Raw genomic sequence first — 63,090 nt, 5'->3', positions numbered from 1 at the left:
GCTTGCATCCATTGTTCCGGGTCCTGTTCTCTGGAGCAGCAGAAAACAAGCTTGCTCCCTCCTCAATATGACAGCCTTTCAAATACATTTAAATAGAGCTATCATATCACCTCTTAACCTTCTCTTCTCCTGGCTAAACATCCCCAGTTCCCGGAGTCTTTCCTCATCAGGCATGGTTTCCAGACCTTTCACCATTTTAGTCGCCCTCCTTTGGACACATGGCTCCAGTTTCTCAATGTCCTTTTTGAATTGTGGTGCCCAGAACTGAACACAATATTCCAGGTGGGGCCTGACCAGAGCAGAATAGAGTGGCACTATTACTTCTCTTGATCTAGACACTATACTTTTATTGATGCAGCCTAAAATTGCATTGGCCTTTTTAGCTGCTGCGTTGCACTGTTGACTCATGTTCAACTTATGGTCTACTTGGACTCCTAGATCCCTTTCACATGTAGTTTCATTCAGCCAGGTGTCCCCCATCCTATATCTGTGCATTTCATTTTTCCACCCTAAGTGCAGTACCATACATTTCTCCGTGTTGAAATTCATTTTGTTAGCTTTGGACCAGCTTTCAAGTCTATTCAGGTCATAGATTCTATTAAGAAAGTCACGGGGCTGAATTTGCAAGACCTGAGCAGAGCAATGGAGGACAGCGCTTTTTTGGAGATGCCTCATCCACAGAAGCTGAGGTCCACTCAAGGCCAGTTGACAACAACAACACAACAACAACATAGGCATAATTTCACTATAAGAAACAACAACAAGCAAATAGAAATAGAAATAATAATCCATGTGCGTGTGTGTATGTGTGTCTCTCATTCGCTGGTTGATGATGACCCCATGAATTCCATAGGGTTTTCTTAGGCAAGGAATACTCAGAGGTGGTATTTCCAGATCCTTCCTCTGCAATATAGCCTGCAGGACCATCCAAGTACTAACCAGGCCTGACCCTGCTCCCCTTCCAACATCAGACAGGGTCTGGTTCATTTATGGTACTGAATAGTAAACGCTGCCCCAGCCAAAACCCCAAACCTCCCCCTCATGGTTCCACATTATAGAACATTTAGATGAGTTCTTATTTGATGGGGGTTTTGCAGGATCCTTCAGGTGCAGCGTTAAGGGGATGTTGGCTTGGTGTTTAAAATGTTTTTTATCTTGACTTTGCAAAAAGTGCAAGGCAGATATCAAAACAAACAGGGCAGAAACAGGGCAGACAAAGAGAAATCCAGACGAACAGTAAAACGTTAAAACCTGCCACACAAAGGTCAGTAAGCCAAAAGCTTCCCCACCCCCCAGAAAGTTTCACACCACGGTGGAAGACCAGCGGGGAACTGGATGGTTTGTGTCTAGCCTTTTCTTTTTCTGATTCGGTGACATTTCCCGGCGTGCGGGTCCCAAACAGCAGGCACTGGAGAACCAAGCTGTCTAACAAAATACGGTTCTGTTGGGGGAGGGTTGGACTTGAACAAAAACATGGGATGTTCTGACTATACACAGTGAATCTGCCTTTCATGACTGTTTATGAGCATGTGCATGCAAGACAGGGAATTGCTAACATTTCTTTAGATTCCTGTGCCTTTATCATCTGATTCACAGGTGGCTATATTCCAGGTGACATTCTGCCTATCCCTCTCAAAAAAAAGTGCAGCGGTGGAGAAATCGTCTCATGTTGAATTTCCTACTGCCATGCAGCTGTCAGAGGTATGAAAGCATCATCGGTGGGAAATAATAGTTGGCTATCCCATTGAAGCATATTTCAGTACTAAGGTACATTCTACATTCTTAGGGCAAAGGTGTATTACCATATTGTTGAGCAGAGTTTTGGAGACGGGGAACAATAAAGAGAATCCTTTTCTCAGCTTACCTTATAGTATATTTTCATCTCCCTTTCTGACAAACCGCTATACATTTAACAGTCACACAAGTAGACATTTTACTAATGGTGCCTTGCTTGTCTTGGAAGGGTGTGGACAAGTTAGTTTGGCCTACTACTCCTAGCATCCTCTAAGCTGCATGGCCACCAGGATAGTTTTGGTCTAAAAAGTAACTTCTCCAAGCTGTGCTTGGAACTGCTACCACCACCAAAGCAGAGCCTGTTGAATTTCAGCTGTTTAAAAAGCACAAAAGCCTCTTTCAAGAAAGGTAACAGTTTTTGGTGTGCTACAAGTTTATTCCTTAGCCTTAAGGTAGTAATTTCTCTCAACTTTTGCTCTTCATCTGAAGAATGGGAATAAACCAAGCCAGGTTGAGATGTTTGCTGCTGGAGGCAAAGAACAAAACATGCACACCTCATTCCATATGCTAAACTTGAGCAGATCAGAGGATGTAATGTACAGTACTTAAAAACTGGCTGCCTGTACCACAACTAAAAGAAAGCAGTAAAGTAGTGTGGGAACATAGGGTTGGCAGTGTGGAGCTCTGCCCTCCAGTACTTCATCATTACTACTCCTAGGGCCCTTTCACACTGCATAATTATAGCAATGTGATTCTACTTTAAATGCCATGGCAACATCCTAGAATTCGCTGTTCAGGGAGGAGTCCTTAGAAGTCAGCCAGAGGGCTCATCAAGACAGTTAAAAGTGAGCCATCATAGTGCAGTGTATCTTCCATTTCACAGAGGAAAATCAGGACACATGTGGCCAAACAACATCAGAATGTGGTCAAGACGATAAAATTAATGAGGAAGAGCAAACAGCTAGGAGATGCTGCAGCAGTTTGATTTTGCCTGAACCTACTGGGAAGGGCAAGATCCTGCCCCCACCCCCCCTTCTGAATTAACTGTGGAAATTATTTTTGCACTTTTAACTGAGTTTGCAACAACTGAAGCAAGCTGAGGATATGGTAAGAAGAAAGATGGGAAAAGTAGCCTGTGATGGAAAAATATAACATCTCCTTCCCCACTCACAAAATTCCATGTCTGTGATAGAAGAAGTGCACCATAAAAATGAACGTTACAAGCACTTTTGCTTAGTACTTGCTGTACACTGATTACACCTTTCCCAAAGTTTCAGATGGGTGCAGGTGAGTCCTACCTGGACATGCTAAGGACTGATCCTGGCCCCAGTTGTACACAGGTGAGCTATAGCTCTTTTCCCAGTGAAGAAAGAAAGCCCACTGTCCTTTGCTTTCCATTCTAAGTATCACTCAGTGGCATACAGAAAAACCACTCTGTGACAAAAACCTAAAGCCCAAACTACAGGTCATGTGAAAGATTTGCAACAAGATCATTTCCTAATAGCACTCGCACAGAGGGATTTGGATCAGGGATGGGGGAAACGCCTCCCTCCATCCTATGTTGATGCCAGAATTCAAATTCCACACATCTCTGTTGAAAGAGAAACTGAAGTGCTCTGCAGAAAAACACAACTCATAGGCAAACCCAGAGAAAGTTACTCTTTTGGACTACAACACTCAGAATCCCTCAGCCAGTTACTATGCTTGTGGTGGGATTCTGGGATTTGCAATCCAAAATGTAATGTTTCCAAACTCTGCTCGTAAAGGAAGGATGGGGAACATGTGGCTCTCCAGACATTGTTGGAATATAACTCCTATAAAGAACCATAAAGAACCAGCATGGTGCAGTTCGAGTATTGGACTAGGATTCTGGCAATCCCCACTCAGCCATGGAAACCCATTTAGGTGACCTTGGTTGAGTCACACCCTCTCAGCCTCAGAGGAAAAGAATGCCAAGTCCCATCTGAACAAATCATGGCAAGAAAATTTCATAAGGTTTGTTTAGGTTTGGCAGACACACAACAAGAATAACTCCCATAATACTTCCACTATTAACTGTGCTGGCTCTGGCTGATGGAATTGCAGTCCAGCTACATCTGGAGGGACGGTTACTCCCCAGGGAACACCAGTTGCCAGTCTGGATCTCAAATTGGCCTCATCCTGGCTGCCAAGGTGTCCCTTATACAAAATGGCAAGATCAAGGTTTACTTTGTGGAATATATATATATATTCAAACTCTGGATGCTTGAATTCATGGATAATCCGTGGATATGGAAGGCTGACTGTATCAGGAAAAATTCTAGAGCAGATCATGAACCAGTCTAAAAGCACTTAGAAAGGCATGCCCCACGTGTATTTCTTGATATTAGGTCTACTGGACAACCAGTCTTGGTTGCTGCTCCCTTTGCCACCTATTCACTCTGAGAGTAGCAACAGAGTGGCTGGCGAAGCTTCTCAGCCATACTGGCCTTGCGGCAGAGGTGTAACTAGGGGTATGGGGGTTGATGGATGTACCAGGTGACACATAAGTGGGGTAACACTACAACTACCACCCTAATGACACTAGTGTTATTGCCTAAATGCCTGCTTTTGAGAAGAAACAAGGTATCACATTAATGTACCTTGTAACACACACAGAACTCAGCGGAAGATAAGGTTTGGACAAAAAGTGGGGCAAACGAGGCCTCTCTTTTCTCTGACTACTGAGCATCAAACACCGTCTGGGGGAAGAGGAGGAGACATGGCAGGACTTTCTGGGTTCCTCCGTCTTCCTAGTATGGCCTGGCCCCATCGGTGAGAGAGGGGAAGCAGGCAAAAGAATGAGGGAATGAGTGAGTGCAAGGAAAGCTGCTGTCTGCCATTGACACAGACTTCAGCATCAGGAGCAGAAGGCTGTTGTGTCAGTTGTGCTTCATCCTGCTTCAGGAACTGGAGGCTGCTGTCTCCCACTGACACAACAGCCTCCTGCTTTGGGAGTCAAGAGGAGGAAGAATCCCTGGATTCCTCCTGCAGCCCACTCCGAAAGCTGGAGGCTGCTATCCACCATCCTAACAACGGACATCTGGTTCAGGAGTTAAGAGGATGAAGAAGTTGTTTAGGAGTTATTTCACATCTATTGCCATTATATTCAGTGATATATGGAATTATGACGGTGTAACATTGGTACACATTTTTTTTAAACTACGGATTCTGTATGGTCTGGAAGGGGAATGCCGATGGCAGGGATGACACCATGAGTTGTCAGCTGCTCAGTTGCTGCTTCCAAGGTGCCCAGGTGCCAATGGCGGACATGCTTTTCGCTATCCCACATGGGCGTGTGCCCTAACCCAGGCATTCATAGACTCTGAATGGCACCAATGGGGGCTCAAGCCTTTGTTAAGCCAAGGCTGGAGGGTTTCGTTGTCATCATGGGTCTTCAAGTTGTTTCTGGTTTGTGGTGAACGACCTCTTCATGGGGTTTTCTTGGCAAGGTTTGTTCAGAGGTGGTTTTCCATTGCCATCCTCAAGACAGAGAATATGTAACTCACTCAATGGGTTTCATGGCCGAGCCAGGGTTTGAACCCTGGTCTTTAGAGTCCCAGTCCAACACTCAAACCACTAGGCCACACTTCAGTCCCCTCAAAACCACGTGGCAAAATCGGGACCATCAAAACACCGACGTAGTGAGTGGTTGTGGTGTAATTTCAAGTCGCTTCCAACTTACGGTGACTCTATGGGCAGGCTATCATCGGGTCTTCTTGGCCAGGTTTCTTCAGAGGAGGGGGTCACCACTGCCTTCCTCTGAGGCTGAGAGAGTGTGACTTGCCCAAGGTCACCCAATGGGTTGGACAAGAGTCTCCTGGCTGGCTGATGGAAGTACTGCGCCTTCATCCCACGCAGGGAGGCCAGGCAGCCTCCCTTTCCCTGGACAGGCCCTCTGCGCTGGTGCCAGAAGCCTGGAACCATGGCAGTTCAAGCAATGGATCATTTCTGCAGTGTGGATGCAAACGACAGCCAGGGTTTTCCATAGGCCTCATCCTCCTGCCTCCTTTCATATATTTAGAAAGAAAATGAAGGCGGGAAAAGGAGATATTGGGCCTTCCAGAAGCCTTCACGGTCCTGTTCACATTTTAAAAGGACGACACACAATGTTGCAATCCAGAACTGCAGAGTAAATAAAAGCTTTTTCTTGCTCTGCGGCTTCAAGTCGTGTCTGACTTAAAGCAACCCTAAAGCAAAGCTATCATGGGGTTTTCTTGCCACGTTTCTTCAGAGTGGTTTTGCCATTGCCATCCTCTGAGGCTGAGACAGTGTGACTTAATTAAATTTATTTATTTTATTTGTATGACACCTTTCTCTCAGAAGAGACCCAAGGAGCCACAGACCCCCCCATATTAGAAACAGTACAATAAAATTTAAAACAGTTAAAATAATTTAAAAAACACTATATACCAAAGCTAAAAGACATAAACACTCAGACCACCCTGGTATGGTTATATGTTGAATATCTGATTAAATAAGAACATCTTTGCTTGCCATCAAAAGGCAACCAAGGCTGCATCAACACTATGCAAATAATCTGGTTTGACACACCGCTTTAACTGCCATGGCTCAATGCTGTGGAATTCGGGGAACTGTAGTTTGTGGTTTCCATAGCCGAGCCAGAATTTGAACCCTGGTCTGCCAGTGTCCTAGTCCAATGCTAAAACATTAAACCTCATCTCTGTGCAATGGAAGCAAATACTGTACATATGGGAATTACCTCCAACTTTCCAAGCACATGCAAAGTACATATTCCCTTTTCAACTCACTAAGCACCACCTACTTGCCCACAGGCATTTAGGATTAAGAATTAGGATTGACTATATATCCCTGGGTCAAGGCAGCTGGGGTCTGTCTACCCTTCTTTTGTAGCCCATATTTTTGACAATATTACTAAGTGTATGAAGAAGGGTGCCTGTGCTGGCCTAAAGAGGTGCTCTGGAGAATGTGTGCTTCTATGGCATCCCAACTGGTCCTGGCACAGCTATTGCTCAGCTGCGGCTTTTATTTGGACACCAGCGTAGGGGGCAGTGGTTTAGTGACTGAACTACACTTCCCAGAATTCCATAGCCTAGAGCTATGACAGTTCAAGTGGTGCCAAATTGGATTATTTCTGCAGTGAGGATGCAGCCTAGACGTAATCTCCCTCAGTGCCTCCAGGGGTCTCTGGCGGGAAACCCACCGGGCCTTCCTTCCTTCTAATGGGACCATGACTCTGGAGACCAAGGTCCAAATCCTGGCTCAGCCATGTAAACTCACTGGGTGACCTTGGGCAAGTCATACACTCTCAGCCTCAGAGAATGGCAATGGCAACTCCCTTCTGAAGAAACGTGCCAAGAAAACTTGTGACAGGGTTGCCATATACACTCACAAATGAGAGTTCATTTTACGTCAGTTCCAAGACGCGAGACTGGCCATTGGACATGTAGGGCAATTTTTTGTTAACATGTGCCTTCAGGTCATTTTTGACTTAAGGCAAACCTATCATGGGGTTTTCTTGGGACGGTTTGTTTGGAGTGGGGTTGCCATTGCCCTCCTGAAGCTAAGAGTGGGACTTGCCCAGGGTGGGTATTAATGGCTGAGTGTGGGTTTGAACCCTGGCCTACCAGAGGCCTCATCTGGCCCTCAAACCACTAATCCACATTCCCTCTCTAGGGCAATCATAGATTCATGTCAGGCCCAGGTAACCCAGGTCCAACACACAGTGCAGAAATAATCCAGACTGCTTTAACTGCCCTGGCTCGGTGCTGGGGAATCCTGGGAATTGTAGTTGATTGTGGCACCAGAGGTCTCTGACAGAGAATGCTAGATGTCTCATAAAACCACAGTTCGCAGAATCCCCTAGCATTGACCCAGGGCAGTTAAAGCAGTCTCAAAGTGGATTATATCTGCAGTGTGTTTTGGACTTCAGTAAAGGACGGCAATGCCATAAGCATGCAAGATATTTGCAAGGATGCTGACAACAGGGTGCTTCTGGTTTTGCATCCATACGGTGACCCTAAATTGAAGCTGATGTCAATTAAGAAGAATTAACAACTGGGTTTAAGGCTGCACCATTAGGCATAAGACACATTTATGTTGGAGAAGGAACTGACAATGAGGCTACATTAAAGTGAACCTGCACACTGAGACAGTCTACATTTGGCCCTGCCCTCCACATTTGCAGCTTTGACTTTTACGCATTTGATTATTTGCAGTTTTGATTAGCAAGTTCTGTCTAGGAATCACTAGATCCTCCAGCACAACTGTGCCAGAAATTGACCATAGAGTTGTGCTGGAGGACCTGTAAGTTCCTAGAGAAAAATGTCTCTAGGCATTTGTAGATCCTCCAGCATAATTCCATGATCAACTTCTGGCAGATGTTGACCACAGAGTTACACTGGAGGACCTGGAGATTCCCAGAGAAGTGTTCTCTTAGGTAAAGAGAATAGGTTTTTTTTTTAACATTCACGGGGGTCCTTCACTCCTAATCCCAGTAAATGTGGAGGAATCAGTGTTCCTAAATTTCAGCTGCTAAGAGGTAACAGGGGAGGAAAACTCAGATTCCTCCTTATTTCTCTGTGACAGTCTTTCAGCTCCAATCCTGCAGGACTTTGCTGCCTAAATTTTATAGCCGAGTGATAAGCAAGTTATTCTGATCGACTGCTCATGCAACATTATTTCATTTCATTTACATCCCACCTTTTTGCTGGCACAGTTGGGAGTAGGTAAATGTCTTCTTGAACTCCTCCGCCTTGTATTTTACAAATGAGTGCAGTTAGAATCAAAAACCAGGCTGCACAAGGTGCAAGTCTATCAATCTCTGCTGTAAAGCTTTTACAATATTTTTGGCTGCCATTACACGGCACAGGAGAAAGGCAAAAGGAAAGTCAGTGCCCTTACAAAGAAACAGGACCATGTATGTATTCACCAATGTCTGTCACTCAGGCTAGAAAAAAAGAAGTTACAGTAAGGGAAGCAGAATTGTGTAACTGGTGTAACATGATGCAATTAAGTAAGTTTACATGCAGCTGCTCTTTCTGCAAATGTATCCTCTTCCTATTGGCCATTGAGAAGCAGAAAGTAGGGACTACAGAAGCCTTACCTGCAGACCATTGCAGACCCTATTTAGTCATACCCACCTTGCCCCAGTTTCCTGAACTGTCAGCAGTACCTACCTTCAAACCTCACCATTTTTGTCTTGAGGGCTAGGTATTTAAACAAGCCAAATAGTCACAGGACATTGAACTGTACCCTATACCCAGTTTTATACACTGTAAGGCAAATGATCTTTAATTATCACAACAATCCAAGTTTGGGAAATGAACAAATTGCTTCCTGGCACCTTGGAGCTATAAGATCATGAGCAGTAGCAAAGCCCATTCTCTGAGTGTATCCACACAGCAGAAATACAGCAGCTTGACACCACTTTAACTGTCATGTGCCTATGCTACAGAATGTTGGGATTTGTAGTTTGGTGAGCTAGCATAGTGTAGTAGTTTCAGTGTTGGACTGTGACTCTGGAGACCAGGGTTTGATTCCCCATTTGGCCATGAAACCCACTGGGTGACCTTGGGCAAGTCACATACTCTCAGCCTCAGAGTAAGGCAATGGCAAACTTTGTTTGAACAATTCTTGCCAAGAATTGACTTGAAGGCACACAACAACAAATTACAAATGCTTTCTGACAGACCTGGCTGAAAACCTCACCAAACTGATTTCTTTCTACAGTGTGGAATAGCTATAAGCCAATAGCTCTGGCTTAGAGGCAGTAGTCTCCCAAATGTCTTGAACCTCCACTCCCAGAATCCCTGACCATTGGCCAGGAAGGCTGGACTTTCTGGGAGTAGACAATCACTCTTCTAAGCTAGCCTGCCCCAGTCCTCCAGATCTACCTCCCATAATCCCTAAGTAATCATGGAGGGAATAAAGCACTCTTTTTCAATTATTATGCTGGCTATTGGTTGTAATAAATGAATTGTATTTTTAATTGCAACGGGCAACAACAAACCTCAGCAAACTGGGACAAAAATAACAAAATACCTTTCAGAAATCTGTATTTTTTAATTACTGATTTTTTTCTAATTTGTTACTGTTGTCACTTGGTGAGTGTTAACAAAAAGGCCTGGAGGAGAAAGACATCATTCTAACAAAGATTTTTCAGTATTATTAGCAGACTATAAGAACAGCACTGCACACTGGATACTATTGGATTCCCTCCTTGCTTCCAGAGGACTTGCTGCAAAGAGGCCCATGACTCCACAAGAGATGTTCTTTCCTTCTTTCCTTGTTCTTCTTCCACTGAGGACCACTGACTAAAGTGGAACTGAAGTGGAGTTGGCTGGAGGCGTCAATGAAGAGTGATCTGTTTTTCAGTTTGTTTGTTTTTTTAAAAAGCAAAACTCAAACTAAACCACCTTCAATTGGTACAGCAAGTGGAAAGCACACACTTCCTCCTTCTGAGCAGCATTCACCTTAGAGTAGAAGACTCTCAGAAAAGAAAAGAAAGATCAGAGACTCTAGAACAGCTTCTCCTCTCTGCCGTTCCTGTGAAGTGCTGGACTACTTCCTCGTATCATACCCAGGGAATTGTAAGACAACATAGCCAGCAGGAAAAGGGGAATCAGGTAGGAGGGCAGATCTGGGCAGTAGCAACAATAGCCTAGTCCAGTTGAAGCAGCTTTTCCCAAGATGGTGCTCCTCTATAAATATTTTGTGCTACAGTTCACAGCATTCCAGGCCATTAGCTAGGCTGACGGAAGTTGAAACCATCAATAACCATGAATATCTGGAAGGCTTCTCCAGCATGGAAGAAACCAGACTAAGGAATCAGGCTTGCAATAGCACAGTGAGTGCAGACAGAGGCCTCCATTCAATTGCTACTCCCAAGTAGAGTAAACCTAATGAAGCAGTGGAATTTACCTAAACATTTGTCATCAACTGATTCAAAGGGTCTACTCTAGTTCAGACCAGCAACTGAGTTTAGGCTCATGGTCTACCGTGTCTTCTTCTTCTTCTTCACAACATGGTGGGGACGGCCCTTGTGAGGAGATACGATCAGCTCTAAATCTGGCTTCTGTCTGATGCCATTTGTCTTAACCATCTGGTTAGGCAGGTTGGCATCCTCTGCACTGATGGGGCGGATGATGTGGCCAGGCTGGGTGATGATGCGGGGTGCTGTCAATCGCTGAAAGGCACGCTGGGTGTTCCAGGTAGGCCCCACTGGTGCTTGAATGCTGCGTTCAAACTGCTGTCTGTTCTCAAAGGGGAATGGCAGCTGGTTCACCTGGAGAGAAGAGAGATTCACTGTCAACCTGAACACTGAACTGACAGCACGATTCTCCAACACCTTTTGTCCCCACCACTGCTATCAGGCACTGTTTGTAAGGAAATAAATCCCTCTCCTGTGCCCTATACATTTTCAAAAGCTCAGGACAGAATAATCGTTATGAATATGTACAATATGAGAATGAATAAAGGTGCAACTTAATCAGTGAAATCAATAGTAGAGGACGAGGGAGCCTTTCATAGAATCACAGAGTTGGAAGAGACCACAAGGGCCATCCAGTTCAACCTCTTGCCATTCAGGAATACACAAATCAAAGCACCCCTGACAGATGGCCATCCAGCCTGTGTTTAAAAACATCCAAAGGAGACTCCATCATTTTCCAAGACAGAGTATTCCACTGTCGAACAGTTCTTACTGTCTGGAAAGTTCTTCTTAATGTTTCAATGTAATCTCTTTTCCTGTAGTTGGGAGCCATTGTTCTGGGTCCTATTCTCTGGAGCAGCAGAAAAGAAGCTTGCTCCATCTTTTTAATATGACACCCTTTCAAATATTTAAACAAGGCTATCATATCACCTCTTTGACTCAACTGTGACTCTTCCAATGTCTTGCTGGCTGGCTTCTTGACAATGAAGACCAAAACATCTGGAGGAATACTGAGTCTATCTATCTCAATATTATTGGCTTTGTACCTCTTTGGTCTCTCTCACTAACTGGTCTTTTTGGCTGAAGCTGCTAACATTGGAAGCAGAGAACTGGTGCACACCATGGAGCTATAGGTCCACATCATTAAATAAATCTCTCAGAGATTAACTTTAAAAGCACTTTGTTTCAAGAGAAACCTCTGAGTGAAAAAATATCCTCACCTGATGAGCTGCAGCTGAAATATTGCGCTGTTCACTCAGAATAACATGAGGCAGATGTCTGTCTCTCCTTTGGGTCTGAGATACTGGTTTGATAAGGAACCTAACAAAGAAAAGGAAAAAAAAAAAAAAAAGAAGTTTGGCAGACTGGCAACAGAATAGACAATGATAGACACTAGACTGTCCATAAACATACCGTCTCCTCTTCTTGGCGCTTGGCCGTAGCCCTGTGCCTCCCCACTCGCCCCATCCTGGGAGTACCAGATCGATTGCTTTTGGTTTGTCAGCCTCTTCTGCTCGTCGTTTCTCTTTCATGAAATCAGCCATGACGTTGTCATTGGCAAAGGCTTCCTGAATGACTTGCCGCTGGTCTGTGTCTAACTGCAGAGGAGAACCAGGTTAGCTCACTCACACTCACTCCTGTGAGTGGGTTTCCAGACAAAGAAAAGAATAAATATATGAAAGCTATATTTACAATGACTTTGATGGTTTGAAGGTGGATTTTCAAAAAGAAGCTATCAATGCAGCAGCTGTTTTATGGGAAATTGAAAAGCCACCTCACAGGCTCCGCTGGATGCAAAAGGGAAGGGAGCAAAGAGTAATCTTTTGGCTTCTCTCTTCCTTCACCATCCTTCACAAACATCACATTATGAATAACTAACATGAAACTGTGTTCCATAAAATTCATTTCAGGGTAACTAGTTAATTAATTTTCTTTACAACACTTGACTTCTTTTCAGGAACTTGACTAAAATGGATCCCCCTCTTTAGTTTGTGCCATTGTAGTATGTGCCTAAGAACCATGACTGGAGATCTCTAGTACTTTTTGCTTCACTATAATGCAAAGATTCTGTGATTGATCCATGCTGGCATGATTCAGACGTAACACCAAAGAAGGAGTTGCTGCACTGAAAACATGCCCATGGACACATGTGTGTATTCTCATCCACAACCTGGAAGTTTTTTTGGATAATGACTCCTAGAATCCTCCAAAGGCTATCAAATTGGCGGATTCTGGGAGTTTTAGAACTTATGTTTACAAGGTTTGCACCTACCAGTACTCAGACTACTCTTTGCCTACACAAAGGGAGCGCCTAGAAAGTTACTTTTAAATAGTTGCAATTTCTTTTCTTTTTTAAAAAGTAATTGCTTAATTTCTTATTATTCACAAGTCATCAGCAGTTCCTTTCAAGTTGTTCTTTTAATAACATCAGCACTTCAAATTGCTGGCCTGCGGTAAAAAACCTATTCAATTAATGATGTCACAGACCTCTGTAACTGTAATTCTGACATGACTACATGTCAAAATGTGACATTAACCTTTATTACATTACAACTGTGCTGTGACTTAGTAATACCTTAAGTTATTGCAAAAAATCACAAGTAACTTCTAAACATTAAGTCATTTCCAAGCTCTGCATTCAGGTATGTACGCATTCTACTTCCCCACAACCCCTCTGTGTGGATATGAAAGGGGTTTCTAGGACCCCAGTAAACTGCTCCATCCAGCCACTCAAAATTATCTGATAGATCTCCATGGTTAGTGATGGGCCTTTTCTAGTGCTACTTAAGGTGCCAAGGACTGCACATGTCCTTTTGTTATAAAAACACACACGATTCAAGTTCTGTACTAAGGACATGTTCCCGTTACATCCAAACACAGGGAACTGTGAATTATTCTAACCATGGCTAGTAAGAATAAACAAGTGCTTATCAAACTATGGTGTGTTTTCACAATTAAAACAACCAACAGTTCCTGGACCTTGAATGTAATGGAGTGTTGAGTATTCCTTATGTTGATAGAGATCCATTTTTGACTGAAGATCAATGAAAGAGGGACTTTTCTGTGTGGAAACATGTGGTATACCAATGCATGGCTGAACTGGGAGAAAACTCACTACAGCTGAAAAAATTCTTCTTTCAGCACTGTCTCCAGATACATTTGTGTATCTCTCTCAAACCTCTTGCCCTTGCCCACATCAAGCTGGATTTGAGAATACTCCATCCCACTGATAACTCTAAGGGTTACAGTCCAAGGAAAATCTTACAACTTCAGACCCTTCACAGCAGTCGCTGCTTCTGTTCATGGACCACTCCTGTTTTTTCCCCCAATGATGCTCACCTCATCTTGCACAACATTAGGCACAACTGGGCACAGCACAATCTGAGGTTCCTCAGCAAGAACTGCCTTAAGGTCAATCAGGGCCTTGTGTTTGGTTGGTTTCGTGGCTGCTTTGGACTTGGTCTGCAGAAGGTCTGGGGTGTCCTTGGCCTGAAGTGATGACTTGGCGTCAACGGGCTGTAAAAGCTCTGCCTTGGAAGGTGGTGCTTGGTCTTCCTGGGACACTTCCTCTAGTTCCAAGGCTGCAACATCCTCCAAGGTGCAAAGCCGATCTAATGTCTCATTCAAGAGGGGCCCCTCTGGTACAGGACTTGGGGGTGCTGCTGGAAGCACATCAGGCAGCAGTTGTATCGTTTCCTCTCCACTGGGACCTGTAGCAATAGAACCAGTCAAGATTGCAATATAAGAGCCATACTGGAGCATGTCAAAGCCCATGTAGACAGCAGCCAAGCAACGACATCTGCAAAGGTTACAAGAAAGAAACCAACATTTCTCATTGGGGGGTCCCTAAGAGCTGGTAACTTGAGGCATGCATCCTCTTCCTGCTCTTCATATACATAGGAATAGCAATAACATTTCTATACTGCTTGTCAGTGCCCTTAAGCACTGCCTAAGCAGTTTACAATATGTAAGCTAATTGCCCCCAACAAGTTGGGTACTCATTTTAGCGAGTACCTAAAATGTCACCCAGTGGGTTTCAAGGCTGACTCAGGATTCAAATGCTGGTCTTCAGAGTCACAGTACAATGCTTAAACCACTACACCATACTGGTGCTCAATAAAAAGGGAATTAGCTGTGTATGTGTGTGTACGTACACAAGCACATATGGCTAATTCCCTTTTGATTGAGAAAGCATTGTACTATGACTCTGGAGACCAGCATTTGAATCCTCAGTCAGCCATGGAAACCCATTGGGTGACCTTGGCTTGTCACACTCTCTCAGCCTCAGAGGAAAGCAAACTCCCTCAGAACAAATCTTGCCAAGAAAATTGTTAGATTTGCCCTAGGTTGGAAACAAGGCCCACAACAACAAAATTCCCTTTTTAAGTCACCAAAGCCTGCAGCCATTACAATGTCACGAAACAGCAAATTCCTTAAAATAATGGCATGCCCCACATGAAGCACTTTCTTTTGTGTGTGTTGAAACAACTGCCCTTCAATTTTATTGAGAAGCCCCAAAGCTTAATATGAAACTGACATGAGATGATTGGAGAGGTAGCCCAACACACTTCAGGAGCCTCAGGTGGAGGAAGAGTGGTATAGATAGGTGTTTGTTTTGACAGAATCTGAATGTATTTTAAAATGAAAGGAATATCAATACTGGTTTTTAAAAATTATTCTTACTTCTTTGCTACTGATTAGTTAGTAGGCTTGTAAGAGAAATGAAAACTTAAAAAAAAAATTATTTAAGAAACAGCTTTCATATTTTAGTGAAATGTTAATTGTAATATTTCTGGCCTGCTAAAATCAGTATAGGTATTACATTATTGAAATTATGAATATGGATATTAAATTGTGAAATAACTGATATTATATTATGAAATATTATGAAGTTGTTTTGTCAAAATTGTTAACTTGTTATTCCTCAGCTGCTTTAAGCAGTTTAGAAAAATGGAATATATACAACATGATAATGATGACAAATGTCAACCCTACTAAACCATATTTTATCCTAAACCGAGAAAGGTCTTATTATATTGTCTGAAGTACCATTTATGATATTTCCTTGGTCTCCTGGGGGCCAATTTAATTAAGTGACCAAAGTCCAAGTATAATGAAATAAAGAGAGAAGTCAGAGAAGTGTCTGCCAGTCTTCCCAACACTATTCCTTTCAGATGTGCTGAACAGTAATATCTATTACCTCCGTCCTAGTTGGAGATAACCATTGTAATCCCACAGATTTAGAGGGTAGGATAGAAAAGGTTGATGTACACCAAGCTGAGTTCTGAGGATGAAGTTTAGGATTCAAGTGTAAAGTAATGCTACTTTATCTTTTGGTTTTATTTAGTAACAATTGTTTTTGTTTGCTTGTTTTGTGATAGCTCTGCTTCACTGGTACATTTATAATTATTTGTATGTGATGGTTTCACATGTGATGGTTTCTGTAACTGAATGTAAATGCTCACAATTAAACCATTCATATTCAAATCGTTAGAATAAAGTTTGGAAAAGAAAATTCCAGGCCCAGTAAACCTGTGTTGCGTATTATGCTATTTTTCATTTCTTTTTGCATATCGGTAGTTCATTCTGAAATTTTCATTCTGAATTTCATTCTAAAATTCTTATTATCACTTTGTACCATTTATCCCAGTCCATATGATGGTGGGAAACATGTAAGAAACCACATACAACATGGACTTCTATGATGCAAGAAAAGGTTACTTGCTTGGACTGTAACTCCAGAATCCTCTAGCAGATATGTCTTTCTCAAGCTCTAGCATTGTGCAGTAAATTCTACCCTGTCAATACAAATCTTTTTTCAGCCATTCTGAGTTTGCTGCAGACATTGATCAAATGCAGGCGCAAGCCTGTTTCCACAAATGTAAGGGCTAGACAATTGGCTAAATAATATTTTTCAACCTAAAAGTTGGATAGGTTACTACACTGTGACACAGTGGCATGAACCAGATTAAAAGTACCGAGTAGTTATCCCTTACATTTGATTATCCCTTACATTTGTGCACATTTTCTTTTGCTAGTAGCCAGGCAGCTGTTTTTGTGAGTGAAAGCAAACCAGGCAAAGGTGATTCCAGTGTGGTTGTGGGCCATTTTGTGCCCCTCAGACCATGTCATTGTTTAGAAAACCCATCAGATTTCCAGGAAGCAAGAGCACCCTAACCCCCACCCCCAATCTACCACTCCACCGCTAAAAATTTTCAGCATGCTATAAAATTTTGGGGTTCTGGTTGCAAAAGCTGTCTTGAACCCACATGCAGCCCACAAGGGATATGCTGTCCCACCCACCAGAGAGCTAAATTATATGCCTAAAATGGTATCCTGCATTTTGAGAGAATTTCAGTATGCAAATAGATACTCAACATGCAAATAGCTATGAACAAATCCTGCTCTACCTGGTTTCCCCCCCTTGTCTGACCTAAACTAACTGTCCTTTTCATGCAAAACTTCCTAATGGGGTCAAGGCTACAGCTTGCCCAAATCTATCTAGCTCACCTTGCAGCTCAGTACTGTTTTGTAGCTCCTGCTGGGATTCAACCAAAGTTTGCAACAGTGCCTCCTGTCCTTCAGTCTCCCCACTGTCTTCGGGTTGAGCTGGTAAGTCCTCCCTGGGCTTTGTGCAAGCCTTTCCCAACATCCATGGGTTGCTTGGATCCATCCCAATATGTGCATCATTGACAACATCTGGGATGCGACTCTCTTCCATCTCAGAGCTGTTGCCCTCTTCCTCACTCTCAGATTCTGGCCGTGCTTTCTGTGTCAATTCTTTGTTCCGGGCTAGCTGCTCTTGCATGGCTTGCCTAGCCTGTGGAGAAGGGCAAGAGTTCGTGCATGCTTACTTACAACTACTTTTCTTATAATCTAAAAGAAAGTCTATTAGCAACCACAGTCACTGGCCATGTTAGCTGGAGGATTCTTGGAGTTAATTAAAAAAATTCCCCCCTAAACTTTATCCTCTCCATTAGGTCTCTTACCTCTAGGTTGTACTTTGCCATGATGACAGTTGATTTGGCCCACCGGCCTTTGTTCTGATGTTTCAGAGTCATTCTCTCCTGTTCAGAGAAAATAAGGAAAATGTCAGGGTGGTGGAATGTACATCCAAATAAGAGCCTTACCTCCATGACTCAAGAGGGGAGCTGCCTCTCACCTCAATGCGTTCTTTCTCCATCTTCTCCAGCTGCTCCAGAGCTGCCTCAGGGTTGCTTTTTTGTAGCATCTCAAACTCTTGAAGGACCTTGCGACTCTTGCCTTTCCTTAGCACTTTGTGATACCTTTGGGGAAAGAAGGACAGCAAAGACTGAGGCACACAGAGCTGTTAGAGATGAAAGAGAATGAACCACCAGTCATGGTAGCCACCAACTAATTCAAGTAGGAAAAGAAGACATGAAGACAGGAAAAGAAAATGGCAATCTGAGTGGTGGCCAACACATTCTACAAAAAGGCACATTTTCTGCCTTGTAAATCATTGCTGATTGCCCAAGAGTTAGCTAAATTGTTTGTGCAAAACGTGTACAAATTATGCAGTTTCAGAGAGGGTGGTCTCAGACAAAGGTACCCAATCTCATCACAGTATTGGAAAGCCCTTTTGAAATTAAATGGTACTGCAAAAGCGATGAGCATGGCTTCTATCCCCAAACCAATGGACAAACAGAGTGAGTTAGGGGCTCAACAGACTGCCCCAAAGGGGCAGTGAGATGCCGCCCCTTTCCTAGCCAGATCAGGGACATAGCAACCTCATGCCGTGGCACCGATCCAGCCTTTCGAGGGTACAAAAATGGCTCCTTTTTGTGCCCTTGAAAGGGCACCGTAACTTTCTGAAAATTAATAAGCAGTGCTCTTCCCAGCATGGAAATGATTGTGTCTACCTGCCTGACATTTAGGCCTAAATCAGGGGGAGCCTCTCAGAAAAAAAAGGGAAAGAGGGGATAAACATAATGCAGCATCATAAGAATGGCACATTATAAACTTCAGCATGTGACTTTTAAGAGGTCAGCACTGAAAAGCCTTGGACCTAGATGGACAAATCTATCAATTTCAGTTCTTCCCTTATTCAATCCTTTTCCATCCTAAATTCAAAAAAGTGTGGTAAATTATTGTCAGAATGAACTTAAAGCAAGCCCTCTTCAGCCCACACATGCCAAAGTAACATCATGGGCATATGACCTTCACCAATTACTTACTTTTTGCTTTTGATCTTTCGTTTGCGTCGTGCTTTTGCTTCATAATAGGATTGAAGGGCCCTAGCCCTCTGGAGCTCCATCCGGCGTAACTGAGCCTGAAACACACAGAGGAGACTCACTGTAGACACTAACAGGTCAAAGCAGAACCAGATCTACAAAGCTGGACAAAATGAGAAGAAGTAGGGCTCACCTCTTCCAGGCTCATGGCTTGCAGTGAAGCCTTCTCCTGGGGGGTAAGAAGCGGATCCTTCACTGGCTGCTGTGTTTTGTGGAGTAGACTGAAGATCTCTTGTTCCAGGGGTGTCCGTGCCTTGGAGATTGGAAGAAGGACATAGAGAACTCAGCAGGCCAGAATATGACTGAATGAATTTCAAAGGGCAGGTTAGTCTATTGCAACAAAACAAAGAATCGTACAGCAGTCACACTAAATCAAATCTTAAAAGGTATTATAAGAATCTTGTCTTTACTCAGTAAGGTAGCTGATTTCATTGGGAGGGAGACATGCAGACAATGGAATATGGCTACAATGATCTAGTTGTAGGCTGACTGAAGACCACTAATAAAATATAACTTTTCTATATATCAGTTAGTTTCCACCTCTCAGTCTCTCAGTTTACTAATCCAATCCCCATCCCCATTTTAGAGGACAGTTTACTACTTTTGGACACAAGTTGTTGTTGTTAAGTGTCTTCAAGCTGTTTCTGACTTATGGCAACTCTGTCACAGTGTTTTTGGCAAGGTTTGTTCAGAGAGAATTTGCTTTTCCCTTCCCTTTGAGGCTGACAAATGTGTGACTTGCCCAAGGTCATCCAATCAGTTTCCATGGCCAGTGGAGTTCAAACCATGGCCTGCAGAGTCATAGTCCAATGCTTAAACCACACCATGTTGGCACTCTGTGACATTAGTTGCATTTAACTTTTTCTAGAAGTAGCCATTCCACCAAGTAATCTAAATTATTACTATTCCTGCAGCTGTTCTAGGAACCATGCAATGATGGGGAATACTCCCAAATAGGTTCTGTACTATACTAGCATACAAGCTTACCATTTTATTGCTCTCCTTCTCTCTCATTGTGCACTTGACAGTATGCTTGAGGAAACAGGTTTGTTTTACATCTAAGCATTTTAAAGCTCTATTTTTTGTTAAGAAGAAAGATAATTTTTGTTATCAATACATTCTTATTATTCCTTATTTGCTGCTCTTAGGCTAAAAAATACCCACCTGCCAACTGCTCATTACTTCTTCAACTGGTGCAACAGCCACACTTTCCTGCTGCAGTGGGAAGATCAGTTGTTCAGCACGCCGGTTTTGTTGCACCACTGGATCCCATTTTGCCAGGGCTTGGGCTGTCTGTGTGAAGGCAGCTTCCCTCACCACCTACAGAAAAGGCAGCACATCACTGAGTAAAGTATCTCTGATGATGTTGTTACTCTATTAAGAAGGCACTGGAAAACTATATTTCGGACTGCAATTCCAACAAGCGGCAATGCTGACTGAAAGCTGTGGTCCACTCTTCCAAGCTCTGGGTCAAGCACGAATTGTAAGAACTTACTTTTCAAGGGACTAAGCCATTGTAATGAAACCACCAGTCAAAGTGTAAACTCTTCTTCAGACACCCATCTAAAATGCACATTTGATGGATCACCTGTTTGACAGTGGAACACACTCTCTCGAATTGTGGTAGAGTCTCCTTCTTTGGAGGTTTTTAAACAGAGGCTGGATGGCCATCTGTCAGGGGTGCTTTGATTCTGTGTTCCTGCATGGCAGAGGTTGGACTGGATGGCCCTTGAGGTCTCGTCCTACTCTGATTCTATGAGAGTGTTTGCAGCTGTAGATTCGTGAAGGACAGGGGTTGAACTAAATAGCTACTGCATTCTCTTTCAACTTCAATTCTAGGAGTCCCATCACCGTAACCTGAGACAATTAATTTCACAGTATCGGGCTATGTAATAGGTACTTTTGTTAGTGTATCCCACATGTGCCAGTATCTTGACACTAAAAATCTAAGAATCCTTTCTATTACAACCAGGACCTACACCAGCCAGAGGATTCTGGCATTTGCAGTGTAAAACAAGGAACTTTACCAAGCTCTTCCTGACTCTGATAATGCCAGCTTCCTGTCCTCTCCCATAACTGCCCAAAGTACACCTGCCCACCAACCATCCTGTAAACTCACCCGTTCATTTTCCTCCTTGCTCAGTGGGAGCTCAACAGCCTTCTTTTGCTGGGCTTTGTTCAGTTGTTTTCGAATGCGGCGTAGAGCTGGTGACGCAGAATCCGATTGCAAGAGCTCTGAGAGGAGTACTTTCTCACCAGCACCTGCAGTGAATAGCAATATTAAGTAGTTTTGGAACAGAGTAAGCTATATCACATCAGGGCAAACCTTTTGCTTAGTCTAGGATTGAAGACCTCAACCTGCTTGGGGCCCCCCAAGACCACATTATTAAGTGCTTCCCTGGCTTTTCCACAGGCCATCCTGGATTGTAAAAGGAGGAACTGCTGAAGTTACAGGCTGCAAGAACTTCCAGCTAAAATACGCTAGTATTCTGGCCCCACCCAACAATGAAATTTATCATCCAATGTTTTCTCTAAATCTGAATTTGGCTTGCCGGCTGAAAGAGACTGCTCCAGTCCAGTGGTGGAAATCATGAAACTCTCCATTTGCTATTACAACTCCCAGTAACCTTAACCATTTGCTATGCTGGCTAGTGACCTGAAGCAGCTTTATTTTGGCCTGTCTGTTTAGGTCCAATGTTTCTCTGAAGATGCCAGCCACAGATGCTGGCGAAACATCAAACCCTGGTTTTTTAAATTTTATTTTTCCCAGCCCTGGATGTACTGCATGTCAGGTAGAGCAACAGCCTTTCCTTTTAACTAAGGACCAGGATGTGATGTACAGGTCCAAGTCTCCCTCTTTGCTGCTGTGAGCAGCAAAGGCCACATCCATGCCAGGGCCTACCATAAGGCAAGAAGTGAAAAGGAAATCGCTTACCTCTGCCAACATCAAACTCCGAGATCTGTCTGCTTGCCTCGGTACGTTCAGCTGCTCGCAACCTGCAAGAGAACAACCAAGTTAGGAACAGAGAAGAAGAGTTACCTACATACAATACTCATTGTTTAAGGCCACAGTGCCATCTCCCTTCACTCTTACCGCTTCCCTCCAGACAAAGTACTGAGGGCATCCAGAAGCTGGTGGTGTCTCTTTGCTGCCTCTTCATCATCTGCCTGGGAAACAAAAAGGTTGCCAGTGAATATGGAGAAGGAGCATCTCTCATCAAGGGCTGAGCCACAGCTCATGTTGGGAAGACATTTATATCCTAACAATAAGAGGTGTTTGACAGTGGAATAAGCTGCTTCTGAGAGCGGTGGAGTCACCTTTGGAGGTTTTTAAACAGAGGCCCAGAACAGACAGGCACAAAAGAGTGGCCTGAGCCTTCTTCAGCTGGAGGTGGGTCAGAGCCCCTCTGTCCACATGCCCACTCCAAAGGCGGCAATGGACACAGGGGCCAACTGCTGATGCCAGGAGTTGGACTATTTTGGCTCCATTTTGCTCCAGTCCTAAGGACCAGAGTACAGCTTTTGGCCACTTTGGAGGCATGCATCATTTAATTGTCATAGAGTTGGAAGAGATTGCAAGGGCCATCCAGTCCAACCTCATTCTGCCATGCAGGAACTCTCAATCAAAGCACCCCCAAGGGATGGCCATCAGCCTCTGCTTAAAGGCCTCCAAAGGAGAGTCCATCACTCTCTGAGGGAATGTGTTCCTATGTCAAACAGCCCTGACTGTCAGGAAGTGCCTATCACAGGCTTTTCTTGGCAGCTCTGACTGGCGATTACTAATCCACCATGTTCTCATTAATGGTGGATTGACAACCATCAATCAGAGTGGAGACGGCAGTCAAGGAATCAGAAGACTAGGACTGGAAGTCATGCCTCCAAAGCAGCCGAAAGCCACTTCCTTTGGCCCATCTATTTCACCTCCGAGGCTGAACGGTCACCTGTCCCTCGTATTTTGACTGTGTATTCCTGCATGGCAGGGGTCCGGACTGAGTGGCCCTCGGGGTCTCCTCCAACTCCATGGTTCAGAATAGACAAAACCTATGCAAGGTGAGGAGGACCTCTAACACTCCTTGCCTGCAGTCCCTCAGTGCTGACCTGGGGAATTAAGGGGCTGCTGGGGAATCAAAAGATCCAGAGCAGGAAGCAGCTCAGCCAACTGAGGTTGATCATTCAGTGGCCCCCAAACTGTGCTCTTTAAAGGATTTAAAGGGACCCCAGCAGCTGACAGAACCCCAACTATCAGCCCACATGGCTGAGGCTTCTGGGAGCTGAAGCCCCAAACCTCTCCAAGGGCACAGTCTGGGGAGCCTTGAGAGGGGCCTGACCTCTTCCTCACAGTCCTCCATAACCGGCTCCTCCTCTTCCGCAGCCGCCATCAGCGAAGGAAGAGCCTCCGAGAGCAACACTGGAGCCCTGCTGCTTCTCTTGCCCAGAGACTCCACGGCACGTGCTGCTGACAGAAAAGCCGCAAACCGCTTGCCGTAAAGCAGGGCGGCGGCGGCGGCACTTCCGCTTCCGAAGTCAGGCTTTTTGCAACACTTCCGCCCTTCTTTCCCTCAGTCACGTGGCCCCCGGCCGGAAGAGGGCGCTGTTGAGGCGACTATTAAAACATACCACAGGTCCCTTATTTGCGTATGCTAATTACGTATTTAAAACACATGCAGGTTGCAACAAATAAATGAATAAATAAATAAACAATATATATAAATAAAATAATATATAAAATAATAAATAAATAAAATAACAAATAAATAAGGTAATAAAATAAAAAATAAATAATAAAAGGGCTACTGTTTGTCTCTCCTCAGCCGTCAATTGCTTTAAATAAGAGGGCGGGCCTGGCTGACGGACCACGCCTCCAGGGCGTGGCATTCCGGAGCCAATGACAGCCCACGTTCTTCGCGAGGTCCCTCCTCCTCGCTTTGATGCCTCGACATAAGAAATGCTGACACAGCCCACGCGGAAGCCCCGCCCCCTACGCCTTGCCTCCCGCCCTCTTTCTTGGAGCGACGTGCGACTCGGCCAATCAAAGGCTAGGCTATAGCTTTGGGGAGCGAGCGAGCGAGCCCTAGATAATAAGAAACAGAGGCGACGAGGAGCGGACTTCGCTTCCCGCATTGACCCAGGAAACGCCTATAGCTTCGGGCGCCGCCTTCTGAGAAACAAGGCTGCGTCCGCACTGCAGAAATGACCCACTTTGGTACCATGGCTGTGTGCTATGGAATTCTGGGAAGTGTAGTTTTGTGACACATTCAGTTTCTGTCAGTGAGGGCCGCATCCACACTGGAGAAATAACCCGGTTTGGCCCTCGCCTTGGGTGAAGGCTATGGAATTCTGGGAGTTGGAGCTTGTTGTGCCGCTCTGGGCCCACAACAAACTCCAACTCCCAGAATTCCATAGCCTTCACCCAAGGCGAGGGCCAACTTTCATGGTTCAGTACTATGGGATTCTGGGAAGTGTAGCTTTTGTGACACAGTTTTGACATTTCTGTCACGGCTACAGAACTACAATTCCCAGAAGCCCTTTTGTCGGCGAAAGCGGGCCAGTTCCGCAGTGAGTTCGGCGAGGCAGCCGAGCAGAGAGAGATCCTCTCAGGAGGAGGAGAAGAAGAAAGGCGCGGCGGCGGCGGCGGCGGCGGCGACTGCCACTCAAAGCTGCTTGCCCCTCCCCTTTTGCCTGGCGTGCGTCAAGGAAGGAGCGCAGCCAATGGGGTGGCTCCCTTCCGCCTCGGGGGCGGGATGAAGGCAGAGCGTGGCCAATAAGGGCTCGAGGCCTTTCATTCCCTTCACGGAGCGATGCTGGGCAGAGAGGGAGCCAAGGGGGCTGCTGCTGCTGCTGCTGCTGTTGTTGGCGGGCCCGGCCTCGGCCCCGGCGGCGCGGAGCGGCAGGTGAGCGGAGGAGGAAGGGGCCTGGGCCGCTGAGGGAAGCCGCCCCTTTCCTTCCCCGCCGCAGGCAGCCGAGTCCTAGGGATGAAGCACTGGCCTCCCGAGCTGGGCGTGTTCCCCGACTCCTCTCCTCACGTGGGAATGCGAAGAGACGCGTGTCGGGGGAAGCTGGCGCAAGGTCACGCCGCGCGGGGAAGGAAACAATGGGCCTCTGCCGCGCCCGCTTCGGGCTTGAGAGGAAGCCAGGGAGGGGTCGAGCTCTCGAGAAGCATTGCTGCTGCTGCTGGGATGGAGGCAGCCCCAGGAGGCCTCGCTGTGGCTGAGGCTGAGGCGGTGCCTGCCTGCCTTGGATTGTCATGATTATTATTACTCCCTTTGTATCATCGTCATTATTATTATTGTCATTATTACTGCAATTGATCTGACCGAGAGAGAGAGAAAGAAACCTGGAGCTCAAGCGTCAGCCAAGCAAAACAAACAAAGCGGGCGGGTGCTTTGTAATCAGAAGGAATAAAGCGTGGCAGAGGCAGAGGCTGTCAAGGGGACTTCTGCTCCTGCTCCTCCTCCTTCTTCCTTTTCTTCTCTTCTTCCTCCTCCTCCTTGTTCTTCTTCTCTTTCTTCTCCTCCTCCTTTCTCTCCTTCTTCTTTTCCTCTTCCGCCTCCTCTTCTCTTCCATCTCCTTCTCCTTCCTCTCCTCCTCCTCCCACTTCTCTTCCTTATTGTTCTCCTTATCTTCTCCTCATAGGTGCAAAACACGCAGCACAAATGATCCAGTTCGAGACCGCTTTAACTGCCGTAGGGGATTCTGGGAACTGTAGTAGTTCTGTGAACCATAGAGCCTTCTCTGTCGGAGAGAGCCAGCTCTGATGCCACAGTGAACTGCAGCTCCCAGGATTCCCTAGCACTCATCCAGGGCGATTGGAGCCTGGCCTTGTGCTGGGTTATTTCTGCACTGTGTTTTGGACCATAGATATTATTATTATTATTATTATTATTATTATTATATTTATTTGTTTCCCACTCTTTTCCCAGAGGCTTCACACTGTTAAAAACAGGAGATAGCGATGCTGGTACCTTGTCTGGTCCTCAGCTGCTCCTCCAGAGGAAGGAGACACACCTTTTTTAATGCACTTAACATAGTGACATAAGACAGGCGTACATAAAAATACATAAAACACTCATAGGGTCTGGAAACTATGCCCTATGAGGAGAGACTTAGGGAATTGCTGGGGATGTTTAGCCTGGAGAAGAGACAGTTAAGGGATGATATGATAGCCCTGTTTAAGTATTTGAAGGGGTGTTACGTTGAGGATGGAGCAAGCTTGTTTTCTGCTGCTCCAGAGACCAGGACCCGGAACAATGGATACAAGCTCCAGGAAAAGAGATACACCTCAACATTAGGAGGAACTTCCTGAGAGTAAGGGCTGTTTGACAGTGGAACAAACTCCTTCCTTGGAGTGTAGTGGAGTCTCCCTCCTTGGAGGTCTTTAAACAGAGGCTGGATGGCCATCTGTCAGTGGAGATGCTTTGATTCTGTCTTCCTGCATGGGAGAATGGGGTTGGACTGGATCAAGGCCCTTGGGTCTCTTCCAGCTCTAAGGTTCTATGAAAGAAAAAGAAAAACTTGACCTTATATAAAAGAAAAAATCTCTCAGCCTTCTTTCCCGTTACCTATATATTCTAAAAAAACATACTCACCTATCATTCAAATACCTTCCGTTACCTCCTTTCTCTCCAGGTTTGGTATACAGTGGATCCTTGTTATCTGCAGGGGTTTGGTTCAAGGATCCCTCGTGGATCACAATATCTGTGGATGCTCAAGTCCTGTTAAATATAATGGCATAGCAAAATGGTCTCCCTCACATCAAATGGAAAATCAAGCCTTGCTGTTTGGAATTCATACTTTTAAAAGAGTTATTTTCAAGCCGTGGATGCTTGAATCCGTGGATAAAAAAATCCTTGGATAAGGAGGGACAACTGTACTGTTTTCCTCTTAATTCAACATCTTTGTGTATCTTAATAAAGATCACTCATTTGCTACTCCAACAGTGATTCAGTTTTTTAAATCAATTAATTCCTTCATTTTTGTAATGAACTTTCTAAACTTTCATATGGGTGTTATGATCTTGTTATTTTATTATGTCTTTTCCCCTACTCTGCTTCCTTAGTAGTTTTGTTTTTATTTGTTGTTGTTGTTAATGGTGATAATACAAAGACAACAACAGTAGCGAATGTCACATTTTGACAGCCCAATTTTTGCTTTGGTTTAACCCATCTGGGCTAAGATTGAATGCTCCAGTCTCTCTGGAATGTCCCCTGCCTGCTTTTGAAGGATTGAGGGGAGACCAGCTTTGTTCTCTTTTGAAATTGCTGCCGGAGTGAGCACAAAGCCTGCTTAGAGAGTTTGTTTTAAGAGTTGGTTTGAGTCCAAGTCTAGAATCTCAAATCACAATTTATATAACAAGATATCACTGCAATTAATAACTGGGACTTCACAAAGTGAAGAAGAGAAGGTAGATTTGTTTCTGAAATGACTGTCTTGCTTAAACAGAGCCTGAGAAGCTATATCAACAAAGAAGATAGAGTGATGGGAAAAGTTTGACTCTAATTTTGTTGGACCAGCTTTTTTTGGAAATCAAATGTAATCTAGGACTAGGCGACTGGAGTAAAGCATCAGAGAGGTTTTTCTTTCAAACTCTTATCAAAGCCCTATTTGTGTCAAGGGCTGTTTAATTTCCATGCCCAGTGTGATTCAGGCTGTTAGCTTAATAACTGGTGTGTATTTTGGCCCAGAAATCCACATATGATTATATCATTGTTAATAGGAATGTAAACAATGTAAAACATTCTTCCCTTGGGTGAGGCTTTACTATGCTCAATCAAAACTGGGGTGACATTCGAAGCAGGGGCAAGCTTTAGATACTATACTTATTAGGCTGATCTGTCATTTATCCTAGTGGAAGAGAAGGATGGTAAGGCATGTTGTGCCCGGTCCATGTGCCTTGGAGCTTTTTTGGCCAATGTCATTTGCTAAGAACAGGCTGGCATTTTCAATGAACAGATTTCCCTCATGCTACTAGCTACAGCATAAACCATATTGTTTGCTTCCTGCTGAGCAAGATGGCACTTCTATCACTCACAATGGTGAGTGACTAAACCTGAAAATAGGATGTGGGTGTGCCAAGAAGGATATTCTCCCAGTAAACATAGAAATACAAGTTAGGTATGTTAAGGACAGTGATGCTAACTGGTTTGCTTGTCTCTTATCTCACCAGGGGCTGAGGCTGGATCTCTGAGAATGGTGTATACATCCCAGTGGTTGGAGTGGAGAAGGCCCATTGCCCAGCTGCCCTGCCTTCTGTGAAGGTGCAGCCATGTCTGTGATGATAGCAAGGAAGAAAGTGACACGGAAATGGGAGAAACTGCCCGGAAGGAACACATTTTGTTGCGATGGGCGCATTATGATGGCCCGACAGAAAGGCATTTTCTACTTGACCCTCTTCCTCATTGTGGGGACTTGTGCCCTCTTCTTTGCTTTTGAGTAAGTTCACAGAGGATTAAGCTTTTCTTGTGGGAGTTTTTCTTAGGGCTGGGGTTGGTTGGTTGAGCCATAGTTCATCTTCTGATGAGATGGAAAGGCTCTTTCCCGGAGGAGTCCTTACAGCTGTTAAGACAGTTGATGGAGATTAATGGCAGACATAAAGTGTAATGTCATCTGTAAAATGTGTCTTGTTCCATTGCTGGACTGAGTACTTCAGAAACTCTAAGCCAATGCTTGCTGTTTTGAGAGGACAGGAGAGCAGCGACTGAATTGTTGAAATCAATTTCTGAAAGTATTTATGCTGTTGTACTTCATTCTTAGAATCATATATATATATATATATATATATATATACTTGTATGTGAACTGTGATTGTAAACAATGTAGAGAGCCAATTTTTAAAATAAAGTTGAGGTATAAATATGTAAAATCTTCCTGTGAGCCCTCAAAGTGTCTTCTTGGTGAATTGTTGAGAGCTGATATTAGTATAGACTCTTAGGTGATCAGTCTATATTGTTGAAAGTTTAAAAGGATAGTCATTTAAAATCCTTGTAGGCTTATGGTAAAATACAGTCAGACCTCCATATCCATGTGGGATCTGTTCTGGACTGCCCCCGTGCGGATACCAAAACCCATGCAAGATCCCATTAAAATCAATGGTAACATGGCATGCTCCTGCCAGCATATCTGTGTGCAGGTGCTGCTATTAAGTAAAGCGGGGGGTTGCTGTCCACGGATGGCAAGTTTGCTGATAAGGAGGGCAGACTGTAATTTAAACAGTGGCTAGTGATATAAAAACTTGATTTCTTATCCTGAACAAAGTGTTTATAATGACTTCTAACACAGTGGTTCCCGAACTTTGGTCCTCCAGGTGTTTTGGACTTCAGCTCCCAGTTGCCCTGGCCAGCATGGCCAGCAGTCATGGATTCTGGGAACAGAAGTCCAAATCACCTGAGAACCAAAGTTTGCGAACCACTGTACATGTAACGGTGATATGTATTATGAACATGAGATCTGTCCATTAGATGTTCAGTAAATTATTTTAGTGCAGCATACTGTTTCAGCTGAATCTTGACATTAGCAGAGTCAGAAGGCTATTAGCAATTTTAAATTCTGACTTGTAATGTAATCTTGGTTTCTATTTTGAATGGGTTTACTAAAGCCACCATTACAACCTGATTGTCTGTGTGTTTGTTTAATAAGTTCCAGTGTTTTATGACAGCTACCTCAGTATGGAAGAACAAATTAATATGGAACTATACTTTGCGTTATGATTTACTTATTTCTTAGTCCACATGCATATCAAAAGAGCAAGAGCAAATACTTACCCTACTACTGGAAATAAATAATCGGCAGTCTGTTCTGTTACAGCTTCCATTTTGGGTTAGGGATGTTGCATTCTTTTGTTACCTCACATTTGTAATGGACCCCTTAGGGCATTCTAAGTGTGACATTCATGATGTTAAATGAGCAATTAATCTGGTTTCTACCAAGCACTTGTTGACACCTTTGGTCCTGCCAGTTCATCTTGCTAAGCATTCAAGCAGTTGTGGTGAGATGGGAGTGTTGGATTGGACTGTGTTTGTATTTTTGAGTCTCAGACGGACAGCTAACTATGAGTTTTCTGATGTGGTATAAGTAAGAAAGACTCACATACTGCCTATAAGGAAGTGTGGGAGTGTTTGCAGTGAGGTAAAATACAGTTTATTATAGCAATATAATCCATTTTTCCTACAAGAGAGTCAAGCTGTAAACACAGCTTCCCCCCTCATACTTGCAGCAACATGGCAAAGTTGTGCTAAGAGTTGTGTTACTGACACAAGTTCACCTGTTGAACTTCATGGAATCTGGGTTTCTCAAATCCTAGTCAGACAGTAACCTGGGGTGGAAACTGTGTGGCTGTGCAGAAGTTACATGGCAACTCGCAGCCATTTGCTGGCTAGGGCTAATGGGATTTATAGTTCAACAACATTTGCAGGGCTGTATCATACCCACCCTTACTCTAAGCCTTACACTACACTGATACTCTCTTTAAAAATGTGATGAAGAGCTGTATTCAAGTTTGGGTCAGGAGTGATAGCTATCAGAGCTACCATAATACTTCATAGTGAGCTGTCCCTAGATTAGGGATAATTTGTTGTAAGTCAACAGCCATATAAAGCTCCCCTGGTTATCAGGTGATTTGGCACGTTTTCATTGCAGGGCCATTGGGATCCATTAGTTGATCGGTGTTGTGAATGTTGAGTAAATTCCTGGTTGATGACATGGAACGTTTGTCAGGCCACTAAAGCATCATTAGCATGACTTGACTCTGAGTAAGAAGTTTGGATATAACCTTACAATGCTGAAGATAGTAATTCATTGTCTGTTCCACATGTTTATGCGACTGTTGAGCCTCAACTCTTGTACACTACTGTGTGATACTAAGACAAGGAGTAGGCCTTGTGTTTCATTCAGAATGTGCATCCTTTACTCAAGTAGTGCTCCCCTCCCATTTTTGTCTTAAAGGGCAAGTAGCTCTGTAAAACAAAGGAAAGAGTACAACTTGACATCTTTCAGATATTCATTTATTTAATCTTTTGCTCATCTGCTTAACTAGTAAGAAGAGACTAGCAACAGACAGGTTAATGTTTAGTAAGGTATCTTGAAATGCGGGGAAACGTTTTAAATATCGTAAACATAAAAGAGAATTGAGAAGAGTATAGACTCTTTTCTCTTGGTCTTTGAGAAAAAACACTTATTGCTCTCTTATAGCACACACTTGGTAGTCTTAGAACTGGAAACTTTGAAACCTTCACTTTTGCTTCTTTATTCATTTTTAGTTTACTCTCTGAAAAGCTGCACGTATTTTGTTGTTAGTACAATGTTTGTTCTTCCGTTGTACAGTACCTACTGACATCACTGGATTCCTTTTGCACGTCGAAAGCAGGCTGTATTGTTGTTGTGATTTGCAGTGTTGGGGAGTGTTTCAGAACGAGGAAAGAGGAGTTTGTATCTTGCTGCTGCTTCTCTTTCTGAGACTCTGCTGAATAAAATCCTGGCATGTCACTCAGATACAATGTGAGAAGGACATGGTGAAGGGGAAGATCAAAGGTTGGCATACATGCAGAGCTTAACCTTTAGCAATGTAGTGTTATTGTTAACTGTTGCCTACTCTGAGTGAAGGCTTATTATGGTTCGTTGCTGCTTGTGGCTGAGTCAAAACAAAAGGTTTTTTCAAAACCCAAATTCACAAGTTACACTCATGATTTCAGTAGAATTCAGAGGAAAAGGTCTGGAATGTTTAGTGCTTTGATGTTACTTCAAAAAAAAGGCCAAAGCTGTGGCACCAAATTTGTGGACATGTTTACTGAATTAATTTAGGCTACTGTATTAACCTTGGGTAGAGCAGTGTCTATTGCATGTTCCAACAAGACCCATCTTAATAATAATAATAATAATAATAATAATAATAAGATTTATATTCCACCTTTTCCTTATGGAATCAAGGTGGATTACAAAACAAAGGCATCAAAAATACAAAATCCCCCCCCCCCATCAATAATATCACAGCAGAGAATAAAAGTGCTTTGGAGGAATTTAGACTAGCAAGCAATTAGGACTTTAACAGCAGTAGCAACGATAGCAGACAGATAATTATATTTCTCTTTGGCATGATTTCTTATATTTGCTATCTGTAACTGTTGTCACTTGACAACTTGACTTTGCCCTGGGTGAAATGCAGTCAGTTGTACATCATTCACTTTAGGACTATCTGTACTACTTTTCTTACTCATTTAACTGGGTCCCTTGTAAAATCTGGTTCTTAAAAAGCTGATATAGGTCCTTGGTGGTGTATATTTGCAAGAGCTAATAAGAGATGTGCATTCCATTTAATCTTAGTATTTTCAAGGCAATTTTTGCTAAATTTCTCTAGTGATCTGACCCATGGCTACTTGCACTCTGTCCATCTTGCCTCCTATCTGCCACTGAATAACTGCTGGAGCAGCTCTTTACCCCAACTCTGTGGGAACTAGAACAGTGCCGTTTTTCTTTTCTAGATTGGGAACTATAGTTAAGAATTTAAGCTGCTTGCTCACTTTTCTTGCTATAAAGAGCTACTGATCCTTTAAGGCAGAAATGGGTGCCAGGAGCATTGCAGGAGTAACTAGCATGTCTCTGTTCTGCATTTCTGGATGGAAATTAGAAATGCTTTCCCACTTTACTATTACTAGACAATTGTGTATAACAGCTGGGGGAAGCAGCAGAACAGGCAAGTGCATTATGGCATTACCATACCCAACATGATTACAGTCGGCCCTTCTTATACACGGATTTTTTATACACGGATTTAAGCATACACGGTTTGAAAATGTCCCAAAAAAGTATAAATTTACCTTGATGTTCCATTTTTTATTAGGGACACCATTTTGCTATGTCATTATACTTAATGGGACTTGAGCATACATGGATTTTGTTATACACGGGGGATCTTGGAACCAAACCCCAGCGTATAACAAGGATCCACTGTATTTACAAGATTGTGTTAGTGTGTGACTTGCTATTTCCACCCAGTGAGCTGTACCTCAGAACTGTATTGCACTGTAGTCTGATAGCTTACCACCGTGTATTTTGCTATGTTGCTAATAGGATATGAACATGTCTGAAAGTAGGTTCTTCCAAGTTGTGTGCTCAGTCTGCAGTTTGTTCACAACTCTTTCAGTCTCTTCCTTTGCCTTTGATGGCTGCACTTGTTTATTGCCAATGCCAGTACTGACTTGTGGAATGGTGCTTGTTGTTTATAGTCAAGGCCTGGGACCTGCTTGAATGATTCATGTTAGCAAGACTTGAATAGTGAGGGCCTGATATGACAGCTTGAGATGGTAGGATAAATATCAAAGAAAGCCAGTGTGCAGCATTGTGATCTGTCTGTCACTGACAGGCCATGCATTTAGTCAGTTGGCTTTTAATATTTTTTTTTACTTGGAGGTCAGATCTGTTTCACTAGAAGGAATACAATGTATTTAGAAGGCACTTACACACTTTTGGAAATATCTGGGTTTTCTTAAAAAAAAAGAACATATAAAAAGCCTTTTTTAAACTTTGCAGAAAAAATATTCCTATTTCGGGCGGCTAAATAATGAACCTGCAAGTATAGTCAACCGGATTTCAAAATTGGCAATACAGGCAACCCTCCCTATCCACGGACTCTGCATCCATGGATTCAACCTACCATGGCTTGAAAATGTTTAGAGGGAAAAAAATCCATAAAGCAAATCTGGTTGTTCACCATTTTATATAAGGGACACTGTTCTACTATACCATTTTATATAATAGGACTTGAGCTTCCATGGATTTTTGAATTTATGGGAGGTCCTGGAATCAAACCCCAGCAGATACCAAGGACCAACTAAATACCAAGGATGAACTAAGTACCAACTAAGTACTAAGTCTCTGCTGAGGCATGGCAGCATACAATTCTCTTTAGGGAAAAATTGAAATAAAACAGATGTTGAACAGTTCTGCTTTTCATTGCAATCTTTTAGTATTTTACCATCTTTGTTGAGCAACATTTTCTTGGTCTTTCACTTGCTTTGAAAATATATGAAAAACCCCGTTTTGTCACTTCTTGCTTCCCTAGTCAGTCTCAGCTGATTTTCGCTTTAGCTTTCCTTACACTGTTCCTGCAAGGTTGGGCTGTGCAGCTATACTCTTCCTTGGTGATTTGTCCTTACTTCTGTTCCTTACACACGTTATTTTTCCTTTCCACTTTCTTTTTGTTTCTTTTTTCAGCTATATTGTTTTTTCAGATGTTTCCCATTTTCCTTCCTGCGTGGAATTATTTGAGAGTTGCATGGTGCCCTTTTGTCCCTTCAAGTCATTTTTGATTTATGGAGACCCTAAGGCATACCTGTCATGGGATTTTCTTGGCAAGATTTGGTCAGAAGGTGTTTTCCTTTGCCTTTTCTGAGGCTCAGAGAGTGTGATACAGTGAATTTCCATAACTGGGTAGAGGTTTGAATCCTGGTCTTCAGAGTTGTAATCCAACACTCAAACCACTACAGGTATATCATTTTCTACTAGGTATTGACATAATGGAGGAAGGAGAATTATGCTGGAGTGTCCAGAGAAAGGTGGCTAAATGGATAAAAGCATGGATAATATAAGCTGATGAGGAGTGGTTTACAGAGCTGGATATGTTTAGTCTGAAGAAGAGAAGGTTAAGAGATGACATGAGAGCCCTGTTTAAATATTTGAAGGGATGTCATGTTGAGGATAGAGCAAGTTTGTTTTCTGCTGCTCAAGCGACTAGGACCTGGAGCAGTAGATTCAAACTACAGGAAAAGAGATTTCACCTCAACATTAGGAAGAACATCCCGACAGTAAGAGCAGTTTAGCAATAGAATAAGCTGCCTTGGAGAGTGGTGGAGTTTCCTCCTTTGGAGGTTTTTAAACAGAGGCTAGATGGCCATCTTGTTGGGAGTGCTTTGATTGTATATTCCTGCATGGCGAGGGATTGTACTGGATGGCTCTTGTTGTCTCTTCCAACTCTGTTGCAGCCTGGTCTGATTGGTGCTTGCATGGGTGACAGGCTTTTCATGTGGAACATCCCAGTATCAGTCCATGGTATCTTAAGGTATCACTGGAAAGATTTCTTTTCTGAAACCTTCAAAGCCATTACCAATCACAATTGCTAATCCTGTGGCCCAGCAGATACTGTTGGAATCCATTACTCATAAGCTTCTGCTAGCCTGGCCAATGGTGATAAGAGATGATGGGAATGAGAGTTCATTAAATTCTGGAGGACCAAAGGTTTCTCAGTCTTTTTAAGTAAGATGGAACACAACCATATGACTCTGGACGTTATCACATGAGGATAGAAAAGCAAAATTTTAACAAGATAAAAGCATTTTTGGTCAGTACAGTCAGCCCTCGGTATCTGCGGACTTGCCACTTGTGGATTTGAGGATTCGCAGATGGCAAGCCCCTGTTATCCCTAGTGGCGATATGTGCATGCAGCCATGCCCCGCATTAAGGACAATGGGACTTCAGTCCCATTGTTCCTAATGGTGGTGTGTCCATGTGCACGCGCTGCCCCTGGGGATGACAGGCGGTTCCTGAGGGCAGTGCAGCCATTGTCTCTTCCAACTCTGATATTCTATGAATTCTGCAATAGGTCCTTTTTGTTGCAGTCCTGCTTCTCAGTCAGTCACATGGTATAAGGAATGTGATTCTGTTCCTCTCTCCCTCCCCCTCACAGTAATCGTGGCAGCCAACTACCTCTTGAAGCCGGCTGATGTGTGAATGTTCACACAGCAGCTGACTTGAGGAGGCAGTTGGTAGACACAATCGCTTGTGTGGGGTTGCTGTGTGAATGTGGAGGGAGCAATCCCAGAAGGTGGTGCTTGGCAGTGCGGAAAATAGATCATCCAACCATAGATTGCCAAAATGCTAATGTGAGGGAAAGTGCAATAAGAAATGATGCCAAACCGGTATGTTTCCATTCTTAAACTAGTGCGATTGTGGTAGGACAGCATGTTGGCATGATGACGTTCTCTGTAAGGCAACATACTGTTCTTTTAGGATACTTGTGTATATCATCCAGAGATACAGCATGGAAGAATGGTGGGGTTTAGACAAAATAAATGGCCTAAATACTCTTAAGGCATCAGATACTGTCTGATCTTGGAAGCTAAGCAGGATCAGTTCTAGTTAGTACTTAGATGGAGGACCACCAATGAATTCCAGGTGCTTTAGGGCAAGCTATATTTCAGAGAAAGGAACTGGCAAAATTATCTGTGAGTATTTCTGCTTTAAAGAAAAAAAACCCATGAAATTCATGGAGTGGCCATAAGTGGACAGGAGACTTGAAGGTGTGCTTGTGTGCACACACAAAATAAATGTAAATGACATCCCAGGAAATGCTTGAGAATAACTGATAGAAAAGGATAGCAGTGCATCTGTTCCTGTACTGGTCTCCCCACTGACACTTTGGCATATCAGAGGAGTACCAAGTTGCTCACTAGATTGTTATGTGGAGTGCAAAGAAGGAATGCTGCCAGTACAAATATTTTGTTTTGAAGCCTGCATAAAACAATGATTATATATGAAAAAACTATGTACAAAATAATATTACTATAGGTAAAGGTAAAGGTAGTCCCTTGAGATGAATATCTAGTCATAACCGACTGTAGGGGGTGATGCTCATCTCTAAGCTGAAGAGCCAGCGTTGTCCGAGAAATGCTCTGGTAGTCATGTGGCCAGCATAACACCGAACGCTGTTACCTTGCCACTGAGAAGTGGTACCTATCTATCTACTTGCATTTGCATGCTTTAGAACTGCCAACCTTCTGATCTTGTGATCATCAGAATTGGCGTCTTAACCACTAAGCCACTGCATTGTACCATTAAAAGGCTCCTGTTAGGTTCTGCTACTTTCTGGGCCAAGTTACCATGTTCTAACAGAACTTTTAATCACAATCGAAGGCCACGCAGACTGCTGTATCATTTTTCTCCAGTTATAAGCTTGCAGTAGAAGTTCAGTGTTTCCAAGTTGTTACCAACAAATGTTAGGACTGACATTAGTTTTTTTTTAAAAATAGAGTTATCCTCTCTTTAAAAAGCATTTTCCCCCATAATGCACATTTCCATAGCCAATAATTTTATTATCTTGAAATAGAGCTTTGAAACCCATGGCATTGGGTCTGTGCAGCTGTGATTATTTTGCTACATTATCTTAAATCTTTAATCTCCTGAATCCTAACTTGCCACACATTAGGTTTTGTTTCTGATTGCCCTCCCTGTGGGTTTCTCTCTTGCTATAGGTGTCGCTACCTTGCTGTCCATCTGTCCCCAGCAATCCCCGTGTTTGCAGTCATCCTCTTCCTGTTTGCAATGGCTACGCTTTTGCGGACAAGTTTCAGTGATCCAGGGGTGATTCCACGAGCCCTGCCAGATGAGGCAGCTTTTATTGAGATGGAAATTGGTAAGTGGGTGTTGGCTTTCTCAGGCTTTGGAAGAATACTTCTGGTCAACTGAGCCTGTGGATGGAGCATGTGTTCCTGGAGAGGGTGGGTTTATGCTTGTATGGGTGGGGTGGATGGGAAGACACAGTTTATGTAAGCCCTGTAAGAAACCATGGCTTTCATTTTCAGAGGCAACCAATGGAACAGTGCCTCCTGGCCAACGGCCACCTCCACGCATTAAGAACTTCCAGATCAATAATCAGATAGTGAAACTGAAGTACTGCTACACCTGCAAGATCTTCCGTCCACCCCGTGCCTCACACTGCAGTATCTGTGACAACTGTGTGGGTAAGTGATGGAATTGAGCCCAGAGCCCTGTAGGCCTATGTGACTGTAAAGGAAATTTAATATTTTTTCCCTGCTAGGTAAGTGGGAGAAACCATGAGCACTGTGTAATACAAGCACAACAAGGTCCCAGGCTATGGGTTGCTAAACTCCAGTAATCACAGAAGAGATAAGAAACTGGAGGACACTGAATCTCCATCCCTTGAAGTTTCAATAGTCATCTTAGACCCTCTCTTCACCCATAGGAACTAGGGGTTTGTTTTTTATGAAGTGAAAACTGTGATTTTCAATTCCTAACTTCAGTGCTAAAAAAGACAGTCAGGTAGTCTACGTGTGCTGTGATGGGTACTCCCCCTGCCCACAGCACAAATGATACAGTTTCCTGAGCATGGAACGTTGCTAGTTTTTATAGTCATTACTGATTAAAATGGCATCATCCTACACTTATCTGCCTCCCATAACAGCATGGTAAGATTACTGTTTATTTTATCCATAAAAACTTCGAAAATGCACACATAAACCCCACCATGTGATAACCTGGTGTGTGACATATTGACCCTTCTTTAAGGCCAGCTTTTACCATGTAAGCATTGAAGAGAAATGTTGCTGCTGGGCAACTCTTCCACCTCAACAATTGGTGTGTGAATCTGTTTCCTAGCCAGCGTAAAGCAGGCACTTGCGATGCATGACTGATGTATTAGTGGAATTTTGATACGCATATTGACCTATTGCTGTCAATTGTATAATCAGCACACAGGGAGAAAGCTGACATGCTTATCTAACTCTTGCAGAGCGGTTTGATCATCATTGCCCCTGGGTGGGGAACTGCGTGGGGAAGAGGAACTACCGTTACTTCTACCTCTTCATCCTTTCCTTGTCTCTTCTCACCATCTACATTTTCTCCTTTAACATTGTCTACGTTGCCCTGAGTGAGTCCATGTTGGGGTGAGAGGGTTTGTGATGCTGGAGATGGGTTGGGCATTCGGGAAGGGGAGTTTTGGTGAGGAAACAACACCTTACCTTCCTGGTCTGGTTGATACTGGTCAATTAATTGCTTTTCTCTTCTCACACAGAGTCCTTGAAGATTGGCTTTTTGAGTACTCTAAAAGAAACCCCAGGGACATATCCTTTCTGTTTCCATCAGGCGAGGGAGAAATCCTTTATATCTCTCCTTGGTAGGGGGACATCAGGGTGGGATGTCTGCAGTGTAGAAAAAACCTAAACTATGTATAGTGCAATTCATGATCCTTAACTCAGCTGCTCACAGCTCTGGAGGTTTTGATCTGCTTTTTCACACTTTGGTCTGTGGTGGGGTTAACTGGCTTCCACACTTTCCTGGTAGCACTGAACCAGACAACTAATGAAGATGTGAGTGTTTATACATGCCTTATGGATTTTAATGTGACATATACATCTAAGTCAGTGTGGGAATGCTATCAACTGAGAACAGTGCTTAGGAAATACCATGGAATTCCTTTTATCTTTCTTAGTGCTTTTATCTTTTTAACTGTATTTTATTCTTTTAACAAGTGATCTGTTTTAATATTGTAATAATTTAATTCTATTTTAACACTCACTTTGGCCTGTTACAGACTGCCAAAATAAAGCTGCTTCGGGTCTCTTTGGAGGTATACTGTTTAAATGATGCATGCATCCTAAGAATCCGAAAGCTGCACCAAAGCTGCACTCCAGTGCTTAGGAATGGAGTGTGGCTTTGGCGCAACCTCCGGACTCTTAGGACCCATGCATCATTTAAATAGCATACCTCCAAAGAGACCCGAAGCAGCTTTATTTTGGCAGTCTGTAACAGGCCTATGGTATGTTTTTTATTGTGTCGTTCTTTTAAATTGTAAGTCTCATTGAGTGCCAATTTTGTGAAAAAAAGTGGGATATAAATGAATAAATACAAAAGTCATATGAGCTTCTGCTGTGCTTCTAGCCAGGAGTGGTTGAATTATACTTGGGTGGATTTAAATCATATTTTTCTGTCTGGACTCATTTTTGATGAAGCACATAGAATTTTTTTAAATCCTTTTTTCTTGTGCTGATGAAATTTGGAACAAGGAGTTCGTATGTCTCAGACCTTTTCTTTTTTATTACTATTTGGAAGACTATTCTCCCACTTCCAAGAGGACTTTGTCTTAGCTATGGCAGTGGCAGTTGCAGAACTTCTCAAATGCAGATTATGAGGCAAAATAAAGCTCAACCTGGATCTGTATCTGAGCAATAACTCTGGGTAACTTATTAAAAATAAGAGTTTTTGACAGATGAACCAGGCTCCATCAAAGCAAAACTGTTCTTTGAGTAAGGAACATTAGAAGGACCAAAATAATTAGGAAAACAGCAGGTGCCCAATGCGAAAAGGAATGGATCCGAATCATAGAGTTGGAAGAGATCAGAAAGGCCATCCAGCCCAACCTTCTGCCATGCAGGAACACACAATCAAAGCACACCTGACAGATGGCCACCCAGCCTCTGTTGAAAGACCTTTAAGGAAGGTGACTCCACCATCCTCCAAGGGAGTGTGTTCCATTGTCTAACAGCTCTTACTGTCAGGAAGTTCCTCCTAATGATGAGGTGGAATTTCTTTCCCTGTAGCTTGCATCCATTATTCCGGGTCCTATTCTCTGGAGCAGCAAAAAACAAGCTTGCTTCATCTGCAGTATGACATCCCTTCAAATATTTAAACAGGGCTATCATATCACCCCTTAACCTTCTCTTCTCCAGGCTAAACATACCCAGCTCCCCAAGTCTCTCCTCATAAGGCATGGTTTCTAAACCCTTCACCATTTTGGTCGCCCTCCTTTGGACACGTTGCAGTTTCTCAGCATCCTTTTTGAATTGTGGTGCCCAGAACTGGACACAGTAATCTAGATGAGGCCTGACCAAGGTAGAATAGAGTGGCACTATTACTTCCCTTAGACACTATTTCTATTGATGCAGCCTAGAATCGCATTTGCCTTTTTAGCTACCACATCACACTGCTGATTCATGTTTACCTTGTGACAAAGAGAAACATGACAAGCAAAGGGGACATGATGAAGAGAAAACCTGTATAAGAGGTGGTTTTTGTTGTTGTATGTGTCGTCTTGAAGATCATAGCTGACAACTGGCTCAGGGTTCTTTATGAGTCCCTCTTATGTCTGTTGCTGTTCCTTTCAGATCAAGGGTTCCTGGACTGGAAAAAACCGTGTGCAGAATCCCTATAGCCATGGTAACATTGCGAAGAACTGCTGTGAGGTTCTTTGTGGACCTCTGCCTCCCAGGTAACACTTGGCTAGAGGATCCCATTATGTGCATGTAAGAAATGAAAATTCTCCTGCAGATAAGTTTAATGTTTTGCTGGGATTGGTTAACTATTCTCTGACAAATGTCTCCATTGTATTGTTTTTTCCCAGTCCATATCTTGCTTCTCTACAGATAGGGTCACAAGGAGGAGGCAGTGCCTTAAGCATTTTTCTTGGCTAGTCCTGGGTAGCACTGCAGTGGGCAGAGGAGAGGTTTCTTCAGTTTCCTTAATTTCCTCCCTTATAGTGTGTTGGACAGACGAGGCATCTTGCCACAGGACAGTGCTATCCAAGACAGCAGTGCTAGGATGGACTCCACAACACAAGGAGATAGGAGTCCTGAAGCTGGTGCCCAGGAAGCCAGTGGTGCCTCAGAGAGTGGGAGTCCCCTCCCAGAGGAGAGTTTGGTAAGTGTGATAGAGGTTAATCTATTCAGAAAGTAGTTGGCATATGTTTTCTGCCCCTCCCAGCCAAGGCTTGGCACTAGCTCCATCTTCTCCTGGTGGTCAAGGGAAGTGGTTCAGGATTTGTCTGGGGAATAATTTAAAAAGTTGGAACTGAGAGGTTTTCTTTAAAAGAACATTTCTGATAGGAATCTGCTGTGACTCACCTTTTTTCTTTTACTTGCCAGCTCTCTGTGCCAACATGCAACGTGCCACAGGAATTGGCACAGCCACCTGCTGCAACTGAACCATGTGTTCCATCCTTGGATAATGAGCAGACAACACATTAGCCTCTGAAATGGACACAGTCTCTCCCTTTGTATGGCTTTCTTATTGTGAAGTTGCAGAGTGGACAAGATGGGAACAGCTGGCTGGACAATAGCTTTGTGGTTCCCTTTGACTGTTTGTTTAACAGTGGTTGTGGCCAGTGTCTACAAAGTGAGGGATGCCAGAACTCTCTTTCTTAAGGACGCTGAGCACCTATTGGACTATTGAAGGGACTCTCTTTTTGAGAAGCAGTTGCTGCTGGCTGAGTCGGGCCCTTTTCACCTGTCTTTCACCTCTTAATGTTATTAAGTGAGTGCCTCTTCAGTTGTGACTCAGACATCACCGAATCATGGAATCTGCTGGGAAGAAGATGGAGCTGAGGTTCTGTGCTATCTTTCTACCTTTGACTGAAGTATTAAGTTTGGCTGAACTTGGCTGCCAGTGGAGCCAAGTTTCTAAATGGAGCTACAGCCAACCATATATTTGTGAAACAGTGCCATGTATCTTGGAACCCCAAGTGATCCTAAATCATAAAATGAGCAGCCAGGAGAGGTCCAGATCCTATATGACTCCAGGTCTAGGTATTGGAACTGTGTGGTGAGGTATCACTTTCCTCCCACTCCCTGGCCCCAGTTAGTAAGCCTTTCTGAGCATTTCTCAGTTGTTGCTTCCTGCCTCTCTCCATCCTGTTGCAGCCTTAGTTTCTTGAATTGGGTATGGCAAAGGCTGGCCCTCTTTCTTGACTAGCACTTTAGGCAGGAACTCTGAAGTGGATCATAAGTGGCAAGGTTACAAGGTAGCAGAATGGCGGGATGCACATGGCTAGGAAGCAGTTCCCTACACATGTATAGGAGGTTGGCCATGATTCTATGACTTCTTTGCAGCCCTTCAGTACTGCTGTGCCATGACCTTAGTTGATCCAGTTGAGAGCTGTATTTTGGTAGTCTCTGACTAAATGGTATCTGGTTTGTCTGTCCATCTTGTGTTTTCCAATCCCCTCCCACTGTGGAAGCAGAGGGGATGCGTCAAAAATAGGACTGACAGGAAAGAAAGCTGGCCTTCTGAGCCATTTCAGGCAAATTCATTCATAGGCCAGTGGCATGCGAGCAGATATCTGTGCAATATTATTTCATTCTAAATGTGCCAGTCCAGCTGAAGATGGGAAGTATATTTTTCATGCTCCCTTGTAAAAACAATAACACCCCCTTGCATATGCAAAACAGATGTGTGTGGGAGAATACTAGCTGAAATAATTTCCCCTGAAATGTGGTCTTCAGGCAGGGAACCTGGAAGGGGGGGAGGGCAGTTTTAAAAAGTACTGTAAAAAGTAATTAAACAACTGATATCTTCCAAATGCAAAGGGCAGAGGGGAGAGGAGCAGAGAATTGCTGATGTTTCTGTAGTTGTCTCCAAGGTTTAACCTTTTTTCTACACTCAGGTATGGAGATAATTAGTGAGAGGTAGTAGGATTTTTACTTCCCATCACATCGATGAGATCTACTAAGTCTTGGTTTTTTGCTTTTTTTTGCTTTGCATAGTCAACTCTTTCTGGGTTAGTAGGACTCTAGGACATTCTGGCAAGGCTCTTACTGGATAGCAAAATGCTTTGACTGAGCTTGTGATGTCTCTTTCTGTAAGGGGGTAGTATCAGAGGGTTTCCACTTTGTTTGTTTGACAGGGGAATGACTCCTTTAATTTGGTCTGTGTGGCTTCCTTCTTTCCTTTTGCTGCACACAGTGAGAGGCAGGAAGTGGCAGGTGCCACTTCCAGTACCCCTTGCCAGTAGTGCCCTCCTGCCTGAAGCAAGGTCAGAGACTACTACCACCAACAACCAAATCTCAATAGTATTGCAGCCATCATGTTTGGGATATATTTTGTAATGTACTGTGTCAAATTGTTCTGAGGGGCAGGACGATCCTGAGGTTTCAGTGTGATCCTCTGATCTCAGCAATGAAGGCATTGAAATTTGTTTGGAGAGTATTTGTGTGTTTGTGTGTGTGTTGCCTTGGTGCCAGCGTGCCACTGCTGCTTGGTGTTGACTTTGTACCACGGTTCGACTCGGCTCTCCTTCCTCCAGGTATGATTCAGTATTTACTTTTAACTGCCTCTCTTGTAATAAAAGGCAGCCTGCTTATGTAAAGTGTAGATTTTCCAGAATACTTCCCTTTTGAGCCAAACAGAAATTACCTGTGGGGCATTGACTGTTCCCATTTGACAAAACAGGAGATTAGGTGCTGTGGACATTTTTGACTTTTACGTAAAGGCACTTGACACAACCATTTGTGTTTGGAGAATTCTTTAGTCAGTGTTCTTTAAAACCCGGCTTTTTAGGTGGCTCTGGAAGTAGAAGGGGGAGGTTTCCAGTGGTGCTACTTGAATAAGTGATGAACCACTCCAAATGAGTTAGTTGTAAAGAAGTGTTTGACCTCGCACCGTAAAGTAAGTGTCTGCTGCTTTGTCAATTTTTTCAGGACAGGGACATGGCTAATCCTGTTGTGAGGGAGGAGAAAAAACTTCCTGGACACCTTACCCGCACAGCTGAAGACCACATGTTTTTGATCTGGAAACTTCCTAAATGCCTGGCTCAAAGAGCTTGTGACTTACAAAATTGCCTTTGGAATGGCAGGAAAGCTTGAGCTGCCCCATGGATGGTGGTAGAAGTTTTTCTCCAAAAAAAGGCCAGATCTGTGGTGATAAATGTGGTTTATTGAGAGATCGCTATCGGAGACTATGTGCCCAGTTTCTTCATCCATTTTGCCAAACAATACATAACATCCTTAGCCAGCAAACATCTATGATGTAGACCTCCTGATCCCCTTGGTACTTGCAACTCAGCCAGCTCAGGAATTGCACCTACCTGTTGGTGACAAAGATGTTGTCCTAGCACTTCACATGACTAGCCATTCTTAACAAAGTAACTTAAAATACATCTAAAGAGGAGCATGAGATGCAAAGTCTCCACCATCTTTTCCTCACAAAAGCTGGCCATTTCTGTTTTTGCTAGTGAGGTGGGTACTATTTTTTCCATTATTTTCCCTCACCATAGTGTGATGGAAGAAAAAGGGGTATGGTAGCAGTAATGGCATTCTTGGGATAGTTCACCTGTGTCTGCTGCTTTTTTTCCCACAGGACTGAAAGCAGGGTTTTCCCCCCATACTTTAACTAGAATTCTTTTGACTCAGGAGGAGTTGGGCCTACTGGGACAAATGCACTTTCAGAAGGCCTGAATAAATGCAACAAAACACAACCTTTCCTGAAGACTAGAAAACTTGTTTCTCTAGCCCTTCCCCCCAGGAATAGTAAGACTGGAGCAGTGCTCTTACTTGGTCCAAAGTGGGGGGTAATATCGTGCAGCCATACCTTCTGGCTCAGAGGCAGGTGTGCCTGTGACAACAGCTTGCATTTACCAACAAGTGGCCAGGATCCAGAGAGAAGAAGCTTATCTCAGCAGGAGTCAGCCAGAGAAAGAGTGTGTAGCCTTTCCTCCAATTTAGAGTCTTCCCGCCCACTGTCCAATGTCTCTGTTCCTTCAAAACAGCCAGAATCCCGTGGAATGTCACCTTTTGATTCTTCAGGGGCCTGTTGAGCCTCCATGCATCCTCCATCATCTTCAGCCTCACTGCTTGCTGGAGAGAGAAAAACTAGCAGTTACAGGAAAGTCTTGAGTGCTGCAGGCCGTACACCAGGAGGGCTGGGGCAATGTCATGGAATGGAGCATTGCACACCATGCTACAACATGAAAAATTAGCTGTATCTGCTTTGACCAAGGGGCAGGATGTCTGCTGGCAACCTAGCAGAGGCTGCACTTTTTCAGGATTTACCACCTTGGAGCATGAAAAATGGGAAGCTAGCAGGGTGGACCTGATTAGTATTTGGGAGAGGGACTGCTAAGGAATACCAGATGCAGTATCGGATGCTTTCACAAGAAGGTAATGGCAATCACCTCTTGAGTATTCCTCACCTAAGGAAACCCTGTGGAAATTCATGAGGTCACCTTGAGGACCAGTTGACAAGTGACTTGATATGGTACACATGTGCGCCCATGCATATCTTTTAGCTTAAATCAGACTGCATGTCTAGCCCAGCATTTGTCAATCGAACTTGCAGGAACCCCAGCAGTTTTTCATTGTCTGTTCCTTTTTTAAGTCTCCTCCACATAAGGCGAATGTGTTGGGAAGTTGCAGTATTTGTTGCTGTAGGTCTTGTTTTTTTTTTTTTTTAAATGTCAAAACCATTGTTTTGGACTGTTTTCTGGCAATTCACAGTGCCGGCTACATTTTACTCCCACCTACTCCTTTTAAAAAAAAATCTAATACATATCGGAACAATGTTCAGATTCCAAAACATATTGTTCCTTTTTGTTTTTGTTTTTAAATGAGGTTATAGGGCAACAGCAAGACAATGAAATGGCACCTTTACTGAACGGCACTCTAACTTATTTTTTTTAAATTAAAATTTAATTTTTTTTAAATTGGAGGAGAAAATTTGCCTTTTGATCCATGGGACCACCTTAGCAAACTACACTCTGGTTTTTAAAAAAATCTGTGGAAGAACACAGGAAATCACTGCAAACAGCTCCTAAAAAGAATGGAATGAGTGTACGCAGTGGTGGCAACAACCATCAAAACTCAAGGTGCTATATTGTAAGAAGTCATATTTCTTTAAACCAGTCTAGAGGTGCCTGGTTTACTTTTACATCTAAAGCAGGTATTGTACTACTACGCAAGGGAAGAAAAGCAGCTGGGTATTTCTGAAGTGCTTACTGTCGTAATCCAGCAGTAGGTCTGCTGCTGTAAGCAGCTTGGCACGGTGCTGTGGGTCAGTGATATTCAGTTCATTCAGGTGCGTCTCCTGCAGCTCCTTGAAGTCCTCCAGAGTCTGATAGCCATTCAGTAGCAATGTGGAGGCATGTTCCTGAGATGAGATGAGGAACAGAAATAAATGTGCTGATCAGAACTTACTAGGCAGACTGATTGACACTGGGGTAGGATGAGTAAGTTCATGTGCTGCTGCTGTATCAGGAGCTAGTGAACATAAAATTATATACTCCCGCCACTATGTTCAGGGGTCAGCTGTGTCTTTGAGAGTGGGGATGCTGAATTGCTCCTGTCATGCTTTACAGCTGGCCTAGTAGTGTGGCTGATGAGGATTAAGAGTTCGGTGATATCTGGAAGTACTTGTTTACTCATCCCTGCTATAGTGAAATGGGGGTGAGTAGTTGCTAGTGGTAGGACTGGGTGTTTTTAATTACAGTAGGTGATATACTCGATTGTCCCGTGTTCTGTTAAGAAACCCCAACAAGGATTGCAGCAAAGTCCAGTGGCTTCTTAAAGACTAACCAATTTATTATACCTTAAGCCAGGGGTAGGCAACCTGCGGCCCGCAGGCCGGATGAGGCCCAGCAAGGCCTTGGGACCGGCCCCAGCCCGGTCCTGCCGCCAATTGCCTCTGGGGCCTTTGGCCTCTCGTGCGCAGGGGCAATTGTCTATAGAAGCCTCAGAAACATGCATTTATATTAACATTTTTTAAAAAATCAGCAATTTTTTTCGCGTGTCCTCCACTTTTTTTTAAAAAAGTGTCCACCATTTGAAAATTTTGTCCCACATTTGTCCCGGTTTATTTATTTATTTAAATTTTTTTAAAAAATATTTAATTTATTTTTTGGCTTCGGCCCCCCAGTTGTCTGAAGGACAGCAACCCAGCCCCCGGCTCAAAAAGGTTGCCTACCCCTGCCTTAAGCCATGCTAATGTCACCACTTTTATTATTACATATCAGTGTGAGATATCACAGTGCTTACATTGCATATGTTTTAAGCTTTAATGCAATGATGAACACAGTATGGCCTGTAGGCTGCATGTAGCCCTCAGGCTTGCTCTGCTCCCCCTCTCCAAGCCCCTGCCTTTCTGGTATAAAAAATATGCCCCTCAAAAGTAAATTGCTGCTTCTGGAGGCTGAGTTGAGTGGCAGTTTATTTTAAAACACACTGTAACAACTTGTTGGATAAGCCAACATTTCCAGTTTTATTTTTTAGCTTAAAATGGAGTGGTGTGACCCACTGTGGAGGTTCCTGTCACAGTTGCCTATTTCTGCTTTGTTTGGGGCCGTACTTTCTGCATACTGTATACACTGTGCAGTATATGCACAGCTACCAACTGAGGAAAGTATTTCATGCATATAATGAAATGAAATTTAGCACATGAAAGCTTATGCCATAATGCATTTGTTAGTCTTTTAAGGTGACATGAACTTCTTTGTTTCAGGTAGAGAAAATGTCCAGTTTCTGTTGTGGAAATAATGGGGCATATTTTTGTGTTTAAATACTGTTTATCTGAAGGAGCAGCTTCAGGAAGGCTTTAACCCTTAACTAATTGTGGCATGACAACATGGGTATAATAGTGTGCTGCTGCTTTCTGCCTTGTCTCAAAACAACTTGCACACCTTCTCCCTCATCAAAGTTGGTGGCTCTAATGGGTGGAGAGTTCACATGTCTGTGCCATTGCCTGCATCCCCTTCATCTTTACTGGAGATGTTGGAAGGCCACCCTTGGTTTCCCCCGCCTGCACTTAACATGGATCCTCTTTCTGCTGGTCCTGGGGTAGACAGACAATTGCTCTGAGTATTTAGGGCAGCTTTGCAGAGCCAAGAACATTGGTGGATTTAATGGGAAGTACTAGAATACAGAAGCTTGCCTTATCTAGAACCAGACTATGGTTCCATCTTGTATACAGCTGTTGCCCTCTAGATGTGGGTGAACTATGACTCCAGTACTCTCATTGGCAGACTGGCTAGAGTAGATGAGAATTTGAGTCCAGCAACATCTAGAGGACTACAAGTCTTTAAACAGAGGCTGGATGGCCATCTGTCAGGTATGCTTTGATTGAGAGTTCCTGCATGGCAGGGGGTTGGACTGGATGGCCCTTGTGGTCTCTTCCAACTCTAGGATTCTATGATTCTATGACATCTCCAGCAGTACACTGAACCAACAGTGGCTTTCCAGAGTTTGAAAGTAGAGAGCCTTCCTATCATTTGCAGGAGCAACCAAGGGTTAAAATTCAGACTTTCTGTGTCAAAACCATGTGCCCTGTTGCCAACTGTCCCACACTCCCCAGTAGTAGCACTGTTTTGCATGTCTATGTTGGGGGCCTCAGCTGGCAGGAAAAGCTCACCTCAAGATTGATGCGCTCCAGTAGTTCATGTAGAGTCTTGGGTTTGGGTCTCTTGCTCCTGCTGCGTGAACAGCTCTTTGCAGCCGGTGCCTGTTCTTCTGGGATGACATCCACATAGATGAACTTAAAGGAGCCCACTTTGTTGTTCAAAAGACCAGTCCAGGTGCCCACAGGGGGCTTTGCAATGATGTGGATTATGTCCCCTTTCTAGGCCAGATGCAAAAAGATTACTTTTTTATGTGGTTTGTCTTTCAGCTGTTTGCCTCTTAATAAAATACAACTTTGAATACTTGGTCCCACAGTAATTGTAGCACGAGTATTGAACTGAGTGTGGTATTGTAGAAGATGGGCAAATCAGAGGTTGGAAAGGATATGCGGGGGCCGAGGGGGGGGGACTGCAAGCCCCCAAATTGCTTAGATTTTCAGATGGAAGAAAAAGATGGACAAAGCAATGGAAAAACAAGGTAGAAGCCTCTGTAAAATTCAGGGGACAAAGCAAAACACCACCATGATAAAACATCCTCTGAAGCCACCATCAGTTAAGTGGTGATGAAGGACATTTAATTTCAATCTCCCCCTCCCATTGCATGGATCTAAACTGGGGAGAAGAGTCTGGTTCTTTTGGATTTCAGCTCCCAGAAGCCATAGTGAGCAGGACCAATTGTGAGGGACTCTTGAAGTTCCAGATGTAAACCTCCGGAGAGCCATGTGTTCCTCCTCCCTGGGCTATCATATTTCATGTTTGATGACATGGCTTTGTCCTTTGAATGCTACAAGGACTGCTGAATATTTGACTGTGAAAACTCTTTTGCACAGGGGCCAGAGAAACATGTTTTGCAAGACCGGCTTTTTATTCTCTCTGCTTTTGGATGAGGCTTTGATTGTGCAATTGTCTGCCTTAAGGATTTTCACAGGGTGTTCAGATGTCATCATAACTTGTGTTTTTCCACTGTACCTTCCACCTCCAATTAAATAGGGAGAAACAGACTAGCTGCCCATTGAATGGTAATGCTTAGGCCTCTCCATCTGGAGGCAGCCTTGGACCAAAGTGGCATTGCTACTCACCTGGAGTTTCAGTGAGTCTTTGTCATATGGGCTGGGAACAAAGTCTGTATGAACTCTGGCTCTTCCACAGAAGGGACCGCTGTATGGTGGACAGCTGGGCTCATCTCCTTTCTTGTTGTGGTTACTCTCCATCAGTCTGGGACTGGATATGTCACTCCCTGCTTATACATAATAAATTACATGATTGAAATCCCACCACAGTATCTTTCATACATTTTGACCAGGGGCGGGAATTGTTAACCCCCCAGAAGTTGATGGGCTCAGCAATTTCAACCAGTGCTGAGAACAGTAGAAGAGTCAGAGGTACAACCTCCTGATTTGGCTTTGTGATAGCAGAGGACAAATTGCAGATATTTAGGGGTCAGGAAGAACCAGAAAATTCCTCAAGTGCTGTGGATAATGCAGCTTGTTTTGCCTTATGTAGTCTACTGTTGCGTCAAGCAAGTGGCGGAGAACCTATGGCCCTCCAGATATTGTATGGCTCCTGTGCCTCCCCCCCCCCCCATGGCCAAGGGGAAGGGAGCATGTGGAGCTATAGTCTAGCAACATCTGCACAGCCATCAGTTCTCCAAAACCTAACTCAATGCAAATATTTGTTTTTATCATACAGGCCTCATTTCTGTTGAGATTCTAAGCCTGAGCTGAGGCTTCTGATTTGATTCATACATCCAAATACTCCCCCTTCTTTAACTGTCCTTGTCCATAAAAACCTAATGTGCCAAGGAGGAAAGCAAAGCTCAAATCAGAATGAATATGCCAGGGAGAAAAGCAAGGGATATGCTATGTGGGAGAAGCATCCTGTGCTGGGAGTTACTGCTTGAGGTCAAAAGCCCTGGTCTAGAACCTAGTTAATTTTTGCACTGCAACTCTGAGAGTTTCCCACTGGTCATGCTGCCAAGGGGATTATCTGGGCATTGCAGTCCAAAAGGTAAATTAGGGGCTAAACAGACCAGCACTAAACGCTGGCATCGAGCTGGAGTGGGGGTGTGGGATCGCACACCGGCTGCACCAATTCCTGCCCGATGCCAGCGTCACACTATACACTCAACCATTTGGCGGGCATTGTTGCGCCATTTCTTTGGTGCAGCGTTTAGATGTGCTGAGCTGAAGAATCAGCAAAAAGCCACTGCTGCAGCAGCAAGGGTGGCTTTTTGCCATTTTAAAAAGGAACTGCATTTTGCTGGCCTTTTTTGGACCAGCAAATTACTGGACTGGGGCCGTGCGGTTGCTGCAGCCTTTATCTAGCACTGAAAGGGGTGGCGAGATGCTGCTCCTTTGGGACTGTATGTACTGTCCCTTAAGACTTTGTCTCTATGGACCTATGTAGCCTTTAGAGGAGAAGGATTGACACACCAGTTGAGGACTGAGGGCTGCCAGTGTCTGTTTCTGGAAAAACAAGGTCTTCATCTTCCGTAGGGCTGTTGACAGGTGAGGATGCAACAGCCTCATTTTCAGAGCCTCCCTGCAATAGGAAAACATATTAGCTGTAAGTGTCTCCTTGGTTCTGAGAGCAAAGCAACAGGCTGCTAGGGTTGCTTTAGCTAAATTACTCGCCCCTGATTCCCTGAAACATGAGGCTTTGTACCGCTACCCTGCCCTTAGTTCTACAGAAAACCCTTTTCCAAAGAAATTGCAGGGGGCTTTGTTTTGAAAAAAAAAATGCAATATAGGCTATCATTATGCATCCCAGACTTCACTGTCTTTGTGCCCTCTGGATGTGCTGGACTATTAACTTCAACCATTCCTAGCCACTCTGCTAGCAGGGAATAATGTGTGTTGCAGTCCCTTACATCCAGAAGGTGCCAAGTCAGCAAAGGCCAATTGCAGCTCTGACAAAAAGTACTTTCAAATGGGGTGCCCTTTAATGTGAAATGTTAGCATGGAGGATGGGACTGAGCCTGAGCTATTGGCCATGCAAAGTGCACAGTGTGTCACTGAGTTGTTGGGGGTCCATTTAGAGAACATGCTAAGCGTGTCATAAACAACCATGCCATGAATAACAGGGATAGGAGATGGTCCTGGCTGCTATTAGACTCAGAAAGAAATTTCCCACTGGTGCTTTCTTACCAGTGTTAATAGGTTGGTTTTGTTGGTACCATGGTGGAGGGAGATAAATTTCCCTTCCCATACAGTACTTTTCTGACAAAAATCAGAATGTCTCTACTCTTGTTTATTAAATACATAAGCTTTGATGCTATATAGGGTCTTAGCAGGAGCCCTGGTGGCACAGTAGTTAAATGCCAGTCCTGGTTGTGAGTTCAATCCTGAGGGTTGATTCAACCTTCTCTACTTTCATAGGTCAGTAAAATGAGTACACAGTTTGTTGGGGGCAATTGGCTTACACATTGTAAACCGCTTAGAGACTACTTAGTTCACTATGAAGCGGTGTAGAAATATAAATGCTATTCCCATTATTTACCCTGGCTTGGCTTTATCAGTCTTTTGACAAGTATTTAAAGAATGACTGCTTGTCCAGGTTGTCCCAAAGTTGTAAGCAGGAGATCGACCACAGGTCCTGGGGATAATTCTGGCCATATTTTGGATCAGATGCTGAACCAAGGCCTTCATACAGGGCCTGCATCAGGCGTCAGCATCATCAAACATTTGCCAAGCTCACATCCCCTGCATGGGCACTGCTGCAGAGCTTCTGCTCTGAAAACACATTGGGAGATGAATTTGGACTGGGCATGGGGACTGAGGGCATGTTTCCCTACCTTGCCACCTGAAACCAGGAGCTGACACAGCTTCATCCCTTACCTGCTCTGCCAGCGCTCTGGCTGCTGCCTTGCCCATCTTCCTGTTCATAGTACGAGAGATGGCAGCTCTCCATCTTTTGCCCAGCTTTGAGCTACTGCTTCGACCTGTGTCGTCATTGCTGGGCGTCAGGTTTGCCTGGTTGCTTTCAGGGACCTGCACAAAGAGGCAACGAGTCTGAGCCCTTTCAAACAGACAAGTGGGTGTTCCCTCTCTGAGGCATGGGTTGGGGTAAATCTATCTTGGTGGTAATTCTGTCTTGGTCTGTTAAAATATAATATTGATGGTTATGATCATTATGATCTAGCAGCCTCATCTCCACCAGAAATGGGCCTTTTGCAAAAACAATGGCTGTTAATTGTCCATCCAAGACCAGGAATAATCAAAATACACAGTTTTACACCTGAGATAACTCCAGCAATATGTTGATGTTGGGAATATCATCCTCCCTCCAGCAACTGTGAGGGCTACTTCTATATTCTGGAAAAAGGGAATCCCAAGTGGGATAGCAAGTGACACCATCATCATTCCTGCTAATAACCAAGTGCAGGGCCTTTGACCCTGCAAGCCATGGTGCCATTACAACATCATTACTGAGCAATCACTGCTGGGAAAGCTGGACTGTAGGGCGTTTGGAACAGATGGAGGGATATTGGAATAAGCTGCCATCTCTTGACTTCAGCAATGAAAGATAAAAGACTGAACATGGATGGGAAGAATAAGATGCCAGCAATCTGGCCATGTAGCTGACCCAGGAGAATAGCAGGATGGAGCCCAGGGTCAGTAACAGGTGGATTGGACCAGGGTGGGCTGTACAAGTGACTAAACCTAGGTAGAGCTGGAAGCTCAGAGATGGTGGTGTAGGCTTGAATCTTATTGTTAGTCCCAACTAGAGTAGACCTACTGAATCAATAAGATTCATTACATGTTGACTCACCATTTAGTTGATTTAACGAGTCTACTCTTTTTGGGAATAACCAGTATGATTAAGGCCAGTGATACTCAAACCTTTTACCCTTGGGACTCCCCTTGATATCTATATGCAGATGTTGCCCCACCCCAACATATTATGTTTATTTAAGGTGCGTATTTTCATTTGTACTTTCATGTATATTTATATTTTAACAATGAAATAACATTGTTCAAATTAGAACAGTTTTACTTAAGTAAAGTCAATATTCAACTCAACATATGTCTAAATTTTACACATTAAAAAGTTGGGCGTGGGGAGGTCAGAGCCACCAAGTCTCACCCCCCCCCAAGCAAATTTTGCACACACTCCGAGTGTCCCACTCCACCATTTGTGAACTACTGATTCACAAATACTCACCTCCTCTTCCAGACTGAATTGCTTTTCGGTGGTCAGAGGAGAACTGGGTTTGGACTTAGCAAAATCCTTGAAGCTGCTGGAGCGCTGCAGTGACAACTGATGGGAGAAGCAAAAGATCAGTGTGGCTTCCAAGGTGACAGAATTGGAAGGAAGACATTGATCTGTGATCACTCCTGAATGCACCTGTAATCATCCAGTCTGGTTGCTATTTTCTGAACCAGTTGGAGTTACTGGACTTGATACAAAGTCCACTGTATAGTGCATTGCAGAAGTCCAGCCTTGTGGCTACCATTGTGTACACTACCATCTTTAGGTCCTTCAGTTCTAGGATGGGGCACAATTGGTACATCGGCTTAAGTTGATAACAGGCACTCCTGACCATCACATCTATCTGAGCTGACATTTGAAGGGAAGGATCCAGGACCGCTCCCAAACAGTGAACACAATATTTCAGGGGTAGTGTTCCCCATCCATAACTGGTTGACACACCTCCATCCCTAGATTAGTACTCTTGATAGTAAGTACCTCTGTCTTGTCTGGATTCAGTTTCAATTTGTTTTTCTTCATCCAGCCTATTACCTCTTCCAAGCATTCGTTCAGAGGAGACACACTATCTTAGCTGAAGCTGTTTTTGAAGGCATGGAGAAGTATATTTGGGTGTCATCAGCATACTGATAGCATCCTGCTCCATGCCTCTGGATAATCTCTCCCAGTGGTTTCATGGAGCTTTTGAATAGCACTGGGGATAGAATGGCATCTTGTGGTATGCCACATAATGGCTCCTTTTTTGAGGAACAGCTATCCCCAAGCACCACCATATGAAATCTGCCTGAGAGGTAGGACTAGAACCCATTGCAACACAGCATTTCAGATTTCCAACCTGCCCAGGCGTTCCAGAAGGTTGCTGTGATCAATGGTGTTCAATGTTGCTGAGAGATCCAAAAGCACCAACTCCCCCTGTTGGTGTTAAGGAAGAGATCATTCACTAACATAGCAGTTTCAACTCTGTATCCTGCTCTGAAGCCGGTTTGGAATGGATTGAGAAAGTGTGTGTCATCCAAGACTGCCTGGAGTTGGGAGGCATGGGATGCAGTTATACAAGGACAGGACTGCTTCCACTATATTAATACCTGTTGCACAGCCATGAGCAGGATGCAACAGTGTGCTAAAGCCAAATATGTACAACTCCTGGTATAAAGGAACACTTGTCAGCATAAGTCCACTAATCTGTTCACTCCCAAGAGTGAATTTTGTTAGGAGAACTGAGGGCTCTAGTCCTTTGTTTCTCTGGGACATCATGCCACAGAGGAGTCAGTGTTGTATGCTCTCAGAGACTGGCTTGGATGGAAAAGACTGCTGTTCTGCAAAAGGTGTCTGTGTCTGTGTGTGTGTTTGTGTGATTATTTATTTATTTCTTTTCATTTTTATGCCACCTTTCTCCCAGGAAGGGACCCAAGGTGGCTTACAGTCTTCTGTTTCATGAGCGGGCAGTAAGTAAATCAAGGTTTGCTGCTTGATCTCTGGATACTGCAGATAAATCCGCAAAGATTTTGGATCCCTAGTATAAGAAAACACAAAGCCTCCATTCTTTCCTGAATTTCTTTTTTTTTTGAAATTTTAAAAAGAGATTTGAGGAAAACAGGACTAAGGTGTAAGTTTTATAAGAAGTGAAGTGATGTGAGTGTTCCAGTTCTAGCCCAGAAAATACAATATTGCTCAGAGGTCCTTCATTCTGTGGTTGTGTATTTGCTTCCCTGAGTGGATATTTTTCTTGTGACACAGGCTGGTACATTTTAGGGGTTCTAGTGAAAAACAGCAATGAAGCAGTTCCCTAAACCTCAGTGCGACTCCTATTTTATTTGAAGGGCTGGCTATTCCATGTCCAATTTAAATAAAAAGACTCCAAGAAGAGAGAGAGGAGTGCTCAAGTTTGCTTATCCAGAGTGAGCAGAGACAGAGCAGGGATACAAGTCACAGGTCCTGCCCTATAGGAAGGTATACTTCACTTTAGTTTTTTAGCATTTTATTTCTAAATGTACACCTATCATCATATGCAAATTTTATGAATTTTCTACTTCTTTTGTGTTCTATTAGTGGCCATCCTAGGTCTAAGATTTGAAGTCAACTGCGCCATCCGCTCACACACCTTGCCATCTTCAGTCACCACGTCTTATCTGCCTTCCTTTCAGCTTCTCCCTCTTTGTAAGGTTGCCCAAAATCTACACTTTAGATCTCTGCAGAAAGCAGAGGAAGTGGGTTAGCTTCCCACGTCACCAGCAAGAGCACCCCTTGAAGCTGAAACACCTGGCTGAGCAGCAAAGGCTGGGGGCAGGGAGAAACTTCCGGGCTTTTCAGTAAAGAGATTGTAGAAACGAGAGAGTGTGCAGTGTGCACTTATTTGAGGTTTGGAAATGCAAATACATGTAAACTCAGACTGCACACATCGGTGCATTCAGCAGAGCAAGCAGGGGCCTGAGGTGGCAGCAGCATTTGCAGGTTATAGTCAAAGGCACAGAGTTCACCATTTTATTCTGCTCGCAGCTCACAACAACAACTGCTCAATGCAAAGGCCAAATGAGAAGCCAGCAGCTGCCTTTCCCCTTCCCCCTTAGTTGCGGGGAAACAGGAACCAGAAACTCATCATGCTTACATGTATGCGCATCTCTTTGCGGTAGGCAATGGTTACACTTCTGAGAGCCACTTTCAGCTAAGTCAGGCTGCAACTTCTGCAACTCTGCAAAGGGCTCAATGAAAGTACACAATAGCAGCTACTGCCTGCACAAGGTATGCGTCTCCTCAAAGAATATCCGTCGCACAAACTCACATGGGCTGTAACTTGTTTCTGCACGCATCTGATGAATCAGGCTATTGCCAGCAAATTGTCAGCAGGGCTTTCCCTTCTGAGGGTTTCTTATCTCTACATATTAGGCAACACTATGGCCTGTTACAGACTGCCAAAATAAAGCTGCTTCGGGTCTCTTTGGAGGTATGCTATTTAAATGATACATGGGTCCTAAGAGTCCGGAGGTCGCACCAAAACCACACTCCATTCCTAAGCACTGGAGTGCAGCTTTGGTGCAGCTTCTGGATTCTTAGGACCCATGTATCATTTAAATAGCATACCTCCAAAAAGACCCGAAGCAGCTTTATTTTGGCAGTCTGTAACAGGCCTATGATTCTGTGATTCTATGACCATCCAGTTTGGTGTCTTTTGGACTTAATCTCCGTTTTAGTAATCTCTGTTTTTACTAATGCAGAAACTGCTATGTTTCTCTTTCCTTTTGTTCTCCTCCTACCATGGAACTGCGTGTTTCATCTAAGGATGAAGACAAATCCAAGGCACGCTGAATTTTCCCACCAATATGCCTGTTTATTCCAATGATCCTTGGTGTGCCTGAAACATGTGACACCATTTAACCTGGCTTCATTTAAATATGTGTTTCCTCCCCGGTTCTATCCTAAAGCTGACCATGTAGTCTTCATGATCCCAGCATCAGGTTAGTCTTTTTATCCCTCCTTTTCCCCACACCACCCCCCTTGACATTTTACAACATCTTGGCTGATGAAAGAGATCTGGAGGTTTCAAAAGCTTGTCCACCATTTTGTCATTATCTAGTTGGACATAATAAAGATGTTGCCTAAATTTAAGTATTTTAAAATCCAGCATGAATTACTTGGTTTCACTGGCATAGGCAGTCTAGCGCTTTAGGCTATAATATCCATTGTTGTTGTTGCATGCCTGCCAAGGTGTTTCTAACTTATGGTAACACTACGCCAACCCAGTCATGGGGTTTTCTTGGCAAGATTTGTTCAGAAGGGTTTGCCTTTGCCTTTCTCTGAGGCTGAAGGAGAGTGACTTGCCCAAGATTACCCAATATGTTTCAATGGCTGATGAGGATTCAGAGCCTGATTTCCATAGTCACAGTCCAGTGCTGAAAACACTACACCATGTTGGCTCTCATAATAGCCACAATCCTTGACCATTGGCTATACTGGCTGCAGCTGATAGCAGTCTAAAACCTCTGGAAGACACTGGTTTGTCTATCCTAAAAAAAGTTCTTAATAGGGATGCTGCTCTTTTGGACTTGTGCAGACATGGGACAAAAGCAATGAAGTCAAAGGAGTGCATGAAGGAGGAGTAGAACAAAGAAATGGCAGAAGGCAACTTCAAACCCCACCTCAAATGAGAAGGGATAAAATAAGAGCTACTAAATTTAACTGATCAATCAATTGGATAAATCAGTTTGAAATATGCCTTCCATGAATGGAGCAGCAAATTTAAAAAGAGACAAATATTTTAAAGCTATAAATGCTTGTAGAGAGATCTTATAGCACCTGTGAGACTAACTAAAGAAAAGTTGGCAGCATGAGCTTTTGTAAACCAGTGTACTTCCTCAGATGCATTCAGAGGAAGGCAAAGTCTACTGAGGAAGTAGACTCTGGTCTACGAAAGCTCATGCTGCCAACTTCTTTCTTTAGTTAGTCTTAAAGGTGCTACAAGATCTCTCTACATACTATTCTACAGACGAACAGGGCTGTATCTTTGAGTTCCATAAATGCTTATTATCAGCTTCAGATGAGAAACACCTTTTTAGACAATGCATCTTCCTTATCTCCTGCCAAGGAAGAAAGTATCTTCTGTTTGCTAGGACACATATATGTATCATCTAAAAACTCCCAAGGAAAATAGGTCTCCTCAGAAAGATGGGCTTTGTTTATACTACACATTTGTTCACATTGGGGATGCAGGTTTAGATGCAACCCTAGTGCTGAGGACAGTAAACAAATCCAGCACAGGATGCTGTTATCTTCACCTTCTCAGGCTGGACCATGTGGGTCCCACTTTTGCTTCCTGGTGCTCTCATGCTCTGATGTTGGGAAACAGAAAGGGTTGCATTGCATCCCCGTCACTAACAGGCTCTATGGAGGGCTGGAGAATGTGTGATACATGGCTGCTTCAAATTCTTATAATCTCCCTTCATTAGCTCCCATGGCTAGGGCTGATGGGAGCAGCAGTGCAACATCTGGTGGGCCATATGCTTCACACCCCTGCCCTATGCTCTTGTCAGCAGTAGCTTTCTTGCTGAATACAACAGCAAGGAAAATTGTTCCTGTTGAATTTCTCTATTAAAGTCACTTAAAGCAGGGGTTAGATAAACTTAAATCTTGTTAGAAAAACTTGCTTGTTTTTAGTAGCAATTCAGCTCCAAAGATGCAAACTACACACCCTTAAAATTAAAACTTTTCCACACTAGGAACTTGTTAGAGTACCAGAAGGGAATGGACTCCATTGTCTTGACAATCAAAAATCCACTTCTATGGTCACCCTAAGCTTTTTTTTTTTCATATATAAGTTGTATTGTATAGTAAAACTGAATACTGTTGATCTTTTCGACTCAGAAATCTTTGCTGATCTATTGCAAATCACCCATAAATCTACTAGGAAAGGTAGATCTAAATTATTTGCACCCAGTTTAAAAGCACGAGCTTACAAACTGAACACACACAGCCACATCACGCCGTTGCCCCAGAGAATGGATGAGTTTGCCAGCTTGCCTTGTATGAATGAAGAGCAGCTGCTCAGACCTCTTGACAGTTGGAGGCAACTGTGATGAACCAAATTCAAACCTTCCAGCATTTTAGAGATGAAAACAGAGACACATGGTCAAGTAACTTCAGCATTCAGACAAATATGGCAAAAATCAGGAAGAACACACTAGTTAGGGTAGGCTGCAGCAGTTTGTTTTTGACAGAGCCTACTGGGAAGAGCAAGATTCTGTTGTCTCTTTTCCTTCACTCCCTACTACTGCAAACTATTGCACTTTGCATTCAGTTTGCAGCAACTGAAGTAAGCTGAGGGCAAAGGAGGAAGGTAGGATGAGAGAAACTATTCAACATTTTAAAAGCAGCTGAAAAAAGATGGGACCACAGAGGATTACTTGGGACAGTTGGTGGATATGCAAGTTTGCAGTATTAACTTTTGGCATTCTTCTTCAAAAGCTGCAATCTGACCTTGAGCATGCCTCTTAACCTTAATCCTGCTTTACTGGGGTATCCCTAAAAACATCTTACCTCCATGAAACTGACATGGGTTGGGTATGTTTGAGTCCATCTCTCCCAATGTAGTATGACCAAGAAGTGGTGCATACTTACCTTCCTCTTTTGTGGTGGATCTTTCTCGCTAACATTGGATGGCTTCCGCCGCAGCATGGTGCTCCCTCCAGAGACGAGCAATGTATTGCCAGCCAGGGTGAAAGCAAGACAGCCCCAGAGATGGCAGGCAAGGACATGAAGCACCACCCGGGGCCAGGAAACACGCAGGAAATCACTGCATCACATGAGGCCCTCTTTCCCAGCAACTGGGCCTCCAGAAAGAGCAGAAGCGGGACCCAGCCCTGCGCTTGCACATTTGACACAGGAAGGAAGTGGCGACTTAACATGCTCATAAGGGCTTCGCCTGAAACCCTTATGAGTGAGGAAGAGATGGCTGCTGTGTGTCTGGGAGGGGGTCAGAGAGGCAGAGAAGACACTCACAAGGTGCTTTTGCAAAGATCAAGGACCAACAAGGTGGATTGGGGCAATGGGTGGAAAAGAGGCAGTATGGTGGAATAGTTAAGCGTTAAGACCCAGATTTGAGAAGTCCAGGTTCTGGACTTCTCCATAATTCTCTAGAAGTCCATAATTCAAATATTATGGATTTGAATGATGACCTTGGGCCACTGAGGCCCTCTCAATGTGACCTATCTCAGGATGTGGTTGTGAGAATAAAATGGAGGGAGGTGTATGTGTGTGAGAGAAAAAGCCACTAACATCTTCATCAATACCAATCCCTCCCTTCCTCCCTCCTTTCCTTGCTTCCCCCCTTCCTTCCTTCCCTGGTGTACTTTCTTCTACAGCACAGGTGGGCAATGTGTGGTCTTCCAGATGTTATTGGATTGCATCTGCCATCAGCCCTAGCAACCATATCCAATGATAAACAGCTGCAGGCCTACAACATCTGGTGGCCACATGTTCTCAAACCCTGCTCTAAAGCATTATGGGTAGTATACATGGACTTTCTTTGTGTCTCATCTCTTTTGCCATCAGAATAATGAAATTCTTTATAGAGAGGTAACAATTGCTTCAATCACTTAGTGAAATAAAGTGCTGGGGAAGGATTTGAACACAAGCCCACAAAGTCCTGGTCCCAACCTTCTAATCATTACACCAGGATGGCTTAGTCTTCTTCATCCATACTCTTGGTTGTTTGGTTTGTTCATTGGCCAGCTAAGTTATGAAAATATGAATTTGAATTATTTTCTAGAAGCAACGATGAATGTTTATTTTAAAAACAACAACAACCAGCTGGTATCCTGTTAGTAAGCCATGCAGGAGTAAATACCATTCTGTCTGCGGACTGTACTTTTACAACATGGTGCAATGGCTGGATTCAGTTCAAGGTTGCAAAAGCAGAGTTATGCCTGTGGTGCCATTGTGTATGGTCACCCGTTGTGCAAATAAGCACTGTCTGTGATTGCCACCTTCTTAAACACAAGGGCTGCCATTCTTGGTAATGATACAAAGGTTTGAAGAATCTAAATATATTCATATTTTTGGAAAACCCACTTGAGGGTGCAAGGTGAGATAAATAAATGAATAGCTATTATTATAATTAAATAAATTATTATAATTAAATTTAATTATAATTATTATAATTAAATAATAACAAGGAAGCTTGCAAACAGGGAACAAACTCTATATTTTAACTGGAAAAGTTGGGGGTTGTTGTCTTATGTGTCCTAGCAGATGGTGAATATCTAACTACAATTTAGGGTAGACCAACTGTAGTATTATTTTAGCATTAGTTTTGGTTTTTAGAGAACAAAAACAAAGCCCAAAAGACTTTGTTATCTGGTGCCCAAGGAAAAACACAATATATTAGTGATAGTGCCATTATCACCACTTAATGGCACAAAGAGCATGGTACATAAACTGCCCTAGTTACACACTTACAGTGCTGGTGTTTCAAGCAAAAGCTTTTATCAGGGCAAGATATTTACCAGTGTTTGCAGACCTAGGGTTAGTCTACCTGATTAAAATATGTACTCCTTGTTCCAGTCAAATAGAATGCAATCATGCCATATGTGATTCGCAGGAGTTTGGGCTTTTTGTGCTCCCTCCCAAATACTCCAACCATCCATGGCCTGTATGAAATTACTCTGGATTGCAACTCCTTATCATTCCAGGCTTCCAAGGTGCCAAACCACATTGTCTTTTTAACTCTTCACACCCAGCTCTTGCATATCAAAATCCATCTCCTAATGGATTAAACATAAATGCCTTCAAGCACTTACTTATTACAAGGCTCACCTGGTTCACATTTCTAAACCAAAACAAAGCCTATAGTGCAGTCTACTGCTTTTGCAGGGATACCATGGTTATTAAAAAAATGTACATACTAACTGTGGGGTGTGTTTGTAAAGTATATGTACGTTACTTTGTCTAAGCTACTCTTGCAGCTATTTCATTCCTGCCCACAATCAATCTCTTTCACAGAAGATTAGCATGACCTTGCTGATCTGGAGCACTGAGCAGAAAACAATAAAACAATAAAAATGAAATCTGACAAAGCTGATGATGAGTATAGTCATGATAAAAGCAGAAAAGGAAGGGCTGCATGCCAGGAACAGTGACAGAGCAACTACTTACAGGATCCAAACATATAGGACTGCCTTGACATGGAAGAACATCATCATGTATTACGTATTACATGACATTTTAAACCAAGACTCCTGCACAAATGTGCAGCCAGGAACAAAGAGCAGCTTTATTTTGACCTGTCTGTTTGGGCCCATAGTCCAACCCTGGAAACCAGTTTGTTAGCAGTGGCTGTCATTTAGTGGACAACAGCTGTGATGAAAGATTGCTTTGGTCAGCTAAGGGACGTGAGCAAACATTGTTTTGCCTCTGATATTGCTGCTGCATCCCATTTAATATCTTAATGCAATTAATAAACCATTGTACTGGTACACCTATGTTTTATTTTGAGGGACCCTCAAGCCTGAGTTGGCATGGGAACTGAATGGATCAAGGTGCTGGAATTGTTAAGAGGTCTCCCCCCCCCCCCCAAGTTAAGCGGAAGGAAACATCCTCAAAGAATA

At 43.6% G+C, this 63,090-nt stretch overlaps 3 protein-coding genes across 5 annotated transcripts; 1 reads left to right on the top strand and 2 right to left on the bottom strand.

Annotated features, from left to right (window-relative positions):
• Window positions 1-9,698: 9,698 nt before the first annotated feature.
• Window positions 9,699-23,467, bottom strand: UTP14A (UTP14A small subunit processome component). Its single transcript, XM_042480197.1, has 14 exons — window positions 23,247-23,467; window positions 22,013-22,086; window positions 21,854-21,915; window positions 21,038-21,180; window positions 20,083-20,238; window positions 19,052-19,171; window positions 18,862-18,956; window positions 17,829-17,952; window positions 17,656-17,733; window positions 17,177-17,486; window positions 14,006-14,376; window positions 12,080-12,264; window positions 11,887-11,986; window positions 9,699-11,020 (listed from the first exon to the last, which is right to left on the bottom strand). The coding sequence occupies exons 1-14, from the start codon at window positions 23,295-23,297 to the stop codon at window positions 10,730-10,732; spliced, it is 2,160 nt and encodes a 719-aa protein (XP_042336131.1). The 5' UTR covers window positions 23,298-23,467; the 3' UTR covers window positions 9,699-10,729.
• A 1,204-nt stretch (window positions 23,468-24,671) lies between these two features.
• On the top strand, window positions 24,672-45,851 carry ZDHHC9 (zinc finger DHHC-type palmitoyltransferase 9). Of its 2 annotated transcripts, XR_006104939.1 has the most exons (11): window positions 24,672-24,809; window positions 28,082-28,347; window positions 37,152-37,312; window positions 37,482-37,640; window positions 38,429-38,566; window positions 38,711-38,759; window positions 38,903-39,005; window positions 40,800-40,903; window positions 41,172-41,331; window positions 41,556-43,711; window positions 44,106-45,851. XR_006104939.1 is itself a non-coding variant. In XM_042478221.1 (10 exons), the coding sequence occupies exons 2-10, from the start codon at window positions 28,181-28,183 to the stop codon at window positions 41,655-41,657; spliced, it is 1,143 nt and encodes a 380-aa protein (XP_042334155.1). In that variant the 5' UTR covers window positions 24,672-24,809; window positions 28,082-28,180; the 3' UTR covers window positions 41,658-45,851. The 2 variants fall into 2 exon arrangements, 1 of the variants encoding a protein (XP_042334155.1); XM_042478221.1 differs by having other exon boundaries at window positions 41,556-45,851.
• SASH3 (SAM and SH3 domain containing 3) lies at window positions 45,079-60,298 on the bottom strand. 2 transcript variants are annotated; one of them, XM_042478222.1, is made up of 8 exons: window positions 60,104-60,298; window positions 53,951-54,046; window positions 52,624-52,776; window positions 51,220-51,328; window positions 49,867-50,024; window positions 48,802-49,008; window positions 46,398-46,548; window positions 45,079-45,260 (listed from the first exon to the last, which is right to left on the bottom strand). In XM_042478222.1, the coding sequence occupies exons 1-8, from the start codon at window positions 60,158-60,160 to the stop codon at window positions 45,079-45,081; spliced, it is 1,113 nt and encodes a 370-aa protein (XP_042334156.1). In that variant the 5' UTR covers window positions 60,161-60,298. The 2 variants fall into 2 exon arrangements, with proteins under 2 accessions (XP_042334156.1, XP_042334157.1); XM_042478223.1 differs by lacking the exon at window positions 60,104-60,298 and adding an exon at window positions 60,023-60,065.
• Between the last annotated feature and the right edge of the window lie 2,792 nt (window positions 60,299-63,090).

This window comes from Sceloporus undulatus, chromosome 7 (assembly GCF_019175285.1).
Source record: "Sceloporus undulatus isolate JIND9_A2432 ecotype Alabama chromosome 7, SceUnd_v1.1, whole genome shotgun sequence".
In the NCBI taxonomy this organism is placed as follows: domain Eukaryota; kingdom Metazoa; phylum Chordata; class Lepidosauria; order Squamata; family Phrynosomatidae; genus Sceloporus; species Sceloporus undulatus.
This window is presented reverse-complemented; position numbering and strand designations above follow the sequence as displayed.

Bases quoted from the DNA above. Each gene is read 5' to 3' on its own strand.
- UTP14A (XM_042480197.1), bottom strand. From the start codon at position 23,297: ATGGCGGCTGCGGAAGAGGAGGAGCCGGTTATGGAGGACTGTGAGGAA. The intron at 22,087-23,246 runs GTCAGGCCCCTC...TTTGTTTCCCAG, and splicing joins TGGAGGACTGTGAGGAAGAG to GCAGATGATGAAGAGGCAGC. The intron at 14,377-17,176 runs GTGAGCTAGATA...CTATTGCTACAG, and splicing joins AAACAGTACTGAGCTGCAAG to GTCCCAGTGGAGAGGAAACG.
- SASH3 (XM_042478222.1), bottom strand. From the start codon at position 60,160: ATGCTGCGGCGGAAGCCATCCAATGTTAGCGAGAAAGATCCACCACAA. The intron at 50,025-51,219 runs GTGTGTCAATCC...ATGTATAAGCAG, and splicing joins CAGCCCTCAGTCCTCAACTG to GGAGTGACATATCCAGTCCC. The intron at 46,549-48,801 runs GTGAGCTTTTCC...ATCTCATCTCAG, and splicing joins TGGAGCGCATCAATCTTGAG to GAACATGCCTCCACATTGCT.
- ZDHHC9 (XM_042478221.1), top strand. From the start codon at position 28,181: ATGTCTGTGATGATAGCAAGGAAGAAAGTGACACGGAAATGGGAGAAA. The intron at 40,904-41,171 runs GTAACACTTGGC...CCTCCCTTATAG, and splicing joins TGTGGACCTCTGCCTCCCAG to TGTGTTGGACAGACGAGGCA. The intron at 41,332-41,555 runs GTAAGTGTGATA...TTTACTTGCCAG, and splicing joins CCCTCCCAGAGGAGAGTTTG to CTCTCTGTGCCAACATGCAA.